The 72,089-nt window shown below is 39.1% G+C and overlaps 1 protein-coding gene and 1 long non-coding RNA gene across 11 annotated transcripts; both read right to left on the bottom strand.

Moving 5' to 3' along the window:
- Positions 1-16,075: 16,075 nt before the first annotated feature.
- LOC113108253 (uncharacterized) lies at positions 16,076-36,464 on the bottom strand. Of its 2 annotated transcripts, none has more exons than XR_003292762.1 (4): positions 36,425-36,464; positions 17,417-17,484; positions 16,352-17,339; positions 16,076-16,248 (listed from the first exon to the last, which is right to left on the bottom strand). It is a non-coding gene; the product is annotated as an uncharacterized LOC113108253 (long non-coding RNA). The 2 variants fall into 2 exon arrangements; XR_003292763.1 differs by lacking the exon at positions 36,425-36,464 and adding an exon at positions 17,735-17,841.
- Positions 36,465-49,723: 13,259 nt separating this feature from the next.
- Positions 49,724-69,438, bottom strand: LOC113108252 (NLR family CARD domain-containing protein 3-like). Of its 9 annotated transcripts, none has more exons than XM_026271167.1 (6): positions 69,301-69,438; positions 58,299-58,418; positions 58,074-58,226; positions 57,000-57,113; positions 51,958-52,071; positions 49,724-51,638 (listed from the first exon to the last, which is right to left on the bottom strand). In XM_026271167.1, the coding sequence occupies exons 3-6, from the start codon at positions 58,184-58,186 to the stop codon at positions 49,724-49,726; spliced, it is 2,256 nt and encodes a 751-aa protein (XP_026126952.1). In that variant the 5' UTR covers positions 58,187-58,226; positions 58,299-58,418; positions 69,301-69,438. The 9 variants fall into 9 exon arrangements, with proteins under 9 accessions (XP_026126952.1, XP_026126953.1, XP_026126951.1 ...); XM_026271168.1 differs by having other exon boundaries at positions 58,074-58,221; XM_026271166.1 differs by having other exon boundaries at positions 58,074-58,207.
- Positions 69,439-72,089: the final 2,651 nt, after the last annotated feature.

Genomic DNA, 72,089 nt, shown 5'->3' with positions numbered 1-72,089 from the left:
CTGATTCGTGCAGTACTAGAATAGCTTTCTTCTGGGAAAATGGTGTTTTAATGCATCGTTGGAGGCCACGCGAAGTTGATGATGCTTTAGCTGTCTATCAAATAGTCTTACCCTCTGATTATCATCCTCAAGTATTGCAGCTAGCCCATGAGCATCCCCTTTCTGGCCACCTTGGGGTTAATAAGACCTATAAACGCATTTCCCGGTATTTCTTTTGGCCTGGATTGAAATCTAGTGTGTCCAGATTCTGCAAGTGCTGCCATGTTTGCCAAATGGCGGGTAAGCCGAATCAGACCATTCCATCTGCTCCACTACATCCAATTCCAGTGGTGGGAGAGCCCTTTGAGCGTTTGATTTTGGATTGCGTTGGGCCACTTCCAAAATCCAAATCGGGACACCAATATGTTTTAACCCTGATGTGTGCTGCAACTCGGTTCCCAGAAGCCGTGCCACTCCGTACTCTTAAAGCCCAGGCCATTGTGAAGGAAATAGTTAAGTTCTGTTCAACATTTGGACTGCCTAAAGTTATCCAAACAGATCGTGGTACCAACTTCACTTCCAAGGTGTTCTCTCAAGTTTTACAACAGTTAGGAGTTGATCATCAGCTCTCCAGTGCATACCATCCAGAGTCCCAGGGGGCGCTAGAGCGCTTTCACCAAACCCTCAAAACAATGCTACGTGCGTATTGTATAAGTACTAATAGAGACTGGGCTGAAGGTCTGCCATTATTAATGTTTGCAATCAGGGAAACTGTACAGGAGTCATTGGGTTTTAGTCCTGCAGAGCTGGTGTTCGGGCACACTGTCCGGGGGCCCTTAAAACTGCTGAGAGAGCAGTTGTTGTCCAAACATCCTGTGTCTAGAAACATTTTGGACTACGTGAGTGCTTTCCGGGAACGTCTCCATAAAGCTTGTGAGGTGGCAAAGGCTCATTTGGTGACCGCACAGTCCAAGATGAAGTTGCGTTATGACAAAACCAGTGTAAAACGTATCTTCCAACCTGGTGATTTAGTTTTAGTTTTGCTTCCTGTTCCAGGCTCAGCGCTGCATGCTAAGTTTACAGGTCCTTATGCCATTGATAAGAAACTTTCTGACACAGATTATGTGATCTCGACTCCAGATCGTAGGAGAAAGAGTAGAGTGTGTCATCTGAACATGTTAAAGGCTTATGTCACAAAAGAAACCTCCAAAGCTTGTGTTGACACTGTTACATCTGTAGTTGCTGCTACTGAGCTGTCTGCAGCATATTCTCCTGTGGAGGATAACCTGATTGTACATGAAGACCGAATGTCCTGTACACGTCTAGACAATTCAGCGGTCCTGAATGACTTGGATGCATATCTTGCTCATTTGCCAAATGACCAGCGAACAGATATCATTGAGTTAATGAGTAGATACCCTACCCTGTTCTCCGATATCCCCAGCCAGACTACCGTCCTCATGCATGATATTGATGTAGGTAGCTCTGCTCCTATAAAACAACACCCCTACCGTGTAAACCCTCATAAACGTGAGATAATGAAGTCAGAAGTTGAATACCTACTACAACAAGGTTTTGCTAAGCCTAGCCAGAGCCCCTGGAGTTCCCCATGCTTGCTCGTTCCAAAGTCTAACTCAACCCATCGCTTTTGTACTGACTACCGCAAAGTGAATAGTATCACCAAGCCTGACTCTTTTCCTCTTCCCCGAATAGAGGATTGTGTTGATCGAGTCGGTTCTGCACGTTACGTCACCAAGTTAGATCTCCTAAAAGGCTACTGGCAGGTGCCCCTCACACTGCGGGCCTCAGAAATATCCGCTTTCGTTACCCCTGACAACTTTCTGCAGTACTCTGTTATGGCTTTCGGGATGCGAAATGCACCTGCGACCTTCCAGCGCTTAATGCAACAGGTACTGTCGGGAGTAACCAATTGCGAGGCCTACTTGGATGATGTGGTGGTCTATTCTGCTAGTTGGGAGGAACATCTGAATAGTCTAAATCAAGTTTTCTGTAGGTTATCTGGGGCATCTTTGACCTTGAACTTGACTAAGTGCGAGTTTGGTAAGGCCGTAGTTACTTCCCTTGGTAAGAAGGTTGGCCAAGGGCAGGTGAGGCCAATTGAAGAAAAGGTTGCTGCCATACTTAATTTCCCCACTCCTACTAACAAAAGAGAATTGAGAAGATTTTTAGGTATGGCTGGTTACTACAGGGGGTTCTGTAAAAACTTTGCTTCTGTGGTTGCTCCGTTGACAGATCTACTTAGTACCTCTAGGAAATTTGTGTGGAGTCCAACATGTAACTGTGCTTTCAGTGCTGTTAAAGACTTGTTGTGCCATGCCCCCGTTCTTTCTGCTCCAAATTTTGGGTTGCCTTTCAAATTGCAGGTGGATGCTAGTTGCTCTGGGGCAGGGGCTGTACTACTGCAAGAAGATCTAACTGGTGTAGAACATCCTGTGAGTTATTTCTCCAAGAAATTTACCAAGTGTCAAAAACAGTACAGTACAATTGAGAAAGAGGCCTTGGCCTTACTGTCAGCGTTGCAGCACTTTGAAGTCTACCTGGGGGGTAGTTGTACTCCAGTGGTAGTTTACACCGATCATAATCCACTAGTATTCCTGGGGAGAATGTGTAACTCGAATCAGCGACTGATGCGGTGGTCCTTGATCATCCAGGAATATAACCTCGAGATTCAACACCGAAAAGGTACAGAGAATGTTGTAGCTGATGCACTGTCTAGGGTGTATCATTTAGATGAGTAAATTGTTGATTGTGTGTTGTTAAACCTTAATTCATGAGTTTACAAATGTTTATGGGATACTATTTGTAACTTATGGGTGGGGGTGTTACGTCCAGTGACGTATTCAATTGTGTTGTCTGTATTGTTGCATGGTCCTTTTGTTGTTTCTCTCTTGCTCCGTCTCTCCTGCTTCTCTGGCTCCTCCCACTCTTTCCACTCGGGCAGGTAGCTGATTGCCTTTTCCAGCTGCATCTACTTACCAACCGAAGGAGAAGCAGTATAAAAGCTGAGCAGGAACTACAGAAGAGGAGAACTTTTCTCCAGAGCATGTCCTTTGTCTAGCTTGGCCTCGTGCAGTTTGTTGTAGCCTTTTGGGGTTCTGTGTAGTAAACTTCATTAATCTGAAGTACTGTTGATTTAACTCTGTTGTTTGATTGTTACCCTTTTTGGAAGCTGTAGGGAGGTGGGTGCCTTTTTCTTTTGTCCTGTACATATTTTTCTCCTGGTTTGAGGATTAGATAGGGAGTTAGTGTATAACTTTGTTGTTGATTTTATTTTCATTTGACAGGTTTAGAAAGAATCTAATTTCCAGAATAGACACCCTTTTGTTTGTTATTTTTGCATTATTCCCCCTCCTGAAGTTTTGCTTCCCTCTTAATGTTATTTCTTTGAGAATTGTTAACTCCCAGCATTCACCGAGCTGTTAATAAACCTTTTTTTTTAACAGCCACCTTGTTGTTGTTGCTATGCAGGGGCTTGGGTAAATGCTCTTCCCAAACACTAATATTGTTACGTTACTGTTAAACCCCTAGATGCATAAGACGTAACAATTGTTAGAAAAGACTTCTATTTTAAATAAATGCTTTTCTTTTTAACATTTCTTTCATCAAAGAATCCTGAAAGAAGTATCACAGTTTCAGAAGCACAACTCTGATAATAAATCATCATATTATTCTGATTTGTGAAGATCATGTGACACTGAAGACTGGAGGAATGATGCTCACAATCACAGAAATAAAATAGATTTTAATAGATATTAAAATAAAAAAGTTGTTTTACTTCATAATAATATTTCACTTTTTTTCCTGTATTTTTGATCAAATAAATGCAGTTTTGATGAGTAAACTCCTGTAAAAACAACAACAACAACAACACATAAAAAATCAATCTGATCCCAAACTCTGACCAGTGTGTGTGTGTGTGTGTGTGTGTGTAGCACTTATACACTAATCCCCACAAGAATAAAGATGTTAAATACTCATCTGAGGAGAAATCTATGTTGCATAATAATGAAAGGATGTGTGACGTACACTTTCTGTAAACTGAGCCAAACATTTTCACTGATTTAGGGTAGAGTAAGAATATTTAAAGTATTGCGCAATTTAGTTCACACTTGGATATAATTTAATATGCAATATTACCTTTTCTTTTCATCATCATCTTTAAGAATTCATGATCATTTCTGTTCAAATTTATTTCTCAGTTGATAAATCCATCCACAATTCATAAAACACAACACATGCAACTTCCTGTCATTGAAATCATTTAAAAATCAAATCGACAGGTTAGAAAAAAAAGCCTCAGGCCCAAATATTCAGTTATCACTAATGAACTGTTTGACAAACACTTCTTGCTTCGAAGTACAGATCTGAATTTAAAAAAAAAAAATTCACAAACAGTCCCCGGAGACTCAATCTGAATCAACGGAGTCGGGAACATGCTCCGAAGTGCCGATCTGAATCAACGGAGTCGCGAACATGCTCCGAAGTGTCGATCTGAATCAACCGAGTCGCGAACATGCTCCGAAGTGCCGATCTGAATCAACCGAGTCGCGAACAGGCTCCGAAGTGCCGATCTGAATCAACCGAGTCGCGAACATGCTCCGATGTGCCGATCTGAATCAACCGAGTCGCGAACATGCTCCGAAGTGCCGATCTGAATCAAGCGAGTAGCGAACAGACTCCGATGTGACAATCTGAAAACTTCGACCAACGAATGTAAAAAATAAATGCGTTTTAATATAGTAAAAATAATTTAGAATGATCTTTCTCTATATTATATTAACAGCCTAACTTTTAACGAGCCATGCACCATAATTTCACCTTTACACTATAAAAAACACTATATTTCAGCCTATATTAATAACCTCTATGTAAATAAAACAGAATACCGTTCTTACCAAATTCATTCAACATGTTATTAAATCATAATTAGTTTTTAAACACTGACAGGAACTTTCAGAGCTGATTTCAAAGTTACTGCGTTCATAAAACAACTCTATGAAAGACTCAGACCACGTATCTAAAAATAAATCGCTATAGTAAAAGAGAAATAATAAAAGGAGTGAAGTTTCCATGCCGTTCTGCTGTGTTTGGTCCTCACGCGGGTCTGACGCTCCGCGGCGCGTCTCCGCCCCTCACACGCGCGTTTACAGCGCTAAATTAATCATCTGTGCTAATTATTATACATGTCGACACGCTTGGTAGTGATGCTACAGTCAAAAATCAGTAATAATTCAAACCTTTTACAATAAAATATATAAAATAATGGTTTCGATTTGAATAATATAGTAAAAATAATTTAGAACGATCTTTCTCTATATTATATCAACAGCCTAACTTTTAACGAGCAATGCACCATAATATCACCTTTACACTATAAAAAACACTATATTTCAGCCTATATTAATAACCTCTATGTAAATAAAACAGAATACCGTTCTTACCAAATTCATTTAACATGTTATTAAATCATAATTAGTTTTTAAAAACTGACAGGAACTTTCAGAGCTGATTTCAAAGTTACTGCGTTTATAAAACAACTCTATGAAAGACTCAGACCACGTATCTAAAAATAAATCGCTATAGTAAAAGAGAAATAATAAGAGGAGTGAAGTTTCCTACCGTTCTGCTGTGTTCTGCTGTGTTTGGTCCTCACGCGCGTCTGAAAAAATATTTTTTTTTGTATCAAACAGTTCATTGAACAATAATAAATGAAGTACCTGAAGCTGACAATGAAGTAGATGTATAATAATTAGCAAAGATGATTAATTTAGCGCTGTAAACGCGCGTGTGAGGGGCGGAGACGAGCCGCGGAGCTTCAGACGCGGTGAGGACCAAACACAGCAGAACGGTAGGAAACTTCACTCCTCTTATTATTTCTCTTTTACTAAAGCGATTTATTTTTAGATACGTGGTCTGAGTCTTTCATAGAGTTGTTGAGTTATAAAATAGATTTTAATGTATATTAAAATAAAAAAGTTGTTTTACTTCATAATAATATTTCACTTTTTTCCTGTATTTTTGATCAAATAAATGCAATTTTGATGAGTAAACTCCTGTAAAAACAACAACAACAAAAACAACAACAACAACAACAAAACATAAAAAATCAATCTGATCCCAAACTCTGACCGGTGTGTGTGTGTGTGTGTGTGTTTGTGTATAGCACTTACACACTAATCCCCACAAGAATAAAGATGTTAAATACTCATCTGAGGAGAAAACTATGTTGCATAATAATGAAAGGATGTGTGACGTACACTTTCTGTAAACTGAGCCAAACATTTTCACTGATTTAGGGTAGAGTAAGAATATTTAAAGTATTGCGCAAGTTAGTTCATACTTGGATATAATTTTATATGCAATATTACCTTTTCTTTTCATCATCATCTTTAAGAGTTCATGATCATTTCTGTTCAAATTTATTTATCAGTTGATAAATCCATCCACAATTCATAAAACACAACACATGCAACTTCCTGTCATTGAAATCATTTAAAAATCAAATCGACAGGTTAGAAAAAAAAGCCTCAGGCCCAAATATTCAGTTATCACTAATGAACTGTTTGACAAACACTTCTTGCTTCGAAGTACAGATCTGAATTAAAAAAAAAAAAAAAATCACAAACAGTCCCCGGAGACTCAATCTGAATCAACGGAGTCGCGAACATGCTCCGAAGTGCCGATCTGAATCAACCGAGTCGCGAACATGCTCCGAAGTGTCGATCTGAATCAACCGAGTCGCAAACATGCTCCGAAGTGCCGATCTGAATCAACCAAGTCGCGAACAGGCTCCGAAGTGCCGATCTGAATCAACCGAGTCGCGAACATGCTCCGAAGTGCCGATCTGAATCAACCGAGTCGCGAACATGCTCCGATGTGCCGATCTGAATCAACCGAGTCGCGAACATGCTCCGAAGTGCCGATCTGAATCAACCGAGTAGCGAACAGACTCCGATGTGACAATCTGAAAACTTCGACCAACGAATGTAAAAAATAAATGCGTTTTAATATAGTAAAAATAATTTAGAATGATCTTTCTCTATATTATATTAACAGCCTAACTTTTAACGAGCAATGCACCATAATTTCACCTTTACACTATAAAAAACACTATATTTCAGCCTATATTAATAACCTCTATGTAAATAAAACAGAATACCGTTCTTACCAAATTCATTCAACATGTTATTAAATCATAATTAGTTTTTAAACACTGACAGGAACTTTCAGAGCTGATTTCAAAGTTACTGCGTTCATAAAACAACTCTATGAAAGACTCAGATCACGTATCTAAAAATAAATCGCTATAGTAAAAGAGAAATAATAAGAGGAGTGAAGTTTCCTACCGTTCTGCTGTGTTTGGTCCTCATGCGCGTCTGACGCTCCGCGGCGCGTCTCCGCCCCTCACACGCGCGTTTACAGCGCTAAATTAATCATCTGTGCTAATTATTATACATGTCGACACGCGGCTATTGGTAGTGATGCTACAGTCAAAAATCAGTAATAATTCAAACCTTTTAAAATAAAATATATAAAATAATGGTTTCGATTTGAATAATATAGTAAAAATAATTTAGAACGAACTTTCTCTATATTATATTAACAGCCTAACTTTTAACGAGCAATGCACCATAATATCACCTTTACACTATAAAAAACACTATATTTCAGCCTATATTAATAACCTCTATGTAAATAAAACAGAATACCGTTCTTACCAAATTCATTTAACATGTTATTAAATCATAATTAGTTTTTAAAAACTGACAGGAACTTTCAGAGCTGATTTCAAAGTTACTGCGTTTATAAAACAACTCTATGAAAGACTCAGACCACGTATCTAAAAATAAATGGCTATAGTAAAAGAGAAATAATAAGAGGAGTGAAGTTTCCTACCATTCTGCTGGGTTTGGTCCTCACGCGCGTCTGACGCGCGTTTACAGCGCTAAATTAATCATCTTTGCTAATTATTATACATTTACTTCATTGTCAGCTTCAGGTAATTCATTTATTATTGTTCAATGAACTGTTTGATACAAAAAAAGGTTGTATTTCAGTAATAATTCAAAATTATCAAAATAAAATATATAAAATAATGGTTTATATTTTAATATCCTTTAAAATATAATTTATTTCTGTCATGTGCAGCTGTATTTTCAGCATCATTCCTCCAGTCTTCAGTGTCACATGATCTTCAGAAATCAGTCTAATATGATGATTTATTATTATAATTATTAATAGTTGTGATGCCAAATATTATTTTGGAATCTGCGATACTTTTTTCCGGATTCTTCGATGTATATATATTTTTTTAAAGAACAGCGTTTATTCAAAATATAAATCTCTTCTAACAATATTAATCTTTGATTTCACTTCTTATCAATTTAATACATCCTAAAAGAGTTATAAACTTTTGAACTATATTGTTTATTGTTAGAAAAGACTTCTATTTTAAATAAATGCTCTTCTTTTTAACATTTCATTCATCAAAGAATCTTGAAAGAAGTATCACAGTTTCAGCAGCACAACTCTGATAATAAATCATCAGATTATTCTTATTTGTGAAGATCATGTGACACTGAAGACTGGAGGAATGATGCTGACAATCACAGAAATAAAATAGATTTTAATGTATATTAAAATAAAAAAGTTGTTTTACTTCATAATAATATTTCACTTTTTTCCTGTATTTTTGATCAAATAAATGCAGTTTTGACGAGTAAACTCCAACAACAACAACACATAAAAAATCAATCTGATCCCAAACTCTGACCGGTGTGTGTGTGTGTGTGTTTGTGTATAGCACTTACACACTAATCCCCACAAGAATTAAGATGTTAAATACTCGTCTGAGGAGAAAACTATGTTGCATAATAATGAAGGGATGTGTGACGTACACTTTCTGTAAACTGAGCCAAACATTTTCACTGATTTAGGGTAGAGTAAGAATATTTAAAGTATTGCGCAAGTTAGTTCATACTTGGATATAATTTTATATGCAATATTACCTTTTCTTTTCATCATCATCTTTAAGAGTTCATGATCATTTCTGTTCAACTTTATTTCTCAGTTGATAAATCCATCCACAATTCATAAAACACAACACATGCAACTTCTTGTCATTGAAATCATTTAAAAATCAAATCGACAGGTTAGAAAAAAAAGCCTCAGGCCCAAATGTTCAGTTATCACTAATGAACTGTTTGACAAACACTTCTTGCTTCGAAGTACAGATCTGAATTTAAAAAAAAAATCACAAACATTCCCCGGAGTCTCAATCTGAATCAACGGAGTCGCGAACATGCTCCGAAGTGCCGATCTGAATCAACCGAGTCGCGAAAATGCTCAGAAGTGCCGATCTGAATCAACCGAGTCGCGAACATGCTCCGAAGTGTCGATCTGAATCAACCGAGTCGGGAAAATGCTCCGAAGTGCCGATCTGAATCAACCGAGTCGCGAACAGGCCCCGAAGTGCCGATCTGAATCAACCGAGTCGCGAACAGACTCCGAATTGCCGATCTGAATCAACCGAGTCGCGAACAAGCTCCGAAGTGCCGATCTGAATCAACCGAGTCGCGAACAGACTCCGATGTGACAATCTGAAAACTTCGACCACGAATGTAAAAAATAAATGCGTTTTAATATAGTAAAAATAATTTAGAATGATCTTTCTCTATATTATATTAACAGCCTAACTTTTAACGAGCAATGCACCATAAGATCACCTTTACACTATAAAAAACACTATGTTTCAGCCTATATTAATAACCTCTATGTAAATAAAACAGAATACCGTTCTTACCAAATTCATTCAACATGTTATTAAATCATAATTAGTTTTTAAACACTGACAAGAACTTTCAGAGCTGATTTCAAAGTTACTGCGTTTATAAAACAACTCTATGAAAGACTCAGATCACGTATCTAAAAATAAATCGCTATAGTAAAAGAGAAATAATAAGAGGAATGAAGTTTCCTACCCTTCTGTTGTGTTTGGTCCTCACGCGCGTCTGACGCTCCGCGGCGCGTCTCCGCCCCTCACACGCGCGTTTACAGCGCTAAATTAATCATCTGTGCTAATTAGTACATGTCGACACGCGGCTATTGGTAGTGATGTTACAGTTAAAAATCAGTAATAATTCAAACCTTTTAAAATAAAATATATAAAATAATGGTTTCGATTTGAATATCCTTTAAAATATCATTTATTTCTGTGAATAAATAAATAAATAAATCATTCTGAACCCAAACTCTGACCGATGTGTGTGTGTGTGTGTTTGTGTGTGTATAGCAATTACACACTAATGCCCCACAATAATAAACATGTTAAATACTCATCTGAGGAGGAATATAATTTATATAGGAGGATATAATTTTAAATGCGATATTATCTTTTCTTTTCATCATCATCTTTAAGAGTTCATGATCATTGCTGCTCAACTTGATTTCTCAGTTAATAAATCTGAATCAACAGAGTCGCGAACGTACTCCGAATTCCCGATCTGAATCAAAACAATCAACAATACATCCTAAAAGAGTTATATTATTTTTAGAAAAAAAAGAATCCATTTTACTGACCACAAACTTTTGAACTCTATAGTGTTTATTGTTAGAAAAGTCTTCTATTTTAAATAAATGCTCTTCTTATACAGTTTCAACAGCACAAATCATATCAGATTTGTGCATCATATTAGAATGATTTCTGAAGATCATGTGACACTGAAGACTGGAGGAATGATGCTGGAAATCACAGAAATAAAATAGATTTTAATGTATGTTAAAATAAAAATAATGTTGTTTTACTTCATAATAATATTTCACTTTTTTTTCTTGTATTTTTGAATCAACCTATACTATATCTGAATCAACCATGTCGCGAAAAGGCTCCGAAGTGCCGATCTGAATCAACCGAGTCGCGAACAGGCTCCGAAGTCCCGATCTGAAAACTTCGACCAAAGAATGTAAAAAATAACTCTATTTCTCTAATAACTCTAATAACTCTACAACTCTATGAAAGACTCAGACCACGTATCTAAAAATAAATCGCTATAGTAAAAGAGAAATAATAAGAGGAGTGAAGTTTCCTACAGTTCTGCTGTGTTTGGTCCTCACGCGCGTCTGACGCTCCGCGGCGCATCTCCGCCCCTGACACGCGCGTTTACAGCGCTAAATTAATCATCTGTGCTAATTATTATACTGTAATGATTATGATTCTATTGATGGTGGTACGTCATTGCTACGGAAGGAACGATGTCTGTGAGTACACCTGTGGACAATGAACAATTTTGGGAGGCTTTTAAATACGGGGGCGGGGAAAGGTGAGGGCGCGCTGATGCCTAATAATGAACTGTGAAAGAGACTGAGACGCGGTGTTTGTAAAGCCTGCCGGGTTCACAAAAGCAAGGGATCCGTTGCGTTCGTGGTTGCCTAGCACCACCGGCGTGAAGAAAACCGGGGTCCCACTTATTGGCCCGGAGGTAGACAGTGGGGGGTAAACTTAGATAGACAGGGAAGCGAGTGTAGGTGGACTTGGCAGGCTGTTTGAAAGAAACCTTCTCAGCATTTCCGCGGAGGGGAAGGTTGAGTCCTTACAGTGACGGCAGGGTGTCGTTGGACGTGGACAGAGAAGTCCGAAGTTATTTTATTATTACGGAGTTGTGTGGGTTATGGTTGTACTCAGTCATTTGTGATTACTGTCCTCCTGAAGTATGTTGATTACCTGTGCTGGTTGTTTCACATAGAGCATGTGATTTAGGTTTGGAGTTTCTAATTAAGTGTGCTGTGTATGAGATTTCACCTAATTTATTGTGTGCTGTGAATTTGGAGTGAGTACTTGGGTTCTCTTTTAAATGTGTGTCACGGTTTAATGAAATATGACCAGTGTGTGTAATCAGGATATTTAAGTGAGACAATGCCAAATGGCTGCTATTGTTAATAAAAAGTGTATTCTTTGATAATTCTTGGTCTTGAGTGTTTTGAGTGCTCCTCCCGGACCAGACCGGGGTGAAATTAAAGGTGGTGGCAGAATAGGTGTTAGTCTGCATTACCAGTGGCCCCTAGCAGTGGCAAAATTTATTACACTGGTGGCAGCGGTGGGATTGTGCCCTCGAGAACTGAGGTTATAATTCCTGGTAGTGTTGAAGGAGTGGGGCAAGAGTGGTTGGAAGGAATGCTGGAACCTTCGGATAGATTGGTTACTGAAGTTCTGGTGGCCCGGGTGTTATGTAGAGTGGAAAAGGGAATGTTGCCGCTAAGGGTTATTAATGTGACCAGTGAGGAACTTATCCTAAGAAAAGGGATGACTATTGGAGCTTTGTTTACCGATGTTCAGATAGGGGATAGTGCAGTCAATTCTCTGGGTTCACTGAAAGATTTAGTGGAGCAGCCATGGACCGCTGAAGTTTTGCTACAAAATCTGGGGCTGAATGATAGGGGCCTGGAACCGACACAGTTACAAGCTGTTCAAGAATTATTGAATGACTATCTTCCTGTTTTTAGTCAAAGTGACACGGATTTAGGGCGGACCCATAGGACTCTACATCAGATTGACACTGGGGATGCAAAGCCCATTAAATTGGCTCCTCGTCGGGTACCACTTCATTTGCAGCAGGAGGTGGCAGATCATGTGAAGCAGATGCAGGAAGGGGGTATCATACGACCATCCTGTAGTCCTTGGGCTGCTGCTGTTGTTCCGGTGAGAAAGAAAGATGGGTCATTGAGGTTCTGTGTCGATTATAGGAAGTTAAATGATGTTACTAGAAAGGATGCATATCCTCTTCCACGTATTGACGATGCATTAGATAGCCTAACTCATGCACAGTGGTTTTCTACTTTAGATTTAGCTAGTGGCTACTGGCAGGTTGAAGTGGACCCTATAGATCGCCCTAAAACAGCCTTTATAACAAGACAGGGGCTCTTTGAATTTAATGTTCTTCCTTTTGGACTATCCAATAGTCCAAGTACATTCCAAAGACTTATGGACTTGATTCTGGCAGATTTGCAGTGGTCCACATGTTTAGTCTACTTGGATGACATTATAGTTTTTGGAAAAGATTTTAGGGAACATCTTCAGCGGTTAGGTCAAGTATTGTCCAAATTGCAGGCTGCCAATCTTAAAGTGAAACCATCTAAGGGCAATCTGTTTGCTACCAAAGTGCAATACCTGGGTCACGTTATTTCGGCTGGGGGGGTTATGGCCGATCCCAGTAAAGAGGAAGCTGTACAATCATGGCCAATCCCTAAAAATCAGACTGAGGTACGAAGCTTTTTGGGCTTAGCCTCATATTATAGGCGATTTGTAAGGGGTTTTGCTGAGTTGGCTAGACCATTGCATCGGCTTACAGAAAAGGGAAGGCGATTTCAGTGGGATGATGGTTGCCAGGTTGCTTTTGAGAAGTTGAAAGCATGTCTCACTACTGCTCCTGTTTTAGCCTATCCAGACCCGCAGCGTTCATTTATTCTGGATACAGATGCCAGTGACGTGGGGATTGGGGCTGTTTTGTCACAGGAAGTTGATGGTTTAGAACAAGTGGTAGCATATGCCAGTAGAACCCTGAGTAAACAAGAACGTAAATACGCCACTACCAAGAAAGAACTTCTTAGTCTGGTTACTTTTACCAAGTATTTCAAACATTTCCTGTTAGGGAAAGAGTTTTTGCTGCGAACAGATCATAATTCCCTTCGTTGGTTGCATAATTTCCAGGGCCTGGAAGGCCAGTTGGCCCGGTGGTTGGAACAGCTAGCTGTTTTCCAATATAAAATCGTTCACCGACCAGGTAAAGAGCACATTAATGCTGATGCGCTATCAAGATTACCTGCTTATTCTGGGGAGATTATGGCTAGCTCTGTTAGCTATGTAGAAGTAGAACCTTCACCTCAGGGTGGTGTTATGGAACAGGGAGAGATATTGAATTGTGAAATGGGGGAGGTGGAAGGAGGACTGAATGAGTTGACCAGAGCCCAGCACAGTGACCCAGAGTTGAGTTTGATACTAAAACTGAAGAGCCAGAAAGGTAGTAGACAGGAGATAGTGAATGCCTACCCATCCCTTAAGAAGTATGCCTTAGTCTGGGAGCAGATAGAGGTTCAGGGGCAGAGGTTGGTGGGGGTGTTGCCTCCAAAATTGGTCTGAGCGCAAAGACTCAAGTTATTGTTCCACGGTCTATGGTACCAGAAATGTTGAGGTTATTGCATAATATTACAACTGGAGCCCATTTGGGAGTGCAAAAGCTACAAGAAAAGGTGAGGGATCGTTTTTATTGGCCGGGATGGTATAGGGATGTGAAACGATGGTGTCAGGAATGTCCTGAATGTGCGGTTCATAAGGAAATCGGTCCGGTTCCTCGGGCCCCACTTATTCCTTCTGTAACGTCTCGTCCTTATGAACGAGTGGCACTCGACATATTAGGGCCTCTTCCTGAGACCCTCCTCAGAAATAAATACAGTATTGTTCAAAATAATAGCAGTACAATGTGACTAACCAGAATAATCAAGGTTTTTCGTATATTTTTTTATTGCTACGTGGCAAACAAGTTACCAGTAGGTTCAGTAGATTCTCAGAAAACAAATGAGACCCAGCATTTATGATATGCACGCTCTTAAGGCTGTGCAATTGGGCAATTAGTTGAATTAGTTGAAAGGGGTGTGTTCAAAAAAATAGCAGTGTGGCATTCAATCACTGAGGTCACCAATTTTGTGAAGAAACAGGTGTGAATCAGGTGGCCCCTATTTAAGGATGAAATCAACACTTGTTGAACATGCATTTGAAAGCTGAGGAAAATGGGTCGTTCAAGACATTGTTCAGAAGAACAGCGTACTTTGATTAAAAAGTTGATTAGAGAGGGGAAAACCTATAAAGAGGTGCAAAAAATGATAGGCTGTTCAGCTAAAATGATTTCCAATGCCTTAAAATGGAGAGCAAAACCAGAGAGACGTGGAAGAAAACGGAAGACAACCATCCAAATGGATAGAAGAATAACCAGAATGGCAAAGGCTCAGCCAATGATCACCTCCAGGATGATCAAAGACAGTCTGGAGTTACCTGTAAGTACTGTGACAGTTAGAAGACGTCTGTGTGAAGCTAATCTATTTTCAAGAATCCCCCGCAAAGTCCCTCTGTTAAAAAAAAGGCATGTGCAGAAGAGGTTACAATTTGCCAAAGAACACATCAACTGGCCTAAAGAGAAATGGAGGAACATTTTGTGGACTGATGAGAGTAAAATTGTTCTTTTTGGGTCCAAGGGCCACAGGCAGTTTGTGAGACGACCCCCAAACTCTGAATTCAAGCCACAGTACACCGTGAAGACAGTGAAGCATGGAGGTGCAAGCATCATGATATGGGCATGTTTCTCCTACTATGGTGTTGGGCCTATTTATCGCATACCAGGGATCATGGATCAGTTTGCATATGTTAAAATACTTGAAGAGGTCATGTTGCCCTATGCTAAAGAGGACATGCCCTTGAAATGGTTGTTTCAACAAGACAATGACCCAAAACACACTAGTAAACGGGCAAAGTCTTGGTTCCAAACCAACAAAATTAATGTTATGGAGTGGCCAGCCCAATCTCCAGACCTTAATCCAATTGAGAACTTGTGGGGTGATATCAAAAATGCTGTTTCTGAAGCAAAACCAAGAAATGTGAATGAATTGTGGAATGTTGTTAAAGAATCATGGAGTGGAATAACAGCTGAGAGGTGCCACAAGTTGGTTGACTCCATGCCACACAGATGTCAAGCAGTTTTAAAAAACTGTGGTCATACAACTAAATATTAGTTTAGTGATTCACAGGATTGCTAAATCCCAGAAAAAAAAAATGTTTGTACAAAATAGTTTTGAGTTTGTACAGTCAAAGGTAGACACTGCTATTTTTTTGAACACACCCCTTTCAACTAATTGCCCAATTGCACAGCCTTAAGAGCGTGCATATCATGAATGCTGGGTCTTGTTTGTTTTCTGACAATCTACTGAACCTACTGGTAACTTGTTTGCCACGTAGCAATAAAAAATATACTAAAAACCTTGATTATTCTGGTTAGTCACATTGTACTGCTATTATTTTGAACAATACTGTATATACAAATCTGAATTGAGTTGAATTAGAAAACCTTGTCAATCAGATCTAGCAGGTCTGCATCTGTTATGTCAGCTCATCTTTATTAATCTCCCGGAAGAAATGAAATTGTAAATCCACTCCATGATAAAGGTCCATCCTGAGTAATGCTCACTGCCATTATTTCACCAACTATCCTAAAGTACAACAACAATATTGATTAAACATTACAATGAATGTAATATGGTGTATTTATTTATCAAAATGCTCCTCTCCAGAAGTCATTTTGTAGCTGAATACCAAGTTGATGGTCCCTGAATATGGATTTGATGAGAAACATGACATCTTGTTGACGAGCTGTTTGTGACGTCTCTGAAGTACGGCTGAAGCACTGATTGAGCGATTACATGTGACAGGATTCATGTCAGTAAATTGTCCTGTATCTGTTTACAGACCCTTTGGCATTCATTCATGTTTATTTGGCGCTGTAGCCCGTAACTGTTGTTAAAAACAGAGGAACACGTGATCTTTCAAGTGTGCTGCATGCTGTCCTTCACTTGACCTGAGACACACTGCGTGATCGTCACTGCATTAGATAGAGAGCACCACAGTCAGATTTATTGGTTACATTTCAAGATAAGATGGACAGAATTCAAATCTGAGACTTTGTTTCTTATCAAAAGTAACAAAGCACAAAGACTATTGTAGTTTAATGGATGAGAGATGTGCTATAATGTTCTGTTCATTCATCAGCTGTAAAGAGACGATCCATCCTTGGGATTTACCAATCAGTTTGTAAAGATGAGACTGGTTCGATTAAAATTGAGACATCAATATTATTTTACCCAGCTGTAATGATAATAAACCTTCCTGAAATTGTCCTTCTGAAAGTCTGTAATTGAATACTTCAGATTGTTCCCAGTGCTCTCTCCCTCAAATAATCTTTCCTCAATTCCGGACATCATTTCTGTGAAAAAAGCAAGTTTCCAGTACTAATAAACAAATGCAATGAAGTTACTTAAGAAGATGATGACTACATTTGATAAAACTGCATAATTAATGCAATGGTGCTTCATCTGAGAACAAACACACAGCGGTCAGGAATTGTTTCATCAGAGCAGCTTGATCTATCCCAGGATCTCCAATGAAAGAGACTCTGAGGGGATTCTTCGGAGAGGACTTCTTCTGTGTCAGGCCTCGGGAGAACATGTCTTCTCTTGTGACACAGAGGATGAAAATGGCTGAAGGGTCTATTGCCTCTTTAAGTGTGTCGATTGTGTCTGTAAGACTTGAGAAAAAGAAAACAGATTAATTATTTTTTAGCTTTTGACCGATGTAAAAAATTCACTATAAATTAAACTTAACTGCATCTCTTGTGCTTGTCATGCTTTTGTCCCGTTATGATGAAATCTTGGTTTGATCTAACGTCAGCTCTGTAACCACAAATGAACCATGTCATAAAATATATTTAACACGATTGACTTTGTATTTAACATGAATTAGTCAAAACATTGTAAGTTCCCAATTATAAGCGTTTCACTGAACAGAAAGAGAGCAAAGAATCAATCATCAAAGTCAAGAACATTATCATTGACTTCAGTCTAGCAAGAGTTCAAGCTCTCTCAAAAACTCTGATTATAATCACTGAAGCTGTTTACACTGTCAAATTAATCTCTTACTTACATTGTGTGCACAGCTCTACATTGTTGTTCATGAAGAGAGAATTCACCAGAGAACAGCAAGCGTGCGTTCTGCCTCATATTTTCTTTTCTTTGGTAAATTGCATTCCCCTTATGAAACAAAAATATATTGCAGTATATTGGAAAATATCATGTAATATATTAAGCATACATTCTTATATATATTTATTTTTTCCAATATATTGCAATATATTGAAAGCGGCAATCATTTGTATATTTTGCAATATATTATATAATACATGTATCATCAATATATTATTAAATGTACTCAAATATATAAAATATTAGAAAATAAAAAGGGAAAATAATATATTACAATATATCACAATTATTGGTTCAGAAATCTGAGGTGTCTGTCTGAAATCTGGTTCCGGGAGCAGCAGTATTTCGGCGGTGTCCCTCTTTGAATTTTAGAAAATTGAATTTGATGTTCTGAATTTCTTCTTCGTTTTGAAAACTTGAAGCTGTATTTTTAAAAACTGGATATTTGCAGTCTAAGAAGTCAGAACAAAAAATCTGTTGAAAATACATGTCTAGAAAACTTTGCCTTAAAAATCCATTGTGTTAAATTTCAAACGTTAAATATTAAAGTGAAAAAACAAACAAAACAATTTAAATCTAATTCAAAACTGTTTTAAATCCCATATAATATTCATTTTTGTTAAATTACACTTGTTTATAATAAAAATTTACACAATCAAAAATTCAGATAGTTTTGTATTAATTTTATGTGCAAAATTCATTTGAAAAAAAAAAAAAAAATATATATATATATATATATATATATATATATATATATATATATATTAGTCTGAATAAAATGCTAGTAGCAGGATTGTAAAATGAATAGTTGTGATTATAATAATTTGATAAAATGAAGATCACACTAGTGCTCCAATAAACCACATTGAAACTCTCTTTGAGATTAACTGGAACTCAGTGTGTTAGACACTAGAGCTGAAAAACCTAATCCGAGTTTTGTACTTAAATATAATACATTTTCTAATAATATTGGAATTTAAAAGACATAATTTCAGTTGGAGGGATGCTTTTGTCTTCTCTCCCGAGGACACAAGAGACACATCGAGTGAAATATTACTAATGAACGTTTCTGCAAAGCAATAAAATAACACGACTATCTTTGAAAAAAAGTTCATGTTTAAAATAATGTTTAGTAACCATATATAATTAATTACGTTGCTTAAACAATTAGAAACAAATCCCCATAATCATTTCAAATTCATCAGCATTTTTGCATTAGAATAGTTTTTTTTTTTGAAAGCCTTATTAGACATGTTTAAGAGGAAGATTTAAAGAATGAAACACAGCAAATATATGCTGTAATCTGTTTAAGATGCTGATATTTACAGTGGTATATGAATGTTGCAGAATCTGAGAAATAGTGAATAATTTTAACAAAATAAGAGATCATACAAAATGCATGGTATTTTTTTAGTACTGACCCGAGTAAGATATTTTATATAATAGATGATTACGTTTAAAAATCATAAAAATCCTCTAGCTCCTGCAGATTCTTCAGTTTTCCAGCATCTTTTGCGTATCTGAACTCTTTCCAGCAGTGACTGTATGATTTTAAGATCCATCTTTTCACACTGAAGACAACTGAGAGACTCAAACACAACTATTACAGAAGATTCACACACTCACTGATGCTCCTGAAGGAAACACAATGCATTAAGAGCTGGGGCGTGAAAACTTTTTGGATGCAGCAGAAGATACTTGCATGTTTCCTGACACACAAAATAAAGTACAATTTACCTTGAACTTCAAATCAAAAAGTTTTCACTGGCTCCAACCCTGATCAAACACAGCTGAACCAACAATATCCAGTTCCTACTATTGTCAGTAGCAATCATTTTGATCAAACAATTACATCTCTGTTCGCAGTTTTATTTATTTGGTGAATTTTAAGTCTATATTTTGTATTTCATTTCTAATTGATATTGTGCTTTGTTTCTCATTTTATTTGAATAGGTACTTTTACATTTACTATGTATTTATATGTTTTCATACCGTGCCAATGAAAAAAAAAGGTTTTGAATTGTATTTAAATCAAGATACAGCAGGGACACATTTCTCATGATGATATCAAGTGGACGCCCCTCTTCTTGAGATGATACATATTTTAATAAAAATAAACACATACATAGAAAGGTTACACACTCAAATGTTAGACTGGATTAAAATGTAAGAAAATGTAGAAAAAGAAAAAGAAAAAGTGATAAGTTTTCTATTTCTGAATTTCAGGATACACAGTTATGATGATCTATATTAAATCTGGACAGTTCAGGATATAAGCCCATCACTGAAAATATCACATTGGTTTTCAGTGCTGTATAAACATATCAGCTATTTTCTTAATGTCCTTTGGATAAAAACGTCTTTTGCTGAATTTGTTCAGTTTTTTTGAAGCTTGTTTCTTCTGTTCATCAACACTGCTCCACACATTACACTTCCATGCATTCATTTAACTTCACATCACTGATTCCTGTAGCGGCTCTTATTCACCATCAGCTGATCCTGAGGAAACTGAACTGACGTCTAAATACTGAGAGTCCTACAATAAAACACACAGACAGTCAGATATGAGTATGAGACATTACTGCTGTCACATCACATCAGCAGATCCAGCTCAGAAACACACAGTATATTCATATTACAGTCAGAGATATGAATCAGAGTATGTGAGCGGAGCGCGGAGTGGAGCGTGTGATTTTGACTGGAGCGAGGAGTGGATCTTTTAAAAGTCGGAGCGTCGCTCTTGGAGTCACTCGCTCCAAGAGCGCTCCAGCACCGCTCCGTCACGAGAACAATTCATGCCAACAGCCCGTAATATAACTGGATATTTAGCAAGAAATCACATGTTAAACCTATTTAGCTGAAATACTTTAGACGTGGAGTGAAGGCGGAGCGGTGTTTCTGATATCAGTGAGTGTGGAGTGGAGCGGAGCGGAGTGATAATTAAATGATCTGAGCGCGGAGGAGAAATTGTTGACACTCCACTCCGCTCACATACTCTGATCTGATGAACAATTGATCATAGATTAATAACAGTGAATGATCAACAACTCTCTCTTTATCATTTACACACAGAGACACTGGAGGAGATGAACATATTCATATATTCATAGATCATCACAGAATTAAACCGTTTAAAGAACAGAAACTAAAGTGGAGCTGAATTATTATCTTATATTCTCCAAATATGTCTGTTACTAAACTTTGGCCATTTTAAAAGATTTAAATAATAATATACTCACAGTAGTATAATGTCTTCAGTTTATAACGTGGATCATCTTTCAGATCAGAGAGTAACTTCACTCCTGATGGTCCTAAATTATTCCTAGACAGATCCAGTTTTCTCAGGTGTGAGGGGTTTGATCTCAGAGCTGAAGCCAGAGCAGAACAACCTTCATCTGTGACATCACACTTCATCAACCTGTAGAGAACAATGACACAGTGTTAATTGTAGTTGAAGTGTGTGTAGTTTGTTATTGACTCTGGTCTCAGAGCAGGAGAGGAGATATAATGACAAGCATTGCCACAAACTGCTGCTGATAGAATGAGATTTCTGCATGTTGATGCTCAATGCTGCTGTTTGAAACTGTCATGTGCTTCAGGACTGAACAGACACACAGAGCTGAATGTGAGATATTGTTTCATAGTGATATAAGCACAGATCTGTCTGGAGAAACACTCACTTGCTCCTCTAATTATGATTTAAAGTTTACCTAAAAATGAAGATTAAAAATCATCAAAATCCCACAGACTTACATTGAGGAAATGTTCAGATGAGCCAAGACTATTCAAACTCCAACTGTCAAAATTCAAATGTAAACAAACTGAAGGTCTTTAGACTCCATTTAAATGCCATTCTATTTTCTATTTCTAGACCATTCAAACTCATTTAACCTTCCATTCTGTCTAATATTTCTAATCTATCAATCATCTATATGGCAGGGCTGCCAACTTTTGAGTTTAGCTTAGAGTGTGATTTTGGGGGCAGGGTTTTGATATGGGGAGGGGCTTATAGATGGGCGTGGCTTGGTGTGGAGAAAAATACAAACAAAAATCCTTGCATTAGCAGAAGTGTATTAAGTATATATTGACTGTTGTAAGGTCCAGGCACTCGGCCCAAGGAAGGAATCCGGTGCTGGATGAAGGTTTCCTGCGTGTTCGGTCTTTCAGCGCGTAGAGTTAATTCAATTTAGGTTAAACTCAAATCTGACTCCATTATTTATTTAATCTGACTCCATTTTAGTATGACCTCGAATTTAGGTTGAAATGCAAATTGGTTGAATGCCTTTTTAATTAGTATTCTTCTGACATTTGATTATTCTAGTTAACTCCTACTCTTATATTAACTTGTTCATTCAGGTGCTCATGTTGCTAACAAGGATACAACGTAATCTACTAGAGTCAATAATCACAGAGTAAAACAGAATAAAATCAAATGTAACAATTTATTATCAGTCAGGTAAATATGTGTTCTGCCAATTACATATCCAATTGAACCATATCAAATCATAGCATTATAAAACATCAAATTCTCAAAGATTAATCTTAAAGTAAAATAAGCATACCTGACCTTAGAAAATACATAGTATGAAGTGAAGAGACACACAACACATTACGGGCTTTCTGGCTACAGAATCGCGCTGATCCTTTTGCTGCAATCCTTTAAATACCTCAGACCAAGACAAACATCCCCCGAGATGGAGACAGGAACTAACAATTGGAATTTGCATTAACTCAGGTCCCAAGCCTGGGTGATTTTACAACTCAATGGGAACAGGGGGTAATTTACATGGAGGACCCTAGAAAAGGACACTCCCATCACAGTAATCAAGATATCTCTTGACTCTTCGGATCTGTATTATCTTCTAATCTACTTTTGTAAGATTGAGACCATTGTACCAGTTGCACGGAGACATTTCAAATGATACCAGACATTGACATTTTCATGTAATCATTTTGAGCAGACTGAGTAGAAGGAAGAATGGGTGAAGGGATTTATAATGAAACAAATGGCCAGAAGGGGAGGAGGTCTCCTGCTCCTCCAGTCCATGGGGTGTCTCGAAGATGCCCGTGTATGTTTGTATTGTCTGTTTCTCAGAAGATCAAAGTATCTCAGGTTCTTTCATCTCTACACTGTCAAAGTATTTAGTATCTGTACAGAATTTCTTGGGAGATTTACATTTCATTTTATTTTCACAAACATTTATTAACATTTATAGTGACATAAATACCAATTGTTTTTGTCACTTGAGGTGTTGTAGGGTAGTTTCTGACGCGTGAGATCCACAAAGAAGCATTGTCCTCCAAAGTCAGCTTTATCAGATTTATTCATCACAGATTGTACTGGTCATAACTCACAGTTTTGCTGCAGAATGCACTTATGATATCATTGAATGCTGCCACATAATCACATCCAAACACGTTCAAACACGATCTCCAGATACGGTCAAAAAATGTTGTGCTTCCCTCTAATTACACACCTGCCCTCTCTTACTCTTTACCTACCTATATACTAATTTAGGCCCACACTCCACCCAGTGGTAAAACACAGAATTACAATAGACCATAATGGCTCTTACACCCCGGCCCCTAATTGTACATGGAAGGCAGACATTACAGTTCAATACAAGAAGTCCTCTGTAGTACACAAGTAAACCGTTTTTGCAATCAGTCATACAACAGACAAAGCTTTGTCACGGGTCTCTCGAGTACACTGGTTTTAGTTTGTACTCGTACAGAACGTACAAGTCCATTTTTGTCTGGAAAGACTTCCAAAACTCGTCCCATCAGCCAAGATCCACATGGAGCGGTTGAATCCACAATAACAACGATGTCACCATGAACAAAGTTTCTCCTTTCCTTATTCCATTTCTGCCGATCTTGAAGCAAAGGCAGATATTCATTTGTCCATCTTTTCCAGAATAAGTCACACATATACTGGACCTGTTTCCATCTCCTCTTGCTGTATAATTCAGATTTGTCAAATAGTCCAGATGGTAGTACTGGTTTACCTTTCATCTGAAGAAGGTGATTTGGAGTAAGTGGTTCCAAATCATTAGGATCATCTGACAGCTTTGTTATTGGGCGATCATTCAGAATGGCCTCAATTTCGCACAGCACAGTCTGGAATCCTTCATCATCCAAAGTTTGCTGATGTAAGATTGAATTTAAAATTCTTTTGACCATTCTGATCACACGCTCCCACACTCCGCCATAATGTGAACCTCCCGGAGGATTGAAACTCCACTGAACGCCTTTCTCAAGCATTACCCTTTGAATCTTGCTTTTATTCCATGAACTAAGCATTTCCTTTAACTCCCTTTCGGCTCCAACAAAATTTGTACCATTGTCTGATCTTATATGATTTACTTGCCCTCGTCTGCAAATAAATCTTCGTAGAGAGTTGATGCATGAATCCGTGTCCAAAGAATAGGCGACTTCCAAATGAACTGCACGACTTGCCATGCAAGTAAAGATGACTCCATAGCGTTTTATAATGGAACGTCCTCTTTTAACTTCCACAGGACCAGAATAATCCACCCCAACATTTGTAAATGGAGACAGATCTGGAAGGAGTCGCTCCTTTGGTAAGTCTGCCATCTTTTGCTCACTCACCTTAACTCCAAAACGTCTGCAATGGCCACAACTTGATATGATATTTCTGGCAGCTGCATTACCCTTAATGATCCAATATCTTTTCCTTAGCTTGGAAAGCATATGATTTCTTCCACTGTGGCTTAACTGTTGATCTATATGCCGCAAGATTAGTGTGGCGATATGCTGTTCCTTAGCCAGAATGATCGGATGCTTTGTTTCCTCAGGCATAACAGAATTCCTTAATCGTCCTCCAACTCTCAAAAGACCATCTTGATAGATAGGATCCAATTTATATAACTTACTATCGCTTCTTATTTTTGAAACAGATGAAGACGACAGAGCAGCAATTTCTTTTCTGAGCTGTTGCCGTTGACTGAATGCAACAATAGCCGTTTCAGCTTCATTCAGGTCCTCCAAAGTCAGATTTGGTGTGGTCACAGAGTCTGTTAGTTTTTTAAGCTCTTTCTCTATGCTTTAAGAAGAAATTAATACTCCAGAAGAATCCAAATTGTCTCAGAATTTTCTTTAACTTCAAGAGACAAGCAACAACAACCTTCAACTTGGTCCAGTCTGAAAAATGAGTAATCAGCCTATGAGTAGCATTTGTTGCACTTGACATTTCATTTACAACAGTGCTATTTACCCACATGTTTCTCTTTACCTCAAGATCATCTGGTTTAAGAGTACAATCAAATATTTGAACTGGCCATTCTTCGACTGGTTTCTTCAGATAACCTGGTCCATTGATCCATTCTCTGTTTGTTAACAGCTGGTCTGCGTTCAGAACCCTGGAGCAACAGTCTGCTGGATTTTGAGAGGTAGGTATGTATCTCCACTGTAATGGTGTTGTAATTTCTCTTATTGCAGAGATTCTGTTGGCCACAGAGGTAAGAAAACGTTTGTCCTCATTTTTTATGTATTTTAACACAGACATACTGTCTGTCCAGAACACAGAGTCCACCAATGGAAACTGCATCTCTGCCCTCAACAGTTTGTCCACTCGAGCAGCAAGTACCGCAGCTGTCAATTCAAGACGTGGAATGGTTACTTGTTTCAAAGGTGCTACTCTAGCTTTGCTGTGTAGGAAAGTTACATGGACACCAAGATTTGTCTCCATCCTAAGATACGTTACAGTGCCATATCCAAGTGTACTCGCATCTGCAAAATGATGCAACTGAACATTAGTAGGCTTGTCCATCCCTGTTGGTTTTAGACATCTTTCCACCTTGAAATCTGCAATCCTCCCAAGCTCTTTCAACCATAAAGACCATTGTCTTTGGAGATTTGAGGGTAGTGATTCATCCCATCCACATATTGTCCTACAAAGCTCTTGCAGAAGAATTTTTGCTGTGAGAGTGAATGGTGCCAAAAATCCTAAAGGGTCATATACAGCACATACTGTCGATAGAACACCACGCCTGGTACAAGGATGATCTTTGATAGTCATTTTAAACTTGAAAGTATCTGATTCAACACACCACCACAAACCAAGAGCTCTTTCCATTGGTAATTGATCTTTGTCTAAGTCCATCATTTTTATCCCATGGGCTCTATGTTCTTCAGGTACAGTTTGCAGCACAGCACGGCTATTACTAACCCATTTTGTTAACTGGAAACCTCCTGTTAAACAAACAGCTGTGAGATCATCAATCAAAAAGATGGCCTCTTCCTCTGAAGCCACACTTTTCAGACAATCATCCATGTAGAAGTTTTGGTGAATTGTGTCAATTACCTTTTCCGGCAAGACGCCTATATTGTCTTCAGCAATTCTGCGTAGAGCATAACAAGCACAACTTGGAGATGACACAGCTCCAAACAAATGTACATTCATCCTGTATTCCATGGGTTCTTGCTTTAAGTCACCATCTTGCCACCATAGAAAACGAAGAAAATCAGTATCCTCTGCTGCAACTTTGACCTGGTAAAACATTGCCTTCACATCAGCCATAATTGCAATTGGCTCTTGTCGAAACCTCACAAGAACTCCCAACAGTGAATTTGTCAAGTTAGGACCCTGTAGAAGTTGATCGTTAAGTGATGTACCTTTAAAGGCAGCGCCACAATCAAATACCACTCTTAGTGTTCCTTTCTTGGGGTGATAAACCCCATGGTGAGGGATATACCAAACTTTCCCTTCATCATGTTTTAACTGATGCAATGGTACTTTTTCAGCATAACCTTGCTTCAGTACGTACTGAATATTCTTGATGGAAAGCTTGATTTCTTTCAAATTTCCTTTTCAGTCCAATTAAGCGCTGTTTAGCCACACAAAGGTTATTAGGCCACATGGGGTTTTCCATCCTGAAAGGAAGATTCAATTTGTAATGTCCATCTTCAAGCTCAATATACTTGCTTACCTTTTCCATAAATGCATGCTCCTCTCTTGACATTTCCTTTTATTTCCGCAGCATTCTCATTAAAGTCATGATTATATTGTTTACTGAGCATCTCCTCCAATTTGCTTACAGAAATCCTGTTAACTGTAACATCTGGACATTCGATCTTATTTCTATTATCCTTGCTTCCTTGGAGTGGTCCATTTACAACCCATCCCAATAGGGTTCTAACTGCATATGGTCCTTCTCCATCACTGTTTATAACCTCCCAGGATTCCATTACCTTGGAAGCATTTGCTCCAATCAGCAAATCAACATCAGCAGGAAGTTGAGGGATCTTTACACCTTTCAGATATGACCATTTATCCAAATCCTTTTGAGTGAAAATGTTGTCTCTGGACACAGGCATTCTCTCTTGAGTGAACACTTCTGGAAGGCTGTAAAAGATGTCATCATGAAGGCTAGAGACTTCCAGTCCAGTCAAAATAGTACTACCAATAGCCTTTTGATTGCCCATTGTTTTCAAAACGATATTAGTAATCTTTTCTTTTACTTTCAAACTGTGCATTAAGCGTTCTGAACAAAATGTGGCAGAACTGCCAGGATCCAAAAATGCGGAAGTTTGAATTACTCTTGGTCCCTTACTAGATTTGACTTGAACTGGTACAATTGATAATGCACAGTCTCTATCGTCGCCAGCCCCTGTTTGCCCACAAAATTTAAGGGTGACATGTGCACTATTTAATGATGGACATTTCTGATCTTGAGTTCCCACTCTTTCCTTTTGTTGAATATGCAAAATGCTTGGATGCATTTGGCCACATACTGTACAAGTCAAGTGCTTGTCGCAATCCTTGCTCATGTGTACAACACAAAGACAGCCAAAACAAATACCTTTCTCCTTTAGGAAGCTCAATTTTTCTCTGTGCAGCTTGTTTTGCATTTGTGTACACTGTTCCAATAAGTGATCACATTTGCAGCACAAACATACCATTTGGGACTTTTATCTTAAATCAGTCTCACAGCATTGGATTGATTTACTGTTGGTAACAACCGTTGTTGCAAAGCTGTTTTTAATTTTAGTCTTAGATTGAGGTTTCTGTTGTACAGGTTGGAAACTCTGGATATCACCAAACAGTGGATTAGATGACATTTTGACTTTGACAATATCTTTGAACCTTGTCCTATGATTACGCCTTTCCATTAGCTCACAGGCAACAGTTCTCCACTTTTCCCTTAATTTATAAGGTAGCTTTGTGACAATGGTTTTCAAATTGCTTGGCATCTCCAGCTCCTCCATATAATCAATCTCTTCCATTACATTACAACGTCCACGCAAAAAGACAGCATAACTCTGCAATGAATTTACATCCTCTGATTTTACTGAAGGCCATCCAAGAACCTTATCTACATATGCAGCAGCTATTTTGAACTCATTACCAAAGTGATCCTTTAACAATGCTTTAGCTTGCAAATACCCTCTTTGTGCATCCATATGTTGACAACTGTGTACAAGTTCCCTAGGCTGACCTCGTGTATATTGTTCCAGAAAGTATAAGCAATCTCGATTATTTTTGGTTTTGTCTTCTATTCCATGCTCAAATGCTCTGATGAAAGTTCTATATTGCAGAGGATTACCATCAAACACAGGAATATCTCTTTGAGGCAGTGTACTGGATTGTTGTTGCTGTACGAGGAGGGCAGTAATCTCATTTTGTTTTTGCATGATACTGTAAATGTTTGAAGATGATGTTCCAGCACTGTTCTGCATCACATTTGATGTTTGCACTGGTGATGCAGAATTAAGATCAACTTGTGGTGCACTTTGAGTTTGCCGAATGACATTCCTTGAGCTTCCTTGCTGTGAAGTTTTCTTAGGCATATATTCCTCTGCATGAGGGTTGAGAGTACCTTCTTCACAGTTCCTTTTTCATAATAGGCATTCATATCATCAGTGCAGGTTTTGGGAGATTGATTGTTAGAACTATTTAAAACAGAAATTTTGGCAGTAGCAGCTGCTATTTCTGCATCAATATCCAGTTGTTCTTGTCTGCGTCTCAGCTTTTCCTGTTGCAGCTCCAAAGCATGTTTCTCCTTTAAAGCAGTTGCACGTGCCATTAATGAAGCCTTCTCTGCCATTATTCGTGCTGATGAAGCGGAGGATCTCCCACTACGCACACTGCTTGAACCCTTCTTTCTAGACGTTTTACTTGATTGACGTGAGATGTTTGAAATGCTATCTTCTGGATCAACATCATTTTGATGAACATTTTCTTCAACACCAGAACATGAAACTTGACTTTCAGTATTCAACCATTTCTCAACATCATCTATAAACCCATTGCAAATCAACATCTTGCCACTGAACCATGTTTGTTGTTTTTCCTTTTCTTCACTGGGCAAAAGAACCATCACAGAATCATGCATTTCCCTTGCTTCATCTCTCAATTTTATGAATTTCTCAAAAGAACATTGCACTTCCTTTTCATATTCTCGATTGGACATAAAATCTTTTATAATAGTCATTAAGTTATTTGCCTTGCTTTAGCCTTTAGCCTTTCTTGTCTTTTGTAAAGTTTCCAATTTTTCCAATAATGCCTTAGCAGTGAGCTTAGTGGGCCTCTTTTCCCTCACAGGCTCAGTTTCAACTTTCTCAAATGACTCCGTAGTCTCTATTTGTTCACCAGCGGCCACAACATCATCATGATTTCCAACACTCATATTCGCAGACTGTAAAATTCATTAAACTTCTTAGCAACGTTAAAACTCAAGCAACCAATGCATTGGATTTACGCTGTTACATGTGTGCACACAAAGTCATTCCAGTAGCGCTACACATACCTGATTGACTTCATTCAATTCTCTTCCTCACGGCTGTTCCTCGATTCACTGCTGCATCCAATTAAATCCAAATCCAAAGCGAAATCCAGAGTTTAGTCCATTAAACGTTCAAAAGGTTCCAAAATGATGCGCGATAATCCACAAAGAAGCATTTTTTGACAAATATAGTGACATAAAAACCAATTGTTTTTGTCACTTGAGGTGTTGTAGGGTAGTTTCTGACACGTGAGATCCACAAAGAAGCATTGTCCTCCAAAGTCAGCTTTATCAGATTTATTCATCACAGATTGTACTGGTCATAACTCACAGTTTTGCTGCACAATGCACTTATGATATTATTGAATGCTGCCACATAATCACATCCAAACACGTTCAAACATGATCTCCAGATACGGTCAAAAAATGTTGTGCTTCCCTCTAATTACCATAGACAGTAAAAGAAATGGACACAGCGACCCCATTGGAACTCAATTGAGACAAATGAAGCCCAGTTTTAGCGTATTTTAGCACTTCCGTTTCTGACGCGCAGACTCAAACGAAGCTTGACGACGTCAGCAACCTGTCTGCCAGATGTAAATCTTCTAAGTGGCTGTGCGTGCAACTGCCATCGTTAATCTTGCAGAGACGGCGAGCTTGAGCGGGGAGTTCTTTGTCGTGAGTGAGCAGGAGTAAGTATTCTGATTAATTATTTTGTATAGTATTTTAAAATGTAACACCAGTACGCCATATTAAGTTAATTGCCTGCGAGCTTCTCCACCTGTCTGTACGGTAATGCGACAGAGAGCCGAGTGGTTATGACGCAATCGTTAGCCTATTATTTACAAAAACTGTTTATACGGGGCCATAATGTAACATAGAAGGTAATGGAGCCCTTTATACATTGTCGTGTATCTTTAGAAATAAATAATGGACAAACAGAGTCTTTAAACGCCTCAGATGTAAAGTTATTCGCTGTCAAAGTGACGCCAAAATGAATGGGAGTCAATGGGAATGCTAACGCAAGTGAAGTTCTGCTAAAAGATGGCAGCCCCCACCCGACTTCAACTTCCGGTCGAGTTCCTTGCCCCTTGGAAGAAACAGAGTCCACAGTTCTCAACGGGGCAATACAAACGCAGAAACGTTAACCCTTAAGGCGCCAGGGTTTTTTGGAAAAAAATGTTGTATTTTGGCATCAAGATTTCAAAAGCTTGTGACTTGAAAGGGCTTACCTTTAATTTTTTCATTTATTTTGAGCGAATTTGAGTCGTGACTTGTCAATGGAGAACAAAAACTGTGAACACAAGAAGGGTGTTCTGTGAGGTCCTGAAAACATACTGGCAAAATGAGGTAAGAAAATCGCTAACGTTATCTTTATTATCTTTTGAAAATAGTAAAGTATTACCAGAGTTTACAAATGGGTAGCTTAAATGACATGTAACCTGCAGATAAATAAATAGCCGTGTGTCTATTTTTGCATTGCTTTATCACAGATGATCAAGTTAAATGCTCACCCAATGTGTTGCTGGTAGGTTATGTGTTAATGTCTGTCTTTTAGAGATTTTCCCATATTATTCTGATATGAATCCCATGCATTAGGTGTGTTATATATGTTTGTATTCTTATAATAGTTTCAAAGTGTTTTCTGAAACATATAAGTGCAAATGTCGGTATTTAAATAATATAATTTTAATGAATTAATAATAAAAGGATTGTTAAAGCCATGGTTCTCAAAGTGTCAGGCCCCCTCTAGTTGTTATGCAGGTGAAACACTAAATTAAACTAATTAATGTTAATACATTTTAACTTAATCTTTGAGTTTTTTTTTTTTTGCACTTTTAAGTATGTTACAGTTAAAGTACAGTACAGTTTTGTAACTTTTGTTACATAATTACATTTAAAATTACATTTTAATTTAAACTTTTTTTTTTCCATTTACCTGTGTATGTAAGCACAGTTGTAGTGTTAATGTTCAAACTGTATTTACCATGGTAAAGTGTCTGTCAACAATTAATATTCTTATTAGAATAAAACTGCCTCATTTTTTAACTGTAGACCTGTAGCTGAATAGTTTGGCCTACTACGCTGCTGAAATGTAATGTTGGTCATTATGGTGCAACTTAATATTTAATAACAAATATTTTCTAGTGGTACTTGGTATAAAAAGTTTGAGAACCAGTGGTTTAAAGAAATGGTATAATATGAAATCCTGCTTTTTAAGAACTTTTCAGTAAACTCTTTCTTCTTTCCCCTTGTAGAGTCATCGAGGATCCAGTTTATTCTTGAAACATTGGTAAGAAATTGTTCATCTGCTACATGGCACTGTCACTTCTGCTAGAGATGCTTTGACCTTTTGTGATAGGTTTTGATTGTACTTAGTTTAATAAAAATTTACTGAATTAGATTTTACTTGTTTTACTACACTGTATTGCTAGTGTTCTGATTAAAACAGTGTAACTGGGGGCTCTGAAAACACTGCTTGTGAATAATTTGTTAATATTGTACATTTTCATCTGAATACATTAAATAAGTGTTTAATGAATAGTGTTGTCCACTTTGTTTCCAACCTCACTGTTACTGAACTGTAAAGTGAAAATATTGTGTAATTTATTTTGCATTCAGTTTTCAGTTAAATATATTTCACAATATCAAAGTTATTGTGAAACATTGTGAACATACCTAAACTCACTGGTTAAATCTTATGTGCCCTCCAGAAGTTTGCGCTCTGCAAGTGAACGACTCCTTGTGGTGCCATCCCAAAGAAGTTCAAAATCACTCTCCCTGACCTTTTCCTGGACTGTGCCCAGCTGGTGGAATGACCTCCCAATCTCAATCCGAACTGCTGAGTCTTTACTCATTTTCAAGAAACATTTTAAGACTCATCTTTTTCACCGGAACTTAACCAACTAATGCTAGCACGTTTCCTTCATATCTTGTCTTTCATATAAAAAAAATATTTAAAAAAACTGGCTATGCATTCTGTGCTAGACTAACTGAGACTTGTCATGGCACTTGTATTCTGTTGTTGTTCTCTTGTTGACCTGACTGCTTCTGCTGTTCTTATTTGTCGCTTTGGATAAAATCGTCTGTTAAATGATTAAATGTAAATGTTTATACAGGACGGTACAGAAAGTGCACAAGTGGGAGAGAGTGGAGGGGATGGCATCAGAAAGGACCTAGCGCTGGGACACTTTCAAGGATCACCCGAAGCACAACCACACTATATACATGAGGCTGCTGGTTCTAACATTTTAGAGTGCCCTGCGGTAGAAATCTCATTCTGCATTCCCCACGGTAAAGAAGTCACAGTCCGGGGGGTTCCCGTTAGAAATCAACTGGTTGAAGGTTCCCTGCTCGTACTGTGCAACACATTTTCACTGCACAAATGTACACAACTCTTGTAATGAGACACATTACTAAAACGTGTTTTTGACAGTAACTGTAGTTTTCCACCCAATAAAAGATCCACTGGTTTCAGTCCTAAAGGTACAAGGGTTTGTCTTGTAAGTGCTGCAAAAAATATGCATTTATGTGCCAATTTTTTTTTACAAAAACCTTTAAATATTATTGTATTTGGATTGTTCTACTCCATGTTTTTAGCATTACCTCCATGCATAGGCTACTCTGCATAATAAAGTGTGGGATTATTTTCATCTGTTTTATACAGTATGTTTCCAAAATTAAACTGCTGTTTGACAATTTTGAGCATGTGGTAGTTTATTGAAGTTGTTTGTAAAGCCATTGCTGCCAGTCATTAGATTTTTAGCCTTGCATGTACCGTGTTGATCTAAATGCCCACTAGGATCTAGGTGTATTTATACACGGTGCAAGGTACGACGGGGAAACAACGTTGATTAACTTTTCAAAATCAACACCTCATTCAGCTTTCATCCCAGGTCTGCAGCACGACCCTAATTCACCCGTAATGCAGGTAAGACGGTGAAACAGCGTCGCGATTTCAAGGGTGAATCCACGTCGTGATTTCAACGTTGATCCAATTTGCAAAAACGAAAGGTAATTCAACGTTGATTCAACGTCGGGATTTCAACGGTGAATCAGCGTCGTGATTTCAACCGTACACCAACGTCACGATTTCAACGGTGAATCAACGTCGTGATTTCAACGTTGATCCAATTTGCAAGATCGAAAGGTTATTCAACGTTGATTCAACCATGGTACCTGACGTTGTTTCAACGTTGAATCAACGCTGAAATGCCGGCTGGGAATAGATATTAAATGGATGTTTGAACTTATTTGCAAGTTTTTTTTTTATTATTTGGCTGCTGTTGTTGTTGTTTTTTGTCTTTTTATTCTCATTCCAAATGATCAGGGGGAAAAAAACGAGAAAAGTAGTAGATTATTACTATATTACTGTGACATAGTAAAATACATGAGCCTATTTTTTGATCAGTTGAGCATCTATCTGCCCAATCAGGCATCTATGTGACACAGTTCGTAGTTCTTGAGAGTATGGTTCCTCTCATTCATAGTGTCCTCTCACTATGGACACTATGACCACGTTCACCTCTGTCACCCGCTTCCCCGTTGAGCAAAGGCTCGAAACGATCGCTTGTTTGTGCTTCGTGAACAATCTCGCCTTGCACGGTGCACCATTGCGCTGCAAAGATGTACCGCGAGACGCGTGATCATTAGACGGCTGATAGTCATTTCCAAAAGGCAAATATTCCCCTTCAGAGTCAGAATCGGTGAACAACATTTGCAACACATCCTCTTTGTATTAGCCATCTGGTGATTTTCTCTCATAAATCTCACGATTTACACTCACGCTATGAAATGAATTGCTTCCTCATCAATAACATGAGAGCTTGACACTTTGAACATAAACAATGCATAATGTTGGTCTAGAATCAAAGTACTACGTGTCTGCCATCTAGTGGAAGGGAATACAAATGAGATATTACACCATAGAAGGAACTACAGTCTATTTTATTAAGGGTGACGTCTTGTCGTAATTTTGTGACTTTGGCACTTAGAGGGTTAATAACAGCTGTGCCACATCAACAATCAGATTAACATTTAATCAACAGCTTTATAAACGTATACCTCTTATGTGGCCGAGCTACAAACTATCTTCTGCTCATCAAGGCTGAATTTTGTTTGATCAAAATAAAGTAAAATAAATATTGTGAAATATTATTACAAATACAAATTTTTTTTACAATTTTAATATAAAATGTAATGTTATTTCTGTGATGCAAATCAGAATATTCTTCATCATTATTCCAGTTTTCAATGTCACGTGATCTTTTAGAAGTCATTACAATTTATTTTAATCTCAAGAAACATTTCTGATTATTATCAATGTTGAACATTTTGCTACTTAATATTTTGTGTTGAAATGATGCACTTTATTTTTTGATAAATATAAAGTTTAATGAACAGCATTTATTTGCATTTATCAATATATTAATTAAATTGGTAAATGCATTTATTAAATAGAAATCATTTTAAATTCCTTCACACAGTTTTTGTCGCTTTCATGAATGATGAATAAAATTATTAATTTCTCTCTTTTTTTAAATCCTATACAAATGTTTGAGTCGTATCATAGATTCCACAAAAATATTAAGCAGCAAAACTGTTTTTAACATTGATAATAATCTGAAATGTTTCTTGAGCAGTAAATCAGAATGATTTCTGAAGGATTGTGTGACACTAAACTTCTTTGTAAACAACAACAGATTTATAAATGTTTCTAATGATGAATGTTGTGTTCCCAAATGCAAATTAAAGCGTCTCAAATCAAGCGCAGCACTAACAGTGAATCAGAACCAGAAACAGTACAGTAACAGCAGACATGGAGCGTCACACTACAGTCTTTATAAACTCATCCCTGCAAATAGTCTCTTATGTTAAATCACACTATTCATTACACAGCTGAGCTTTATATTGGTCTGTATTAATATGTACAGAGTAGTGGGGTGTGTGTGTGTGAGAGAGAGAGAGAGAGAGAGAGAGAGTGTGTGTGTGTGTGTGTGTGTGTGTGTGAGAGAGAGAGAGAGAGAGAGAGAGAGAGAGAGAGTGTGTACGTGTGTGTGTGTGTGTGTGTGTGTTTCTCCATCACTCAAGGATATCAGAACCTGAGATCTCCTTCACTGTGAGATATTATTCATACTTGCAGATAGTACTCACACCTCAATGTACTGCAGTGCTTTACTAAACAGAAGGTAATAACATATTCTTTCTCTGATTCTGTTGATTATAAACAGATGGTGTCTTCTAGTGTCCTTCCTTGTGTCTCTTCCTAAAGCCCCCTACACCTGCTCCTAATCACACTGAAGCTGCTGATCAGTAAAGCTGTTCTTGAAGCTGCAGGAAGAGACTCACGCTTCTGAGTTTGGGAACAATATGAGCTGCATGTGATTGATTCTCCAGAACATCTGATCAACACGAGGACAACACATATATATTTAATTATACACATGTTAGATGTTTTATTTCAGTGTTTTGAATATTTTCTTATGTTTTCTTTAATATAAACACCTCTCTGAGCTCATATACACTGGAGTAAATGAGAAGAAATGCAGATTTGTACTCGGGTCGGTTGCCTCAAAAGCCCACTGTTCTTACTCTCTCACTTATCTGACTGCTTTCTTTAGTAATTTTAGTAATAAACAGTCAAGCCTTTGCTAACAAGACGAGCTATTAGCACTTAGCGTAACAGAATCCATTTAAAGGTGTTGCTAATGCAGAAACAGCTTTAACATGAACACAGAAGTCCACACATGAACAAGAAACAAAGACACACAATGTTTTACTTTCTGTATCTATGTCTCTTGATACAACTATTGTGTTTTCTGGCTTTCTGGGTGATTTGTTTTTCACTTCACAAATATTTTACAGTGTGTCATATATAATCTTACCACAGTTTCTCCAGTTTACAGCGAGGATCCTCCAGTCCAGCACAGAGACGCTTCACTCCTGAATCTCTTATTTTATTCTCAGACAGATCCAGTTCTCTCAGGTGTGAGGGGTTTGATCTCAGAGCTGAAGTCAGAGCAGAACAACCTTCATCTGTGACGTCACAATATCTCAACCTGTAGAGAACAATGACACACTCTTCACTCTCTCAGATCAGATCAGTTTAACACATTAAACACATTAACACATTACAGTAACATATTACTTTTAGCTGTAACGCAGTAGTGTAAGGCATTACTAATCAATTTTCAGTAATATTTCACTCTTTTCTTGTTCAGTAACGCTTTACAACACACTTTAAGCCTAAAATGTAATTGATCAAAGAAAAGAGAAAAGAATAAAACAGTGAGACATGAACGAATCAAAGATGCAGCAAATTAGTTCCATTTCCTGTTTGTGGTCAGTCAATAGCTGCGTGTGGTGTCCACGTTTGGAAATAAAGACAGCTTCTGATATATTTGTTTAGTGATGTTTTTTCATTCATCTCTCTCTCGCTGGTGTAACTCTGTATTGTGTGACGTAGTCCAGTGAAAGTGTGTTTAGGACGGGGTTTACAGGAGAGTGTGAGGATACTGTCATGACACAGAATGATTTCGTCCTCTGTGCTCGAGGTCCGAGGCTATTAGCTCCGTCCGGCTCGCTGTTAGCCTCGGCTCACACTGGACAGTGGAAAAGAGGCTAATGAGTGAAGATAGCAGAAGACTGTACATTCACGAGATGGATGTGTGCGCATCTTGTCATTTTACAATTGTATATGGCATTAGAGTTTACATATAGTCCTGTTGTGTCTAATATGAATAGACCCAAGCAATTCACAGATATTGCCAGATAATCTCTTTACCTCTACCATACTTGTAACAGACTTGGATCGTTTGTGATTCTGGCTGTCATCCTGTCTTGTGTTGTCTTGATCCTTCACTTTGTCGATTATAAGCTCTATTGTTAGTAGTCTGGATCGCCCACAGTCATTATGCTACTCCTCTACTGGAGATAAAATACTCTGCAGTACATTGTGACATTTCAGAATGTTAACTTCTATTTCTGTAGTTATTTTGGTGAAAGTAACTCAAAAGTAATACTGGAGTAATGTAACGCATTACAATTCTGAGACAGTAATATTGTAATGGAAGGAATTACTTTTAAATGACAGTAACAAGTAATCTATAATGTTTTACAGTTTGGAAGTAATTTGCACAACACTGCTTATAACGCTCGGCCTAAAATAAGCTGACTACACAAATAAACTTTTCTGTTACCTCTTAATAGTGGGGTTTGAAGGAATGAAGGAAGTATAAATAACCACCGCAATAAAGAATGAAGGCCAACCCAGTGTGTATTATACAAGAAGACAGAAGAGAGAAAAGTACTAGATATACACAATATATACAATAAATATATGAGGGAGAGTGAGTAATGTCCTTTGAAGACCAATGGGGCTTCTCGGGTCGACATTAACACACTGACAAAATTATATTCAAAATTAAAAATATTTTTATACCACTTTTAATGTGTGATTGTGTAAAGGTGATCACCAGATACCAACCTTTCGTGAACTTGCTTACACTCGTTCTCATGGAGGGTCTCTGTGTGTGTGTGTGTGTTCGGTTCGTTCTCACCGGTGCAATATTTGGAGTCCGGGAGCAGGTTGAGAACAGCGCTGTCCTGTGACGAAAGTCCTCAGTAAAATAATCCAATGGTGTCAGGTTATTTCCACGAGGAAGCAACTCAAAGTCACAGGTAAATACAGCAGGTAATAAGGATCAGGCGATCGATCGCTAAATCCTAAAGTGAGCACATTGACGTCACAGGGATTCCCGCATCACGAGCGAACTCTCGCGAGAAGAAACAGAGTCCACAGTTCTCAATGGGGCAATACAAACACAGAAACGTTAACCCTTAAGGCGCCAGGGTTTTTGGAAAAAAATGTTGTATTTTGGCATCAAGATTTCAAAAGCTTGTGACTTGAAAGGGCTTAAAGATAGAGATCTACTGTCAATTAGAAAAATGTTTGGCATGATCGAAAGTTTACGTGGGGTGTAAATATACTAATCTAATTTGCATATTATGACGTCACCATGGGCGGCTATCTCGAATTTCATAATATTCAGGAATTATTAGATATTGAATTGATGTTTGAACATATTTGCATGTTTTTGTGTGTGTATATGTCTTTTTTATCCTCGTTCCAAATGATCAGAACAGAGGAAGCCAACAATAAAACAGGAGTAAGTACTAAATTATTACTATATCACTACACTATATAGTAGCAAAACACATGTGAACAGTAGCTTACTTTTTTATCAGTTCATCAGTAATATTCAGGAAATAATAGATATTGAATGGATGTTTGAACTTATTTGCAAGTTTTTTTTTTTTTTGATTGCTGTTGTTGTTGTTTTTTGTCTTTTTATTCTCATTCCAAATGATCAGGGAAAAAAAATGAAAAAAGTAGTAGATTATTACTATATTACTGTGCCATAGTAAAATACATGAGCCTATTTTTTGATCAGTTGACAAGCTATCTGCCCAATCAGGCATCTATGTGACACAGTTGGTAGTTCTTGAGAGCATGGTTCCTCTCATTCATTGCATGACACAGCGCACCTTCTCCACACAGACTGCACCTGTACTGTCTGCCGGCCGAGTATTAGAGCGTGCGCGATCAGCAACAGCTCTCCTATGGACACTATGACCACGTTCACCTCTGTCACCCGCTTCCCCGTTGAGCAAAGGCTCGAAACGATCGCTTGTTTGTGCTTCGTGAACACTCTCGCCTTGCACGGTGGCACCATTTCGCGGCAAAGATGTACCGCGAGACGCGTGATCATTAGACGGCTGATCGTCATTTCCAAAAGGCAAATATTCCCCTTCAGAGTCAGAATCGGTGAACAACATTTGCAACACATCCTCTTTGTATTAGCCATCTTGCGATTTTCTCTCAGAAATCTCACGATTTACACTCACGCTATGAAATGAATTTCTTCCGCATCAATAGATTAGATTAGATTCAACTTTATTGTCACTGCACATGTAGGTACAAGGCAACGAAATGCAGTTAGCATCTAACCAGAAGTGCAATAAGCAGTAAGTACACAATAAAGGTCTATAATATGTACAATAACTATACAGGTAAGTATTATGGACATAATTTACAGATGTTAAATACTATAAGCACGATATACAGATAGGTGTACTATGAATATACTATACAGATGGGCTATGTAAAAGTGTATGTACACTATAGGCAGAACTATGAACATAAGTTACAGTATTGCAATGGACAGTAAAGTGCATAGAAAAAAATATTTCAATGTGCAAATGGATTATACAGTGTTCCTGGATGAACAGGCAGTAGTGCAAGTAATAACAAGTTACTTTTTGCTTGTTGTGAGTAAATAATAAATCAGAGTGTTGAAGAGGGGGAGGAGTCTATGTGTGTGGTGTGGGGGGTGTTGAGGGGTGTCAGAGGGCAGAGTTCAGCAAGGAGACAGCTTTTTCCCTAAATCTTGTGGTCCTTGTCCGGAGACTCCTGAAACGGCTTCCAGAGGGGAGGAGGTTAAACAGTTCGTGGTCATGGTGAGAGGAGTCCTAGAGAATGCTGCGAGCTCGACTTAGACAGCGTTTCCTCTGGATGTCCTCAAGAGCAGGAAGTGGTGTCCATGTGATGCGCTGGGTGGTTTTCACCACCCTCTGCAGTGGTTGAAGACAGCTGGTTCTTCTTCAGTGTCCTGAGGAAGAAAAGGCGCTGGTGAGCCTTTTTGACGAGGCTGGAGGTGTTTGTAGTCCAGGACAGGTCCTCCGAGATGGTGGTTCCCAGGAACTTGAAGCTGGAGACACGTTCAACAACCATCCCGTTGATGTGGATGGGGTCATGCGTGCTTCCTTTCTTCTTCCTGAACTCCACAATGAGCTCCTTGGTCTTATTGGTGTTAAGGAGCAGGTTATTGTCAGCGCACCATGTGGCCAGGTGCTGTATCTCTTCCCTGTAGGCAGTCTCATCGTTGTCACTGATGAGGCCAATCACCGTGGTGTCATCTGCAAACTTAATGATGGAGTTGGATCCATGCACAGGCTTGCAGTCGTGGGTGTAAAGGGAGTAGAGGAATGGGCTCATCACACAGCCCTGTGGTACGCCAGTGTTAAGTGTGATGGTGGTGGAGTGGTTGTGGCCTGACCGAACATGCTGAGGCCTGTTGGTCAGAAAGTCCATAATCCAGTTGCAGAGGGAGGTGTTAATGTCCAGGTCTCCAAGTTTTGTGGTCAGCTTGGAGGGAATGACGGTGTTAAATGCTGAACTGAAGTCAACAAACAACATCCTAACATACGTGTTGTTATGGTCCAGGTGTGTGAGTGCAGAGTGCAGCACTGTGCATACTGCATCCTCCGTGCTCCTATTTCTGTGGTAGGCAAATTGGTGTGGGTCCAGTGTGGGTGGGAGGCAGTCTTTGAGATGTGCTAGGACCAGTCGCTCAAAGCACTTCATAATGATGGGTGTGAGTGCTACGGGGCGATAGTCATTGAGGCACGTTGGGAGGAGAGTTTTGGTACTGGCACAATGGATGTGGACTTAAAACATGTAGGCACAGTTGCTTGGATGAGGGACATGTTGAAAATGTCTGTGAAGACCTCTGCAAGCTGCTCTGCACATGCCCTAAGCACACGTCCAGGAATGCCATCAGGGCCAGCAGCCTTGCGTTCGTTGATCCGGCACAGTGCAGTGTGGACATCTGTGGAGGTGAGTTTGAGAGGTTGGTGGTCTGAAGAGGTGGAGATTTTGGTGGCCGTCTCCTTGCTGTCGCTGTTGAAGCGAGCATAAAAGTAATTTAGTTCGTTAAGGAAGGAGACGTCCGTGACTGTTGGTGTGGAGTTGCTTGACTTGTAGTCACTGATGATCTGGATGCCCTGCCACATGCGTCGGGGGTCAGAGTTGGAAAAGTGTTCCTCTACCTTCAACTTGTAGCAGTACTTCACCTTTTTGATGCCCCTTTTCAGGTTAGCCCTGGATTTACTGTTGGCCTGAGCGTCGTCTGACCTGAAAGCGGTGTTGTGGGCTTTCAGCATAAGTCGCACCTCCTTTTTCATCCATGGCTTCTGATTAGGGTATGTTGTTATCTGTTTTTCTGTTGTTACACTGTCAATGGTGGAATTGATGTGATCCAGTACAAAGGACGTGTAGATATCAATGTCCGTGTGAGAGCCACAGGCAGCCTGTGAAACAAACATACTCCAGTCAGTGTGTTGAAACCTGTCTTGAAGTAAAGAGTCAGCTCCAGTTGGCCACACTTTGATGGTCCTCACTGTTGCTTCACACGGTTGATGAGGGGTGAATACTTAGGGGTGAGAAACAAAGAAAGGTGATCAGACTGTCCGAGGTGGGGGAGGGGGCTCGCGATGTAAGCTCCATTAATGTTTGTATAAACATGATCCAAAGTTTTGTCTCCTCTGGTGTGGCAGGAAACATGCTGGTGAAATTTGGGGAGTACTGTTTTTAATTTGCAGTGATTAAAATCACCCGCGACAATAAAAGCAGTCTGTTGTTTACTAATGGCTGCATGAAGTTCGTTCAAAGCAAGCTTGGCATTAGCATCCGGTGGAATATAGACTGCGGTTATTATGGTGGAAGTGAACTCCCGTGGCAGATAAAAAGGTCTACATTTAACCATGAGAAACTCTAGGTTAGCTGAGCAGTGTCTCCCAACAATGACAGTGTTCGTACACCAAGCTTTGTTGACATAAATGCACAATCCACCACCTCTTGTCTTGCCGGAGTCATCTGCCGTTCTATCTGCCCGGAGCGTGTAACGTCCGGCAAGCTCAATAGCATTGTTGGGTACGTTACTGTGTAGCCATGTTTCTGTGAAAACCATGACATTGCAGTCCAGAAGTCTCTTACTGTGGGTGATGCGGAGTCGTAACTCATCCATTTTGTTCACCAGTGACCGCACATTAGCGAGGAAAATGCTGGTTAAAGAGAGCCGGAGCGGTGTTAGCTTTAGCTTAGCTCTTAGACCTCCGCGCTTCCCCCGCCTTTGTTTACGATCTCGACGCCGCCTGCGAGCACTTCCGCCCGGCCAGGTAGAGTGCGAAGCCTCGGGTGTTCTAGCGATCTCAGGGATGAGTCGAAGATTGGTGATAAAACTGCTGGTAAAGTCCTCACCGATATCCAAAAGCTCCTGTCGGGTGTATGATGTTAAAACAAAGCTGTTCAGTACGAACAGACCCGAGATGAGCAGGAATAAAACTGCAAAATTGCAAAAACTGGAGAGACGCTGAGCCTTGCGATGTGTTCGCGCCGCCATCTTGGTTATCTATTGGTTATCTCTCAATAACATGAGAGCTCGGCACTTTGAACATAAACAATGCATAATGTTGGTCTAGAATCAAAGTACTACGTGTCTGCCATCTAGTGGAAGGGAATACAAATGAGATATTACACCATATAAGGAACTACAGTCTATTTTATTAAGGGTGACGTCTTGTCGCAATGTTGCGACTTTGGCGCTTAGAGGGGTTAATAACAGCTGTGCAACATTAACAATCAGATTAACATTTAATCAACAGCTTTATAAACGTATACCTCTTATGTGGCCGAGCTACAAACTATCTTCTGCTCATCAAGGCTGAATTTATTTGATCAAAATAAAGTAAAATAAATATTGTGAAATATTATTACAAATACAAAAAAAGTTTAAAATTTTAATATAAAATCTAATGTTATTCCTGTGATGCAAATCAGAATATTCTTCATCATTATTCCAGTTTTCAGTGTCACGTGATCTTTTAGAAGTCATTACAATTTATTTTAATCTCAAGAAACATTTCTGATTATTATCAATGTTGAACATTTTGCTACTTAATATTTTGTGTTGAAATGATGCACTTTATTTTTGGATAAATATAAAGTTTAATGAACAGCATTTATTTGCATTTATCAATATATTAATTAAATTGGTAAATGCATTTATTAAATATAAATCATTTTAAATTCCTTCACACAGTTTTTGTCGCTTTGTCGATTAATTTCTCACTTTTTTAAAATCCTATACAAATGTTTGAGTCGTATCATAGATTCCACAAAAATATTAAGCAGCAAAACGGTTTTTAACATTGATAATAATCAGAAATGTTTCTTGAGCAGAAAATCAGAATGATTTCTGAAGGATTGTGTGACACTAAACTTCTTTGTAAACAACAACAGATTTATAAATGTTTCTAATGACGAATGTTGTGTTCCCAAATGCAAATTAAAGCGTCTCAAATCAAGCGCAGCACTAACAGTGAATCAGAACCAGAAACAGTACAGTAACAGCAGACATGGAGCGTCACACTACAGTCTTTATAAACTCATCCCTGCAAATAGTCTCTTATGTTAAATCACACTATTCATTACACAGCTGAGCTTTATATTGATCTGTATTAATATGTACAGAGTAGTGGTGTGTGTGTGTGTGTGTGTGTGTGTGTCTGTGTTTCTCCATCACTCAAGGATATCAGAACCTGAGATCTCCTTCACTGTGAGATATTATTCATACTTGCAGATAGTACTTAACAAGACGAGCTATTAGCACGTAGTGTAACAGAATCCATGTAAAGGTGTGGCTAATGCAGAAACAGCTTTAACATGAACACAGAAGTCCACACATGAACAAGAAACAAAGACACACAATGTTTTACTTTCTGTATCTCTGTATCTTGATACAACTATTGTGTTTTCTGGCTTTCTGGGTGATTTGTTTTTCACTTCACAAATATTTTACAGTGTGTCATATATAATCTTACCACAGTTTCTCCAGTTTACAGCGAGGATCCTCCAGTCCAGCACAGAGACGCTTCACTCCTGAATCTCTTATTTTATTCCAAGACAGATCCAGTTCTCTCAGGTGTGAGGGGTTTGATCTCAGAGCTGAAGTCAGAGCAGAACAACCTTCATCTGTGACGTCACAATCTCTCAACCTGTAGAGAACAATGACACACTCTTCACTCTCTCAGATCAGATCAGTTTAGCTGTGAATCCATTAGTAAAGAGAAAGAACAAATCAATGGGTGATGTATCACTGAACTGAGAATTAAAATGTCAAAAAAGAAATCAAAATAGCATAAATAATTTAAAACCTCATTAAAAAAAAAAAACTCCTTTACACTCTCAGGATTTTTAATGTTTTATGTAGACATTAATGCAAATCTATTTAATCACACTATTCATTACACAAGCTGAGCTTTAGTGTTATTTTTCAATCTGTATTAATATGTATGGAGTAGTGGAGAGTGTGTGTGTGTGTGTGTGTGTCTGCAGTAAGAGTGTGTTTGTGTTTGTGTGTGCGTGTGCTCACACAGAAAGTATAACACAGTCTTTACACTCCAACAGTCTTTTGGAAACAGGGTTTTTAACCACACAAACAGCACTTCAGCTCGACTGAACAAAGTGTTCATAGAATGCAGTTCAATCAGGACCACTTCCCTCATGTATATTTAATGACAATTATAATTGCATACAGTTAGTGTTGGCAGTATGGTTATGTTCTGTCCATTCAGCCATGCTTGGACAGAGTGGGGAGAGCAGCAAGACAAACCCCCCTGGGGTACAGAACAGAACCATTATAAGCAAATATAATTACAATTCTCAATTACATGAGTTGTAAACAAAAGGTCATAAAGACTGCTTCCAATGAAGACACTGTAAAGAAAGAATAAGTTAGATCGGATTACAGGTTCAGTTGGAGGAGTTGGGGTTGGAGGAGGGAGTTAATTGCAAGCAGCGATGCGATGGAGAGACACTGAATAATGGGAATTTAAATAGACCGCAGGTGATCAGTGACGAGACTGGATTGGTACACGTCAGGAACAGCTGACTGTCAGCTGATGCAAGCGTGACTAACATGCAGAAGAGTATTTGATGAATGATTTTTATTTCTAAATTTTTAATGTAAAAATCATACTAAGAATATAAGTACACCTAAGGAAACATTAAAAAGCATTTAAAGAAAAGGAAATAATCCATTTCATGGGACCTTTACAATAAAATGTCATTTGTTAACATTAATGCTTTAATGAACATGAATGAACAATGAACAATACATTTATTACACAATTTATTAATCTTTGTTAATGTTAATAAAAACAGTTATTCATTGTTCATGTTAGTTCACAGTGCATTAATGTTTACAAACACAACTTGTGATTTTAATAATGCATGAGTAAATGCTGAAGTTAACATGAAATAAGATTAATAAATGCTGTGGAAATATTGTTCATTATTATTTATGTTATTTATGGTAACACTTTAGTATAGGGTCCAATTCACACTAATAACTACTTGCTTATTAGCATGTCTATTATTAACATATTGGCTGTTTATTAGTGCTTATAAAGTACATATAATGCATGACATCCATAATCCTACCCAATTCCCTAAACTTAACAACTACCCTATAAACTATTAATAAGCAGCAAATAAGGGGTTAATTGAGGCAAAACTCATAGTTAATGGTTAGTTAATAGTGAGAATTGGACCCTAAAATAAAGTGTGACCTTATTTATATATGTTGACTAATGTAATTAACAAATGTTAACTAATGAACCTTATTGAAGAATGATGAGGCATTAAGTGCATAGCACTGAGACCAACTTAACATTTTATAAAGTATAATGTAGAAGTTTAGTCACTCAGTTCAAGATCAGTTTTAATTGTTTAACTGTTAATAGATTTGAACAAAGAAATAAAGTGTTACTATGCACAGGCCGTATTGATTGCAAATACAAAAATAAGACGAGTAAAGAAAATGTGGAACAAAATATTACGATATATCGTTACACACTTCATTAACACCATATTGATAATTGTTGCTTTGAATATCACAGTTATCATCAATACCGGTATATCACGACACCCCTAGTTTCATCCAATCAGAAGGAAATATTACATTAACAAACAATACCTAATTTTGTTTAATTTTGTCTGACTTTCTTTTCTTTGTGTTTTCTGGCTTTCTGGCTGATTTGTTTTTCACTTCACAAATATTTTACAGTGTGTCATTTATAATCTTACCACAGTTTCTCCAGTTTACAGTGAGGATCCTCCAGTCCAGCACAGAGACGCTTCACTCCCAAATCTCTTATTTTATTCACAGACAGATCCAGTTCTCTCAGGTGTGAGGGGTTTGATCTCAGAGCTGAAGTCAGAGCAGAACAACCTTCATCTGTGACGTCACAATAACTCAACCTGTAGAGAACAATGACACACTCTTCACTCTCTCAGATCAGATCAGTTTAGCTGTGAATCCATTAGTAAAGAGAAAGAACAAATCAATGTGTGATGAATCACTGGACTGAGATTTAAAATGTCAAAAAAGAAATCAAAATATTATAAATAATTTAAAGCCTCATTCAAAAAGAATAAAAACTCCTTTACACTCTCAGGATTTTTAATGTTTTATGTAGACATTAATGCAAATCTATTTAATCACACTATTCATTACACAGCTGAGCTTTAGTTTTATTTTTCAATCTGTATTAAGATGTATGGAGTAGTGGAGAGTGTGTGTGTGTGTGTGTGTGTGTGTGTGTGTGTCTGCAGTAAGAATGTGTTTGTGTGTGTGTGTGTGTGTGTGTTTCTCCATCACTCAAGATATGAAATCCTGAGATCTCCTACACTGTGAGATATTATTCATATTTAGTGTAAATTGTGTCATATAGTACTTACACCTCAATGTACTGCAGTGCTTTACAGAACAGCAGGTAATAACATACTCTTCACATTCAGTATTATAAATACAAGTAGTTCGTGTCCGTGCTGTCCGTGTACGTGTCTGGATTGCTCACACAGGAAGTATAACACAGTCTTTACACTCCAACAGTCTTTTGGAAACAGGGTTTTTAACCACACAAACAGCACTTCAGCTCGACTGAACAAAGTGTTCATAGAATGCAGTTCTTACAGGAGACTGAATAAATGAATCTGCTCCTGCGCTGATTGTAAAGAAGAACGTGATTGGCTACAGCGAGAACGTGCTACGATTGGTCAGTGAAGTGTGGCTGTTATCTGATTGGCTTGAGCAGACGGTGGGTGGAGTCACAAATACACAGAAAGACATTCACTAATGAATGACAGGAAAAGTTGTTTGTAGAATAAAAAGATATTTGTGAATATGGTTTTTATTTTCAAATATCATTATATTTATTTGCCAATATTTTTATATCATTTTTTATATATTTTTTGTTAATCTCAACATTCATTTGTGGATCATAATCTTTTAATTTGTAATTATGCAACAATTCTATCTCCATGCACCTAGCCCTAATATCAGTTATTAAAATGATCAATATTCCTCCATCACTAATATTTATGTATATATAATATCACTGTACTATAAGCACGGTTTCATCTCTCAGAAGCTGCTGGTCACTGCAGAAGAGTATTTGATGAATCAAGCTGCTAAAGGAGTGTTTTCTGCTTCCTCCTGATCACTTCTGAAGCAGAACAGCAGCGGAGAGCAATGAGGAGACGAGGAGAGAGATCACATGACATCAGCCAATCAAAACAGAGCGCATTTATCACAAACCCAGCGTTTCTGACACTAATATTCATCTTTTCATCATCAGTCACTGTTTGAGCAAAAACACCTTGACATTCTGAAATCAAGATACATTTACTGAAGAAGAAAAATCACTTCAGATAGAAAGACCTGTTTTCTGAAGAAAGAAGTAATGATTCTGCTAATGGCAAGAAAAATAATCGTTTTCCCTTTGAATTATTAATATTTTTCTTACCTCATTGGCAGCTATTTTTATCTTACTTTGAGCAAAACAAGATTTAAAATCTGAAATAATTTTGCTTCTCAAGTAAATTGATCTTGATTCAGGAATGTTTAGATATTTGTTCTAGAAATCAAGACAAAAATCATAAGAAAATCATTGATTGCAGTGAAGTAAACTGAGCACTTCTGAAGTTCTGTGTTTGTTATTCAGAACAAATTCAAGCAGCAGTAAATCTCAAGACTGTGTGCATGTGCTTATGTTTTACTGTACGCTACACAGCACTGCATCAGATTTAGACCGTATTTCACTGTATTCTTGACATAAAATCAAGAAAAGCTGGTTTACTTCACATCGGAGCATTAAAAGTGTCACCTGTTCAGTGCATGGATTTATATTCTGAATGAATCAAGGTGAATCATCAATCAAGGTGTTTCAGAACGGCAGAATTCACACAAATCTCTGCATTAATTCAAGAAATCAACAGATAAATGAGTAAATGAGAAGAAGGAGCAGGTTTGTTGTGGATCTGAAGCCGTGTCTCTAACATTGTTGAGCAGCGCTCGAGCACTAAACTACTGATGAACTTTTCCTGAAACACACAGAAGAATCTTCTCCAGCAGCGTGTTCACGAGAGAGAAGCTCTTCATTCCTCTCCTTCACAATCATAAAGATCATCAGTGGTGTCCTGCACATCATTGTTTTGAGCTGACTGTGAGATCTGATGCTCTAGAGCTGGATTTGTGTTTATTATAGTCTTCAGATCCTGATCTGATATATAGACCGGGTTTTGTTTCTGTGTTTGGACACTAATGTTGTGAATCAGAGCTTGTTCTGTAGTCCTTCACAGAAATGAGTCACATCTGAGTTTGTAAAAGTCATTTTCACAAAAGGCTGACATGTAAATGGATATTTAACACTGATCTCATTAAATGACAAACTCTCAGCTTGTTTTGTGTGAATATTTCATGAACGTGTGTGACCTGCTGAAATGTAAGTTTTAATCTTTTATTTGTGACATTAATGTGGTCACAATGCTGACAGAGTAAATATGTGTTAGAAAACTAGACCTATATCACTCATAATATTAACATTCACAGGAATACACCTTTTCTATGGTATGATTTATTTTATGTCATGATGCGGATCTCTTTAAATGTATAATAATCTAAAATAGTGTCTAGTGTTGTCCAGTAAAGAGTCAGACACTTCAAGCACAAGTGAAATGTCTGAAGGTCAGCTTTACTGATCAATGTGTGGAGCGTCTCTTTGCTGCAGCTGCTGCTGATTTAATGAACCAGTTTCTCATGTGACGGGGTTGTTTTTACCCGCGCCGCTAACACACGCTTTACTCTAATATCTACTGGATTAAAAACACCTGTCCTGACTCTTTTAAGATTCTGTTATTCAGGAGAAAATCTCTCATTCAGGAACATTTATTGTAAAGGAGTCAGATTCATTATTAAATATGATAGTTGATGATGAAACACTCACACAGCTTTTCTGCAGTTGATCACAGCTGGTATCAGTCTTCTTCTCCCCTCAAATGATGTGTTGTATTTCTTGGGGTTCAGTTCATCCAGAGGCTCCTCTGACATCTGAATCATGTAGGAGATTGTTGAGCAGTGAGCAGCAGAGAGTTTCTTCTCTGAGTGTTTGTCTGATTTCACAAACTCCTGAATCTCTCTGAACAGAGTCTGATCTTTCACTTCCAGCAGACAGAGGAACAGATTGATGGACTGATCAGCTGAGAGAGGAAGATGTTCAGGATCATATTTGATCCTCTCTTTAATGTACTGTGTGGTTCTGCTGATGGTCTCTGAGCTGTTCTCTGTGTGTGTCAGTAGATCCTGTAACAGTCTCTGATTGGACTCCAGTGAGACGCCCAGCAGGAACCGCAGGAACAGATCCAGACGTCCATTCTCACTCTCAACAGCTTTATCTACTGCTGATGTTAGTAGATCATACAGAGAGTCTTCATCAGATCTGTTTAATCTGAATTCATGCAGTGTTTTCTTGTTCTTTGTTAAATAGCAGTAAAGCAGATAGAAAGCAGCGAGAAACTCCTGAACGCTCAGATGAATGAAGCTGCAGACTTTCCTCTGATGAATCACAGATTCCTGCTTAAAGATCTCAGTGCAAATCCCAGAATACACCGAGGCGTCAGTGACGTCTATGCTGCTCTCAATCAGGTCCTCCTCATAGAACATCACATTGCCCTTCATCAGCTGTTTGAAAGCCACTTCAGCAAGTTTCACAATCACTTCTCTGTCGGACGGCAGGAGTTTCTCTGGATCTCTCTCTTCATACTTCTGCTTCCTCATGTTGATCTGAATCAGCAGGAAGTGGATGTACATCTCAGTCAGAGTTTGAGGGATTTCTGCTCTCAGATCTTCTTCCAGGAGCTTCTGAAGCACAGTGGATGAGATCCAGCAGAAGACGGGGATGTGGCACATGATGTGGAGGCTTCTTGCTCTTCTGATGCGTGAGATGATTCTGCTGGCTTGATGCTCATCACTGATTCTCTTCCTGAAATATTCCTCCTTCTGAGGCTCAGTGAATCCCTGAATCTCTGTCAGACGGTGGATGTATTCGGAGGGGATCTGATTGGCTGCTGCTGGTCTGGAGGTGATCCAGATGAGAGCAGAGGGAAGAAGCTCTCCTTTCATGAGCTTTGACATCAACACAGCCACTGATGAAGTCTCAGTCACATCACAAACTTTCTGAGCGTCTGAAAACATCAGTGTGATTCTGCTTTCATCCAGACCATCAAAGATGAACACAACTTTACACTCCTCATAAATCTGTGAGTCCAGATCTTGAAGTTCAGGATGAAAGTCCAGCAGAAGTCTGTGAAGACTGTACTGATGATCTCGGATCAAGTTCAGCTCTCGAAATGGAAGCACAAACATGAAATCTACATCCTGATTGGCTTTTCCCTCGGCCCAGTCCAGAATGAACTTCTGCACAGAGACGGTTTTTCCGATTCCAGCGATGCCTTTAGTAAGAACAGTCTTGATCTGCTCTTTCTCCTCAGATCCTGCTTCAGCGGAGGCTTTAAAGATGTCATTGCAGTAGATTGGAGCGTCTTGTGAGGGTTGTGTTCTGGCTGTTTTCTCCATCTGTAAAACCTCATGTTCTTCATTCACTCCTTCTCTCTCTCCCTCTATGATGTAGAGCTGTGTGTAGATGCTGTTCAGGAGGCTTTCATTCTCCTGGAGTTTCAGTCCCTCACATAATCTCTCATACTTGTTCTTCATGCTGGTTTTGTGCTGCTCTTTGACTCTCTGTAGTTCATCATTCACTGCTTGATCATGTTTATTCAGAGACGCTGTAACGCTCGTGTTGTTCAGACAGAAGACAGAGGAGACTCCTCCAGAGATGCTTCGCTCTCCATCTGCTCTGCTGAAATATCACAAGAACAACTGATTAAACATGTCTCAAAATAAAGGATGTGTAGATTAACATCTAAACCAATAGAGATTTCAGTCTTGTATTTTCAGTATAATTTCAGTTTGTTGATCTGTTTAACTCTTTGTGTAATGCACATTGTTCCAAAGAGTCTCTCACAATTATCCAGCGAGCAGCTAAAGGTGACTTCAATTAAATTAAATTCAATTCAATGTAGGAGCTCGTGTGTTCATTGTGTCGAGTGTCTGTGTGTATCGAGTGTGTTTCTGACTCCCATAAAGCAGTTCAATCATCACCACACGATTATCCTCACCTGGGGTCAGAGGTCACTGCTTCATCACTGAGGCCAGGAGGAGGACCCATGGATGCGTCGCTCTTCAGAGACACACAGCTGTAATCAGGAAATGAAGATCTCTGACTGCAGATCCTGAGAAAACACACAGAAATATCACACTCTTTTGCTGTAAACAGTGATGATGACAGAAAGTGAGAATCTGCAGCATCAGTCAGATGTGACGCCAAAACACATTTACATCATGATCATCTGATCCGGACGCCTTCTCCACATGTGTGAATGGTTTCCAGCAGAAGACAGTTTGTCTTCCACTAATAAACAAACTCCTAGCAATGCTGTGAGGTTTTCTGACCCGCACTCTCAGTCATACAGGGGTCAAGCATCCAAACAAATAGTTCAAACTACATTTATCTTGAGGAAAAACCCAGTGTCTATACGAAAGAAAAGCTCTACAAGACTATTATAAAGCAGCCAAACAACTATAAACTGATTCTGAGCTGCACTTCTTTAAGTGATGATTTAGCTCACATTTAAAGGTCCCGTTTTACGCGGGTTTTTTTGAAGCTTTGATACCTATCTGTATACCGCTGTTTTCACTGTCATAAAAACGGGCTGATGACTTCCTTGTTCTATAAAGTCCCTCCTTCAGAAATACGTAACGAGTTCTGATTGGGCCAGCGGTCCCTGTGTTGTGATTCGACAGCAGCTGAGCGCGTGCTGCCCTCTTGGAAACGCGATTGTTGGCTAGTTTTGAGAAGCAAGTGGGCAGGAGCATGTGCAGGAGCGTTTTTACTGACGACATGCGCATGAAAATCACATTCGTTTTTTTGCACAGCCCTAACATCTAGTTAACAAAGCTAAACAGTGTTGCCCTTTGTGTAATAAGTTACAGACACTGTTAAATGATCCAACTTAAATAATAAAATAAACAACGCCTTCTCCAGACAAAGAGGGAACTGCTCCATCTTTCAAGAATAATCTTTGTGCGAATCCTGCATTAAACTGATTGAGATTGAGGAAGCTGTCCTCAGCAAAATGTGCTGCACATAGTTTTACATGTGGATTATAATTTTCGGGAACCGAGTTACACATAAATTAATAACCATTAATCTCCAAGTACAGCGTCCCTGTGAAGCCCAAACAAAGATGATTGGACTCAGAGATGAAAATAACAGCGTTTCAACGACATGGTGACAAACACAAACGCAGCTCTTCCTCCTCCTCCGTCGGAGCGCAACAAGACCACGCCCCCCTGTTTCTGTATTCCTGTGGGCGGAGGTTAGTCAAAAAACTGTTTTAGTGACGTCATTACTGCAGGAACTAGAGGGCTGTAGTCCAAACGGGTCGTTTTTTGTAGGCAAATTCTGTTAAATAAAATATCTCGCTTGGCATTGAACTTTGAGCTTTAGAATTTTACAGATATTATTTATACTCTAACAACAACATTACACACTAACTAAAGTTTAAAACATGAAATCACGTAGAAGGGGACCTTTAACAAAAACCCACCAAATCACAATCTCAATGAATCAAAATGTGATGACATTCCAATCAGCTAATCAACTCAAAACACCTGCAAAGTTTTCCTGAGCCTTCAAAATGGTCTCAGACATTCATTGACACGCTTCTCAAGGATTGTAAGTCACAAAAATCCATTGCCAATAAGCTGGCTGTTCACAGAATGCAAAGAAAAATAGGCACAACCAACCAAGAAAATCGCAGTCTTATGAGGACTGTCAAGCAAACTACATTCAAGAATTTTAGAGAACTTCACAAGGAACACACTGAGGCAGGGGTCAAGACATCAAGAGCCACCACACACAGACGTGTCGAGGAATTTGGCTACAGTTGTCGTATTCCTCTTGTGAAGCCACTCCTGTACCACAGACAACGTCAGAGGCATCTTCCCTGGGCTAAGGAGAAGAAGAACTGGACTGTTGCTCAGTGGTCCAAAGTCCTTTTTCCAGATGAGAGCAAGTTTTGTGTTTCATTTAGGAACCAAGGTCCTAGAGTCTGGAGGAATGGTGGATAAGCTTATAGCCCAGTTTCTTGAAGTCAAGTGTTAAGTTTCCACAATCTGTGATGATTTGGGGTGCAATGTCATCTGCTGGTGTTGGTCCATTGTGTTTTTGAAAACCAAAGTCAACGCACTAGTTTACCAAGAAATCTTGGAGCACTCCATGCTTCCTTCTGCTGGGCAGCTTTTTGAAGATGCGGATTTCATTTTCCAGCAGGATTTGGCTCCTGCCCACACTGCCAAAAGCTCCAAAAGTTGGTTAAATTACCATGGTGTTGATGTGCTTGACTGGCCAGTGAACTCACCAGACCTGAACCACAGAGAGAATCTATGGGCTATTGTCAAGAGGAAGATGAGAAACAAGAGACCAACCAATGCAGATGAGCTGAAGACCACTGTTAAAGAAACCTGGGCTTCCAGACCACCTCAGCAGTGCCACAAACTGATCACCTCCATGCCACGCTGAACTGAGGCAGTAATTAAAGCAAAAGGAGCCCCTACCAAGTATTTAGTACAAGTAGAGTACATGAACATACTTTCCAGAAGGACAACAATTCACTAAATGTTTTTTTTTATTGGTTTTATGAAGTATTCTGGTTAGTTGAGATTGTGATTTGGTGGGCTTTTGTTAACCCTCTGGAGTCTAAGGGTATTTTGGGGGCCTGGAGAAGTTTTGTCATGCCCTGATATTTGTGCTTTTTTCAATTTCTTATAAATATCTAAATGGGTAAAGTCTAATATCACTGTAATCAGCACAAACTGGGCTATAATAATATGTGAAATGCATGCATGTACATGATTGTATTTTTGAGAAAAAAAAATGTTATGCATGGTTAGTGAAAAACTAAAAATGTTAAATCACTTGAATAAGGCAATAAAACACATACATAACATTGGTTCCCGGAAAAGTTCAGAACTGGAGCTTGTAGCCTAGAATTTTTCTTTCTGAATGATGTGAAAATCATCTTGTTTACTCACTCACAGAAAACAATATATTGATTTAAATTTTCTAAGACACTTTTTGTTGGTTAAAGTCACATGCGAGTAGGCGTCAACTATCATGAATATCATTGTGATTTACACCTGAGAAGACAAAGGCCCGCATAATGAGCTGCATAATGAGCTGCATAATGAGCTGCATAATGAGCCTTTCAGTCAGCTGTGCCACTGTGAGGGAAGGGTTACAAGAAAGAAAGTGAGGACAAAATAGATCTATATAATGTTATGTTTGTAGTTTATTTAGAATATATTTAATTATCCCACAACATAATTTAATATCCACTTGGGGGAGCAGTTAAACAGTTTATTATGAACAATCAAAGCTTACTTTCAAACAAATTTTTTGGCATTCTTACTCCAGTCACACAATCCTTCAGAAATCCTTTTAACAATCTTATTTTCTACCAAAAAAAACGCATTTATTATTATCATCATCATTATTATTATTATTAATGTTGAAAAGAGCTGAGAATATTTTTCAGGGTTTTTTTTAGGGGGAATAAATTGAAAGAACTGCATTGTTTTTACATTTGTTAGAGTTATCTCTATTTGTCACATTTATATTATATACATCAAGCTTTTGAATGGTATAGTATTGTATATTGTTATTGAAACTTCATGATGTTTCACTTGATTATACATTTAGTCATGAATTATAGTTTGGAAAAAGTATTTGGAAAAAGTCTAACTAGTAAAATGTTTACACGTTATGTGAAAACTAGTACAAATAAATAAAAAGAGACTTACTCATGTTTATGATCTCTGCTGAATAAAGTGCTTCATTCTTTTTTCTGAGGAAATCCATTTCTCAAATCCTCAACCACATCACATCTTTTTGGGGTGAATTATGTCTTATTCCTCTCATCGCGAAGCAAACAGTAAAATAAAATAAAAACTTGGAGAACAGTCTGTCTGCTTTTTCTTCTGTGTGGGCGTATTCAAGCCGCGCGCTTCAGTTTGAATCTGAATAGCGCGTTCAGCGCGGGGGCGTGGTCACATTAGATATAATCAGCGGAGATATGAAAAACAGACATTGCGTTGTGTTCATATGGATTACTTTATCTCAGAATATTTGTTTTCGGCAGCACTTGTTTAGTTTTAAAGTAGACATTTCAGGCTTTCTATAGATATCTCTCTCATGTCTCTTCGTTGAGTATTCACGGAGTTACACTTCATTTTAATGATGTGTTTGTAAATGAAGATCAGCGCACACAAAGGCTGCAGACAGCGCACCTTGTTTGTTATCTTTATTTTATAAGTGCACAAAGGTTTTTTGTTATTATGTCTGGATCCAAAAAAAAACTAGACCCTTTACAGATTTGATTAATGTATTGCTCTTATCTGTACGATTAAAACTGAGAGTGTAATTTAAGTTCTTTTCGGGGTTATCAGGAGAAAATGACTCAAAACGCATATATGCGTTAATCGACTCGAAAGGGTTAAATTTGAGCCAAAGTCATTGCAATTAAAAGAACCAAAGACTTAAACATATAGACTTATACTTCAATCTGTGTGCATTGAATTTATTTAATAATTGAGTTTCACAATTTGAGTTGAATTACTGAAATGAACTTTTCCTTGACATCCTGTAAATCGGAGCGCTGCACATTCAGAGAAAAACCGTGGCACTAGGGTTGTGCCGATAATATCGTGTATCGACGATAGTCAGATGTCTCTGTTGATAGTCAAGGCGATATTAGGCTCATTCTCCTATTAATGTATTAAATTATAATAATAATAACTATTTTTATTAGGCGGCTTGGCTATCAAACTGCCCAGTTGTTTCACTTCAGCACCGCATTTCACACACACACACACGTGCGCACAAAAGAGGATTAGAGCCTGCAGTCGGTGAAAAAGGTGTAACGCTTTGACTCAGATAACTCGTCAAATCCATGAAATGAAAGAGACAGAAAACGAGGATTTGGTGTCCCACACATTTAATGGCTGGTACATGGCAAGGCGTCAGCTGGCAAACCAACGAGGAGTGTGTGTTTCTGACTCCCATAAAGCAGTTCAATCACCACCACACGATTATCCTCACCTGGGGTCAGAGGTCACTGCTTCATCACTGAGGCCAGGAGGAGGACCCATGGATCCGTCACTCTTCAGAGACACAGAGCTGTAATCAGGAGATGAAGATCTCTGACTGCAGATCCTGAGAAAACACACAGAAATATCACACTCTTTTGCTGTAAACAGTGATGATGACAGAAAGTGAGAATCTGCAGCATCAGTCAGATGTGACGCCAAAACACATTTACATCATGATCATCTGATCCGGACGCCTTCTTCACATGTGTGAATGGTTTCCAGCAGAAGACAGTTTGTCTTCCACTAATAAACAAACTCTTAGCAATGCTGTGAGGTTTTCTGACCCGCACTCTCAGTCATACAGGGGTCAAGCATCCAAACAAATAGTTCAAACTACATTTATCTTGGGGAAAAACCCAGTGTCTGTACGAAAGAAAAGCTCTACAAGACTATTATAAAGCAGCCAAACAACTATAAACTGATTCTGAGCTGCACTTCTGGGTAAGTGTGTTATTAACTGTTCTTCATGATAAAACACTAGAACTACTGCTACTACTGTCTAGTCTATGAACATGTTTCAGGTTTAAATATCACTATATGCCATAACTGTAGGAATAATACACTATTTCCTCTATGAACTTCATATTTTAATATTACGTAGATCTGTTGTTTACATCAAATTCATGCTTTATTCATCAGTGCAGTCTGTCTCTTTAATGCTTGAAATCATAAATGTCTGTTTCGCTTCAAAGTGTGTCTTCGATGACGGTATTCTGTAAAAAAAATAAAAATCATGTTTTTTGCATTCTGATTCTGACGTACAAAGGCAAAAAACATTTGTTCATTATTTGTGGCTTTTTTCCTCTGTTTGTTTCAATAATAATTAGTTCTCAATAATGCGCTGCAGTGCCATAAACATAACATCTTTTGTACTCTAATCCTGGATCATCTCTCACCTGAGGTCAGAGGTCACTGGATCATATCTCACCTGGGGTCAGAGGTCACTGGATCATATCTAATCTGAGGTCAGAGGTCACTGGATCATATCTCACCTGAGGTCAGAGGTCACTGGATCATATCTCACCTGAGGTCAGAGGTCACTGGATCATCACTGGATTCAGGAGGATTCATGGATCTGTGGCTCCTCAGAGACTCTCTGGTGTGATCTGGAGATGAAGATCTCTCTCTGATCTCCATAATGACAGACTGACACGAGGCCTGTGTATCAAACACTTCACTAATCATACATGACTATATATCCCTTTATTCTTCAATTATTATTATATAACAAAATATCCATTACACATACAATAATTCAGAGAATTGTGATGAGGAAGATGATAAAATCCTCAGCTCTACACTTCAGTCACAGTCTGAATATTTCAGGAGATCAGTGTGTGATCATGTGTCAGCAAACATGCGTCTGTTCCTTCCAGAGAAAGGAGAAAGATTAAAGATGTCATCAGTAGGGGTGTAACGGTTCACAAAATTCACGGTTCGGTTCGATACGATTCACTGGTGTCACGGTTCGGTTCGGTACGGTTCGGTACGTTTTAGATACAGCAAAAAGAAAAAATTGGCAGATAAATTTCCTTGATTTTTAAAAAAATATATATTTATTAAAACTAACAAAGTATGTTTTTTTTGTTTTGTTTTTTACATTGAACAATTGAGCTATTCTTTACCCATCTTCTATGGTGTTTTCTTAGCAGCATACTGTATAAAACAAAAACAGCTCCTTATAAAAAAAACGAAAATGTTATATTGTTGTAGTAGTTATGAACAAATACAAAGATGTAACTTTTTATATGGAACCCTATAACTCTTTATATTGAGTGTGTTTTTACTCAATTGGTTCTCTATAGGGCTTATGTTTTTTGGAACAAAGCAGGAATTACGGTCTGGCTGAAATGGGCTCGTGAAGGAATATTGTAACGGGGCTCAATTACATTAAGCATGTTCTTAAAAACCTGCGTTTTCCACTACAGCGTAATGTGCTCGCTCACTCAGTACGCGCTGAAGGCTCGTTGCAAAAGGGTCTTTCACACAGGACGCAGTATGCGCGGCGCAGGACCCTGGGCTCAGCGTTGCCCTTCAGACACAACGCGATTTGCGCTGCACTATGCCAAGAGCAAAGTAGGTGGAGTTTTCAAAACTGCCCGTGCATACGTTCTATTTATAACAGTTCTTCTATCTGATAACGTGCAGGCCTGTTAACTGTATCGTACTGCTCAGGAAATTCCGACAATACAGTACTAGTGCATTTTGGTTTCCGTGCTTGTTTGGATGCCCCGATCGATTGGTAAAGTGCACCCAAACACCAGACCTGTTGGTTATTGGAGGATCTTTTATTTCTGGTCTGTTAACCCATTGGCCATTTGTACTAAAATGGCGGCCAGTTATTTAATGTTCATACAGTTCTAATATATGTGTAATGTTTGGTCGCTGTTGTTATTTAGTCAGGCGTCAGTCACACACCTATTGTTAGGACCCCGATGTCTAAAGGACCCGGATGCTGACGCAGCTTCACAGCAGATATGATCGCTATCATTATAACTAGCGTGTGACGATTCTAACGGTGATGATAATGCCAGTTCTCCCGCAATATTGAGTTATCGCATGTGTGCGTGCATCAAAGAGTAAGTTTGTTTCTTCATTATACTGTGTTTATATTTGATTGTTACATTAGTCTTTCAAGACGTGTTTACCTCGTCTGTCAAGCACATGTGCCTGTCAGCTAATCTCTAGCCAATCTTATCAGACGATCGCTGTTAGACGCACTTTCAGTGTTAATGTCATAGCAAATACGGATATTATTCATTTGCATATTGATGTTTATCAGTGTGTATATTTACATTTTATTGTTGTTGTTTCCTTTTCTAGAACCACACTTAATTAAATATTGTTCCAGTTTGCAATGAGTGGTCTTTGAGTGGTGTGTGCATCTAGCTCCTTCTAAACGGACATCATCTAATTTAATTGTTCTGATCAGACAAGTTTCAGTGGTTTCCATCGTTTATTAATTAGCACCTAAGAGCAGAACAATATTTTACATGGTCCTTCGAGCCGGATTAGGCAACTTCTGAATTAATATAATGTCCATACATAGTGAGGAGATTAGTGATGCTACTGTTCGCTCTCGACGCCGAACACAGATGCCAAAGTACCTTGATGACTATGAGGTGGATTATGTGCCAGAGCAGCCATCAGCACACAAACCCTCAGACCACTCCAACGTGGGAGAACAGCCAATAGGGGCGACAGGAGGTCCATTACCGCTTCACAACCCCCTGGTTGCTGGCATTGATCACTTTCCTGCCTATGAGGGGAATTCACATTTCTCACCTGAAGCACTGGAGATGCGCCTTAAGGAACTGGAGAAAGAGAACCGTCAACTCAGACGTGACCTCAGTGAACACTCAGCAGCTCACACTTCAAGATCATTGTCTCCATCTCAACCATTTCATTCATCCAGACATTTGACGTGCAATATGGAGAATCGAATATCTACCTCACCATCACACCACAGAGTAACGTCAACAAGAGATCAAAGCGATCCACGTTATGAAGTAGAAAGGTCAGTGAAACACAGTGAGGATAAGTTGCACTCAGAACGTCAATGTGATAGAATAGATGAGATCATTCATGAGCTTCAGAGGATGAAAGCGGGTTCCAAGCAATCTAGAACAATCTCGCCATCGCCTGAGCGTGCAGTAACACCCCAGAGGGCAGATCATGCGGATGAAAGTTACCATCCCTCGAGACATCAATCCTCACACTATTACAGCCCTACCTCCAGGCAGCAGAGACCATTTGTGCCTTATCATTCTTCATTGCCAATCAGTCAAGAGAACACTTATCGTGGTCCAACCCCTACCATTCCTAACTTCACCAAAGAGGATCCACGTGAGTTTGCCAGGTTAAAGGTAGCTCTTGACAATCTCCTGCCTGCTGATGCCAAAGAGCACTTTAAGTTCCAAATATTAATGGACCACTTGATGTTTGAGGAAGCATTGCTCATTGCTGACTCCTACAGTAACAGCAGGTACCCTTATACTCTTACCATGCAGGCACTAACCGAACTCTATGGGCAACCCCATCAACTCGCACTTCAACGCATTGCTGTTATGATGGATGGGCCCAGCATAAGAAGTGGTGACACCAGAGCATTCAGGCTTTTTGCACTAAAGGTGCGAGCCCTCGTTGGAATGTTGGATCAGTTAGGAGATCCTGGACGTACAGAACTGGCTTGTGGGTCGCACGTCTCCCGCCTCCTAGCTAAACTACCTCACGATCTCAGAGCAAACTTTAAGAGGTATGTCAATCCACTCAAGACACCTATCCCTACCTTGCTTGAATTTGCAGAATGGCTGGAGTATGAGGTGAGGGTACAAGAGGACGGTACCCAGTTCGGTATTGACCCTGGTAGAGAGAGACTGAGCTTCCGCAAAGACCAGCAAAGAGTGCCTAAAGTAGCACACAAATCTACTGCCATCTTCCATGGAAGTGAGCAAAGTCCAGTTTCCAAGGTTGAAGAGGTTCGTCGGAATACAGTTTCAGAGGTGAGATCACTAGAGAAACCAAAGAAATACTGCCCCTTCTGTAATACAACTCAGCACTATCTCAATCAGTGTTCAAACTTCAAGCTGCTGACCAAAGAGCAGATTGTTACCTGGATCAGATCCAATCAGAGATGTTGGAAATGTGGGCGCGAACACCAAGCAGGTCAGTGTACTCTTAAAGCGAAGTGCAAGAAGTGTCAAAGGAGACATCTAGAAATTCTGCATGAGGCCAACAATGAAATGAGTGCTAATGCCACCAAAGAAACGGGAGAGATCACCCAGTCTACCAGCAACACGATAGAAACTCTGTATGTTGATAGACCTACTGGCAGCAGTAAAGTATTACTGAAATTGTGCAGAGTCCTCATACGCAACGGAGACTTTTCACTAGATACATACGCATTACTAGATGATGGTTCAGAGCGCACAATACTTCTCCATGAAGCAGCTCAGCTACTCAACCTCAATGGTAAACCCGAAGACCTGTCTCTTCGCACAGTGCGCCAAGACATCCGCATTATTCATGGCTTCACAGTATCATTCTCAGTGAGTCCAGCTACACAACCAGATCGCAACTTCACAATAAGAAGAGCTTTCACAGCGGAGGAGCTTGGATTAGCCCCTCATTCCTACCCAATTGAAATGCTCCAGAATAAATATCGCCATCTCAGAGGCCTACCTCTTCAGTCAATTGACCATGCAAGGCCATTACTGCTCATTGGGTCAGATTACCCACAACTGATCACCCCTATTGAGCCAGTTCATTTGGGACCCCCCGGAGGTCCAGCGGCTGTGAAAACTAATTTGGGATGGACACTCCAAGGTCCATCAAAGTTCCTTGAACATGTCCCACATACACAACAGTGCTTGTTCACATCTGTAAGCCTTACGCCTAATGATCTATACAGTCAAGTGGAGCGGTTGTGGCAGATGGATATCTTGCCCTACCAAAATGAACGACTTGTGACGAGGTCAAAGCAAGATGCAGAAGCTGTGCGTATTCTGGAGGAGAAAACCATCAGGGTTGAAGTTGAAGGTGTGCAAAGATACGCTACCCCCCTCCTCTGGAAAGTCAGTCCTCCACCTCTAGCTTCCCCAAAGGAAGCGGTAATGCCTCATTTGAGAAGGACTGAAAATCAGCTGGCACAGAGCTTAGAGAAATCCCAAGCATACATATCTGAGATGAACAGGCTGCTAGAATCAGGCTATGTGAGAAAAATTCCCAAATCCACAGCTGTACAGACTCCAGGGTGGTACATTCCACATCACATGGTCCACCACAACGGAAAGAACAGGATGGTATTCAATTGTTCTTTCAACTTCCAAGGGCTGAACTTGAATGAATATCTCCTTCCTGGGCCAACTCTGGGTGCTACCTTGCTGGGAGTACTTCTCCGTTTCAGAGAGTATGCAGTAGCCATTAGCAGTGACATAAAGGGGATGTTTCATCAGGTGCGTCTCCTACCCGAAGACCAACCATTCTTGCGATTCCTTTGGCGAGACCTGAAACCAACCAATGCACCTGATGTCTATCAGTGGTCAGTGTTACCCTTTGGCACCACGTGCAGCCCCTGCTGTGCAACCTTTGCTCTTCGGAAACATGTTGCTGATCACAGCCAACCAGATAATGAGGTACGAGTAGCAGTAGATCGTTGTTTCTATGTGGACAACTGGTTGCAAAGTGTCCGCTCTCTTGAGATTGCCAGACAATTAGTGGATGACATGCGACATCTGCTGGCCAAGGGTGGATTTGAACTGCGTCAATGGGCTAGTAACACTCCCCAACTGCTGCAACACCTGCCGCAGCAAATCAGGTCAGAGAAACATGAGCTTTGGTTTAGTTCAGACAAAGCCGACCCCCAGGAACGCACACTAGGACTTAGGTGGCAGTGCAGATCCGACACCCTTGGTTATAAACATGGCCATGTTGTAAAAACTGAGCCCACTATGTGACACATATATAGCATCCTTTCCAGTCAGTATGATCCACTTGGATTCATCACCCCATTTACCACTAGAGCTAAGATCATAGTCCAGAGGCTCTGGGACAAAAAAAGAGAATGGGATGACCCTGACCTGCCCACTGACCTCAAAAATGCATGGCTCACATGGGAAGATGAGCTTCCACAACTTTCCTGTGTCACACTGCCCAGATGCTACACAACAAAGGTAGATCCATTGACCAGCTCAAGAACTGTGCACACCTTCTGTGATGCCTCAGAGCGAGCGTATGGAGCTGTAGCCTATCTCCGCACGGAAGATAGCAAAGGACAGATAGAGGTGTCATTCTTGGCAGCTAGATCGCGAGTAGCTCCAAAGAAGCAGCAAACAATTCCCCGACTTGAGCTATGCGCTGCTTTAACTGGAGCACAATTGGCAGCAGTTCTGAAAAGAGAGCTCACACTGGACATCAGCAGTTTCAGATACTGGACTGATTCTACAACCGTTCTTAACTGGCTTCAATCAGACTCATGCCATTTTAAAGTGTTTGTAGGAACGAGAGTTGCGGAGATTCAAGAGCTAACTGATTCACATTTATGGTCCTATGTGCCCTCACAAGACAACCCTGCTGATGATATTACTCGTGGCCTGTCACTGGCTCAGCTAGCCGAACCTACCCGCTGGAAGAATGGCCCAGAATTTTTGCAAAAACCTCTATCGTCTTGGCCCAAAATGCCCAATCTGGAGCCAGCCGACACTTCAAAGGAACTGCGTAAACCAGTATCCTTCCATCTAATAGCTCAGGGTGACCAGCATTCAGTCATTGCATCTCAATTTGACAACTTTCAAGAGCTTGTAAATGCAACTGCCAGATCCCTTCACGGGGCGGCCAGTTCCACAGACACTTTCACTGCTGACACGTATAAGAAAGCCGAGCTCCGAATTATTCAACAGTCTCAAATGGAGAGTTTTCCTGATGAATATGCTCAGCTTCAAGCAGGGAAGGCCATCTCCTCAAACAGTCGTCTAAAGACATTAGCTGCCGAATTTGATTCTGACACGCAACTGATTAGAGTTGGTGGACGACTCCGAAGATGTCACCTACTGAGTCCTGACATTCTTCACCCAATTGTCCTAGACCCAGTCCATCCAGTGACTAAACTACTAATTCAGCAGTACGATGCACAGCTCCATCACCCTGGTACTGAAAGAGTCTTTGCTGAAATCAGAAGACGCTTCTGGATCTTGAGAGGTCGTCAAGCAGTAAGATCTATTCAACATCACTGTACTGAGTGTCAAAGGTGGCGTGGCAAGCCCAATATACCTAAAATGGCTGACTTGCCTCCTTCCAGTTTAAGACTCTTCCAACCAGCCTTTTACTCTACAGGCATGGACTGTTTTGGCCCATTTATCATCAAAATTGGGCGCCGGAACGAGAAACGCTGGGGTATAATTTATAAATGTTTGACCACAAGGGCAGTGTACATCGACCTTCTCTCTCAAGCTGACACAGACTCCTTCCTCATGTCTCTACGTCGATTCATCGCCCGTAGGGGAAAACCTCATGAGTTGTGCTCTGATCAAGGTACTAATTTCAAAGGTGGAGATCGTGAGCTTAAGGAGGCCTTCAACAATATTCACCCTCAGTTACAAAGAGAACTTGCCAAGCAACAGATTGACTTCCATTACAATCCACCAAACTCCCCACATTTCGGAGGATCCTGGGAAAGAGAAATCAGATCTCTTAAAGCTGCACTGTACACAACCATTGGTGTGCAAACTGTCACAGAGGAAGTGCTCAGGACTGTCCTTGTTGAAATTGAAGGAATTCTAAATTCAAAGCCATTGGGATACGTATCCTCAGATGTAGCTGATCCTGATCCAATAACCCCTAATTCTCTCTTAATGGGCAGACGAGACTCTGCCTTGCCTCAGGTAATTTACCCTGCATCTGAACTGCTCAGTCGCAAGCGCTGGAGACACAGCCAGATATTGGCAGACCAGTTCTGGAGCAGTTATATGCGTAACTACCTGCCCGGACTCCAGTCTCGCCAGAAATGGCAACAAGAGAAAGACAACTTGACAGTAGGGACAGTGGTTATGATTGCTGATCCACAATTTCCCAGGGCACTCTGGCCTGTTGGAACTGTGAAATCTGTCCAGGTCGGAGCTGATAATAAAGTTAGAGCTGCAGAAATCCAGATCAAAGACAGAACCTACATCAGACCTGTTGTCAGACTTATTAAGCTCCCTTCACTTCCAGAATGACTGTGAGTACTGGCCCAAGATGCAAATCTGCAAGCACATTTGGGGGCGGCTGTACTAAAATGGCGGCCAGTTATTTAATGTTCATACAGTTCTAATATATGTGTAATGTTTGGTCGCTGTTGTTATTTAGTCAGGCGTCAGTCACACACCTATTGTTAGGACCCCGATGTCTAAAGGACCCGGATGCTGACGCAGCTTCACAGCAGATATGATCGCTATCATTATAACTAGCGTGTGACGATTCTAACGGTGATGATAATGCCAGTTCTCCCGCAATATTGAGTTATCGCATGTGTGCGTGCATCAAAGAGTAAGTTTGTTTCTTCATTATACTGTGTTTATATTTGATTGTTACATTAGTCTTTCAAGACGTGTTTACCTCGTCTGTCAAGCACATGTGCCTGTCAGCTAATCTCTAGCCAATCTTATCAGACGATCGCTGTTAGACGCACTTTCAGTGTTAATGTCATAGCAAATACGGATATTATTCATTTGCATATTGATGTTTATCAGTGTGTATATTTACATTTTATTGTTGTTGTTTCCTTTTCTAGAACCACACTTAATTAAATATTGTTCCAGTTTGCAATGAGTGGTCTTTGAGTGGTGTGTGCATCTAGCTCCTTCTAAACGGACATCATCTAATTTAATTGTTCTGATCAGACAAGTTTCAGTGGTTTCCATCGTTTATTAATTAGCACCTAAGAGCAGAACAATATTTTACACCATTTTGCACGAGCCTTCAGCGCGTACTGAGTGAGCGAGCGCCTGACTGAGTAGCCTAACAATACATAAACATATAAGTTGGTGTTTTTTTTTTCTTCTTCGCGGGTGTCAGGGCGTTGCCTGTTACGTCGTTTGGGTTATTGGACTACCTTGTTGAACGCATGTCATTATATTAAAAATATATATATATATATTTTCCAAATATAATTAATTAGTCCAACGAACCGTTCGGTACATAATGCGTACCGCGTACCGAACCGAAAGCCTCGTACTGAACGGTTCAATACGAATACGAGTATCGTTACACCCCTAGTCATCAGATGCCCATTTCACACAAGTTTATATGATTCTTTAGGCTCTTAGTGAAAAGTCTGTAACATAGTTTGGTTAAAATTTAAAATAATCAAAAACAACAATCTGTAGAGATCAGAAATATCAAATATATTCCATCCGTCGCTCAAACAGGCCTCATATTTGAGCTTTTCTTTCCTTTTAAAGCTCGTTCGTTATATAATCTGATGTCAGGTTATTTCTGCTTATTTTCTGATGAAATTCAGCAGCAGCTCAGCAATTAAGAATTGAGCAGCTAACACTGTTTTTCCTCACTGGGTTGTTGTTTTTGGGGAAAATAAGACAAATAACGCGGAACTGAGGACTTCGATCTTTTTTTTTCTTGAAGAGGCTGAAACACAAACTACAACATAACGTGATGATATCAGAATAAAATCACTGAACTGACCGTGAAGAGAGGTATTTCATGGCGTCTTCTCATCGATGAAGATTCAGTTGTTGTTTTCGATCTGAAGTGTTTCCTGAAGCAGAAAGCCGCGTTATCGGTTCTACCTGCAGAGCGCGCTCCCGAGACCACGTGACGCGTTACCTGTTCTATCTGCAGAGCGCGCTCCCGAGATCACGTGACGCGTTTGTATAACACACCTGTATGCGGTTTAGAGCTGAAGATCTTTATCATCTTACGCGAGCTCGGACTTGTGCTGCTGTTTGAGAGGTAAACGAGCGGTCATGTGATGTGTTTCGATTAGCACGAGAAAGATGAGAAAATGGAGGCTTGCCTCTGGCGATCACGTTTTGGTTGCACCAGCAACTAAAGCAAAGTCTGAGTTGTGGAAAAGTTTTGACCGTGTTCATAATGAGAATATTGAGTGACTAATGGCGCACCATCAGTGAGCGCAGGAACACGCTGAAGACATCTACAGTGGATTCAATAATCCGAGTAGTGCTGGGGAGCAGGAGCTTCTTAATATATGCTCTGATTATGGGGTGGAATTTGATATAAAATACAATTCCAGCAAAAGTGCTGTTTTAATATGCAGAACGAAACAGGATAAATTGCTTAATTTTCCTGTGTTCATGCTAGCCAATAATTGTCTTGAGGTCTGCAAAAAGATTAAATACCTTGGTCATTGTATTGCAGATGATATGAATGATGATGATGACATATACAGACAGTGTTATAAGTTATATGCACAGGCAAACACCATAGCACGTACGTTTAGTTACTGTTCTACTCGAGTTAAAGTGGCTCTGTTCAAAGCTTACTGTACACCACTCTATACAGCCTTCTTACAAAAAATCGACCATGCAGAAGTTACAAGTTGCCTACAATGATGCAATGAGAATTTTACTCAAGGTTCTCAGAGGAGGAGTGCTAGTCAGATGTTTGTATCTGTAGGAGTAACCACACTGAAAGCACTTTTAAGAAATTTGATGTTTAAATTTATGCAACGTCTGGATGAGTCTACTAACAGTATCATGGTGGCAGTCTCAAATCCCTTAGTGAGTTGCTGCAGGTACACATCCAGACTAAGAGTGCATTGGCTGAAATGTCTCTATGTATTTTAATTATTGTATTTGCTTTTTTCTTACTGTTTGTTGTTTGTTTGTTTTTATCTGTCCTGTCTTGCGTGGCTTTTGGGCATGAGCCTGGCAAATAAACAATTGAATTGAATAATGTTCCTCCACAAAAACGTGTAGGCTTAGCATAATCTCTGTGAGTAAAGGTTTTTCAAATGATAAATAAATATTCATTGAGTCTTAAATGCATAATGTGGACAGAGTATTTACGCTAATGTTGGCATTATTCTTTTATTAAATGTCCGGCGGAGTCTTTATCTTAATTTCGTTATTGCCAAATACCCATCTTAACTTAAACTTAAAAAGACTCTTTTTATTATTATTATTATTATTGGTGCGTTGGTCTATTTATGGGCTAAATGAGCCTAGAGTGCTGAGATGTTAAGATGTCACAGAGGACTTATTTTATTTCTTTATTCCAACTTCTTTATTCCTAACTTTTATGGCCTGATTACAGCTCTAATGTGGTTTGACGATATTGGACGAGATCTGCTGAAACCACAGCTGTTTTCTAGATGAATTAAACTCAGCCCAAAAGTGACGCACTTTACAATAATAGCAGCATTCATGTAGTGCGAAAGATTAATTGTAATGGACGAAACGATCTTTTACAGACGACGACGACGAAGTCACAACTTAACACGGACATCAGTTAAACTGTAACATCAGCCAAAAATAAAATACAGTTTATCATTCAACTTGAACGCCCAATTTTGCTTATTAATTTGTAAATAATCCGTGAATTAATCTGAAGAATCTAGAAGAATCCCTAGATCTTGATTTTATTATAATCCTGAAGATGAACTTCCGGTCATGTAATTTTACAGGCGTCACAACTCATTACAACGATTTAAAGATCGAGTTTAGGATGAAAACAACATGAAAAATGAAAACATTGTACAATAATATGACATGAAATCAAAAGCTTATAACTGAACTTACCGTAATGAGATTTTTATGCCAGTTTTTAAGTCTTCGAAATGTGAAGCTACATTCGGTAAGTATCGAGACTTTACTTTCGATTTCAACACAAAGGCGTATCCTCGTGATGCAGACTGCGCATGCGCAAGAGACCTCGGGTGTCACAACATACAAACCCCGCCCATTTGTCTGCGTTCATTTGTCTGCTGTCAGTCTATCTTTAAATGTGTTTAGCGCCACCTGCTGCTCTGGAGTGTATGACATAACGCTTGATGCTGGCTTCGTCCGAAATCGCATACTTCCCTACTTATATAGTATGAAAAAACCAGTATGCGACAAATTAGTATATGTTTGAATCTTTTGCGTATTTGCGTTCTGATATGCCTACTCACCTACAAAGTATGTGAAGAAAGAAGTACGTTCGAAACCTCAGTAATAAAACAGTAGGCGAGAAATCCCCGGATGTCCTACTGCTTCAGCCCAGATTCTGCAGTGTTAAACAAAACATGGTTCACGTGTTAAAATCGTATTTGTTGAGCTACTGTAGAGTAAACTGTTAATTTGTTAAGGTGTAAAGACGCTAGCCAGAAACATTACAATATATTAGTAAAAAATAAAAATAACAAACTTGTTTTATTATGTAAAGCGATCAGCAGAGCTCCAGTAAGCACATGTACATCTCCAAAGTGGATTTACATAAACCATATACACTTTAAAGACGATTTAATATCTATTTAATATGAGACAGGAGAATGTTCTAAGAGCATTGCAGAAGAACAAATCACAACATGAACAGATATCAGTGAGAGAGATGTGTGTGTTATTATGTAGAATTCACTCTCTACAATGCTTTAGATGAATGTAAGTAATGTAAATAAATAAATCTACATAAACTAAGTTAAACATAAGTTATCTATTTCATTTGACCATTAGTATTGTTGATAAATTGATATTGTTGAGAAACATTTCAAAATCACCTTTTGTGTTTGGAGAAAGGATTGAACAGAATGGAGGCAAGTTCATTAATGACTGAGTTTATATGTTTAGATGAACTGACCCTTTAAAACTCCAAACAGAAACTGTATTAAATATATGTATGCATTAATATTATAGTAGCACCTTGAAGAAAAAAGCTTTAAGAAATAAGCTGCTTTGAGCGTTTGTGCCCAAGACACAAAAAAGCAATCACAAAGTTCACGTTTACATGTATTTGTTTTTCAGACACTTTTATCTGAAGTGAGTTACAGTGCTGTTATTACAGGACCTCGATCTCTCTGGAGTCACCGAGAGTAAAGACACACAGCTGGAGATTGATCCAGAAACCTTCTGCTGACCAGTCCACTTCACTACACCACAGAAGAAATGAAGCTTTATCAAGTTAACATGCAACTGTAAAAATATGAAATGAAATTAAGTGTAGCAGTAAATAGAGCGCTGACAACATGACATATGAAGTGTTTTACTCTGTGTAAATGTTTTCCAGGTTGTGGTGCTCATGGAGAGCAGACATAGATGTTTGGAGCAGACACAGCTCATGTTCAGGGTCTTTATCATAGTCTTCCTCATCCTCTCTGTGCTCTCAGACAAGGACTCGATGTCTCTCTCTCATCATGATCAGATTCAGATCGTCCCTCACATGTTCTCCTGCTCATGTTCAGGATCTTCATCATGGTCTTCCTCATCCTCTCTGTGCTCTCAGACAGGACTCGATGTCCCTCTCTCATCATGATCAGATTCAGTCTGACTGCAGCAGTGATGGACCTGATGTGAGTTCACCGTCTGTACACTTTCAAAAACAGAACAATGTTTGAATAAAGCTTTGTTTCATCTGTTGTTGACTTGTATTTATTTATTGTGATGGTTACTTTTATTATTTTATTTGTTTATTCATGTATCCTGTTGTTATCAGTAAATAAAATGTAGTCCTTTTTTTTTTAAACACATGCATTCATTCATTACTTAACTGAATATTGAGAAGTATTTATCTTGGCTGAATTTGTCATGCTTAGCTGTGGCATAAGAATTAGACTTTAGCCATTTAGGTATTTATAAGAAACTGAAAATGTCAGGGCATGGCAAAACTTCTCCAGGCCCCAAAACCTGAACAGGTATTACCTGAACAAAAAGCAACTGAACAACATTCATTAGGAAAACAGTGTGTCAATAATGCAAAATGATAGTTAAAGGCAGTTCATCATTGAATTCATTGATGTCATCTCTGTTCAGTTGAAATAGTGTCTGTTTTAATTTGCAATCAAGTCAATGATATCGCTGTAGATGAAGTGACCCCAAATAAGCAAGCCAGAGGCGACAGCGGCAAGGAACCGAAACTCCATCGGTGACAGAATGGAGAAAAAAACCTTGGGAGAAACCAGGCTCAGTTGGGGGGCCAGTTCTCCTCTGACCAGACGAAACCAGTAGTTCAATTCCAGACTGCAGCAAAGTCAGATTGTGCAGAAGAATCATCTGTTTCCTGTGGTCTTGTCCTGGTGCTCCTCTGAGACAAAGTCTTTACAGGGGATCTGTATCTGGGCTCTAGTTGTCCTGGTCTCCGCTGTCTTTCAGGGAAGTAGAGGTCCTTTCTAGGTGCTGATCCACCATCTGGTCTGGATACGTACTGGATCCGGGTGACTGCAGTGACCCTCTGATCTGGACACAGACTGGATCTGGTGGCTACGGTGACCTCGGAACAAGAGAGAAACAGACAAATATTAGCGTAGATGCCATTCTTCTAATGATGTAGAAGGTACACGTTATGTGAAGTGTTTCCGGTTCCGGTTTACCTAATTAATGCAGCCTAAAAATCCTTT

This window comes from Carassius auratus, chromosome 9, assembly GCF_003368295.1.
Source record: "Carassius auratus strain Wakin chromosome 9, ASM336829v1, whole genome shotgun sequence".
Taxonomy (NCBI): domain Eukaryota; kingdom Metazoa; phylum Chordata; class Actinopteri; order Cypriniformes; family Cyprinidae; genus Carassius; species Carassius auratus.
The sequence above is the reverse complement of the archived record's forward strand: the minus strand, read 5'-3'. Positions and strand labels throughout refer to the sequence as shown.

Coding starts and splice junctions, on each gene's coding strand:
- LOC113108252 (XM_026271164.1), bottom strand. CDS start 67,258: ATGAGAAGACGCCATGAAATACCTCTCTTCACG. Junction 58,208..67,225: donor ATGAAATACCTCTCTTCACG/GTCAGTTCAGTG, acceptor TTTGATACACAG/GCCTCGTGTCAGTCTGTCAT. Junction 52,072..56,999: donor GCAGTGACCTCTGACCCCAG/GTGAGGATAATC, acceptor GTGTTTTCTCAG/GATCTGCAGTCAGAGATCTT.